Source organism: Talpa europaea (assembly GCF_964194135.1).
Source record: "Talpa europaea genome assembly, chromosome: 13".
NCBI lineage: Eukaryota > Metazoa > Chordata > Mammalia > Eulipotyphla > Talpidae > Talpa > Talpa europaea.
In genome coordinates this window covers 63,997,600-64,069,688 of record NC_140080.1, presented here as the reverse complement: position 1 = coordinate 64,069,688, position 72,089 = coordinate 63,997,600, and the positions used below count along the sequence as shown (strand labels likewise).

The window sequence follows — 72,089 nt, the reverse complement described above, 5'->3', positions numbered from 1 at the left end:
AATGAAGTTAGCAATGTGGTGTTGACTTCAAGGAATTTTTCAAAGGATGGACATCACACCAAAGAATTTTAGTTTGAGGACATAAGCTCTGTATTTTTTTTTCATGTCATAAAGCAAAAGAAAATGATGATTCCAGCAGTAGAATACAAATTCGATAGTTTATAAAGAACTGGAGGGGAATAAAGGAATCTATAAGAGGTAACACCTACGACCAGATACAAGACATATACTATAGAAAGGAAGAATTCAGCCTTTGGAAAAACTTCCTAAATGTTCTAAAAATCACTTAAAAACAGAATGAGTTACTTAATTAAATTCCTCATCACTAGGAACTGGCAGAACAAGGCAGCTCTTACCAGGGCTGTTGTGCATTACTTTCTACCAGGGGGCAGGAGGTGGTCCTGGATGACCTCTAGTGTTGGATGACCTCTATGGCACAACAAACAGCTCTGTCCTGGTCTTCAGAAAGATGCTGTGTGTGCTCGGATAAGCTCAGTGATATCAAACCAGGAGGTGTTAAACCATTATACCAAAGTGCATGTTAATTCTGAATAGCACAGGGACCCTGGAGATTAGTGAATAATAAATAAAGCATTTCTTCTTTTGTTCATAGCGTCTGTCCCTGTTCATTAACTCTCTCTTTCTTGGCAGCCAAGGGGGTTTCTGGGAGGCCTAACGCCTTTGGGTAGTCCCAGTGATGAGCCAAGCCACTAAACAGCTTGAAGCACGCCTCCTGCACTCCCTTAGGGGCAAGCCAGTCTCCCCCTTATTTTCATCAGCAACACCTCCCTTGTCCTCTCTCGCCTGCTCTGTATACCAAATATGATACACATGCTCTCTACACATGTTCACACCGTTTTCCATTGGCAACATTTGTAAATGGCTCGAACACTGGAAGGATATCTAATTATGACCTTATTTTTAAGCTATTCATTTTATTTTTTCAAGGTTGTATGATGAAATGCCATTTTATTACTTGGAATTTTAGAATAGGAGGCTTTTTCTTCTCAGAAAGGAAATTAATCTATCTGCCTTTTCACTGTGACCATTTTCTGTTTTGATAGATGAGAAGTGACTGAAAGCAAGTACCGGAGAATTCTCCAGCTCATGAGGACAGTCCAAAGGGGCCGTTCATTTCTGACCTGCCCACATGACTCCAATAGCACAGATCGCAGCTAAGCCACACCACAGAGGGTCTCCACTAGCCCTGAAGCATGCAGATCCCCCTCTGTGAAATTCTCCCTGACTTCCACATACTGAATTCTTCTGATTCTCCTATTTCTCTGGTGTTAATTCCATACCCCTTTTGTTGGTTTCAAGTTCTCTTCTTTTCATTTAAATATCACTCTCCCTGTATTCCAGAGGTCTCTCTCGCCCGCAGTCCTAATTACCTCATTAAAAATTATTCTCAAAATTTTATATCCCTCCCTGACCTCTTGCCTCAGTCTCAGACCTGCTTGTAAACTGCCTTCTTGGCACCTCCACTTGGGCAACCTGCTAACCTGAGATCCCAACAACAGCCCACTACCTCGTCAGTACCCATCCCAGGTCAGTTCCTATAGGCCTTCCTCAGTTGAAAAACAGTGGAGCTTAACCAAATTATCTCCAAGTTTCTTCCTAAATCTGTAACACGGTGATTTTGTCAGACATTGAGCTCATCCTCATCTCCAATAAAAGCTCTTTTTTTGCTTTGTTTTCTACACGACTTAGTCTAAACTAAACACAAACCCCCAAAGATCTTGAGGGGGGTTATTTTACTTTAGTTTGCCTAAAATCAGCAAAGCAAAACTCAGACTAGGTCCTGCCTCCCGCCTGGGGGTTTTCACACTTTACCCCATCTCAACATTTCCCAGTCAGCCTCTTAGCTCTCTCTTCTCTGGGACATGTAGTACTCCAGCTTGCATGGAGATGGTCTGTTCAGGTTTGCTTTTTTTTTAAGATTTATTTATTTATGCATAAAAGAACTGGGGTACAGTCCAGAAGGGCAGGGAGGAGGGGTGAGGGGGAAGGTGAAAGATTCACCAGAGACAGAGTGGGGAATAGATCAGGCAGACTGATTGAAATACACTGCTGAGGGGAGCAGCGGATGAGACAGCAGAGGTTGTCTGTGCCATGTGGGTAGCTCCCTGGCTGGGGATTGAACTCATGCTGCAGTGGCTGCTGATAGCTTCATAGTGCTGTGCTTAACCCCTTGCGCCACAAGGGAGGCCGTGTTCAGGTTTCCTAAATACTCACACCCCACTTGCCTGCTTTGAAATTTTTCTTATGCTTTTGCTCCCCTGTAAACACCTCTTTTCACTCCCAAATTCCTCTGCCTACTGGCTTCACACACTTTTCCAGGCTGTTCTCAAATGCCACCTGAAAGGAAGCCTTTTTAATCCCACTAACCAAAAGTGTCTCTTGGACATCTTTTGGATGTTCTTTGCCAGTCACTCTTAACCTTGGTTGTGCATTTAAATCACCTGGAAAGCTTTTCTGAAATCCCAATCCACAAGCTGCACCCCAGACCAATTAAATCAGAACCTCTGGGGAGGAACCTCCAGTGTTTTCATGGCTCCCCGGGTGGCTCCAATATGCAGTCAAGGTCGATACCGCTGCGTTGCACCATTTATCACTTTCTTCCTTGTAGTTGTAATTACGCTGTGTTTATCTTATTCCCACTACTAAATTTGAAACTCCTTGAGGGCACAGACCATCTTACCACATCTGCTTATCCCCTGCAGTTCTTAGTGAATCAAAGATGCCATAAATATTGTTGAATTGAATTTGGAAACTTGAAATTAACCATAAACTTCAATTTTAAATGTTGCATATGATTTTAGAAGACAAATCATATCAGTGGAGGACTAATCTGCATTTAAAACAACCAGTGCTATTTGCTGTTACCAAAAAAAATCCTGATATGACTTAGAAATCAGAGTAACTCTCTTTAAAGACCAATGAACTGCAAATATGTGTGTGGCTGATGGTGTCCTCTGATTTTACACTTTCTTTTCTGAACTCTTCAGAAATAAAATGAGTGTGCCACGATTCTTTGAGAACTGACTATAAAATATGACTGTGTATATATGCTCATTTCGAATTGAAACAAACAAAAGCAGTGACTTGATTTGCCTTCCCCAGCGCCCAGACAGACGGTACCACAAGCAAAACTGCAATGTGAACTTAACACAGAGCATCTGACCTCCTTTCACAAACTGCAGAAAATGAAATGAAAAATGAGACAAGGAAGACTCCCAGCCTTTCATATGGCTACAGTTGCTAAGGAAACTATTTTCTTTAGCTTCAACCTGTCCAGTACAGCCTGTTCCGTTTCACATGTTCTTCTAGATTTTTTTATATCAAAGCAGGAAAAGATGATAGGGAATGAAAGTCAGAATTGTATTGTCCAAACAGAGCCTTGTGTTGTTTTTCTCTGCTATGCTCTTTCCCTGTCACCTAGAATATTTGCCACCTGGCAAAACCCTCCTGGAACTAAAATCATAGAATTAGCCGATAAGGCAAATGAAACAATGGGAAGTCCTATTTGACATGCAGCAGTAGCTAAAAAACTGCTTTCTCACCCCAATCGGGCTTTCTTTCCTGCTGGGAAAGTAGGAGGCAACTCTTAACACAGCAGGAGAAGTGCCTCAGCCCTCTCCTGCCCCACATCTCTGGAGTAAGTGCTCCAAGATTCTCAGCACCGTGAATACGACCTGGAGCTCCCAGGCAGCACCCAAATTGCACACATGGGAAGATGAGGGAGAGAGCCCCAAAGTCTCCAAGTCAAGCTAGGGTAGATAATAGACTGGTAATGAGAAACAGAAATCAAAAATAAGGATGCCTGACTTGGTTGATTCTTTGTCCTCTCCGAGAAACTAGAAAGAGAAGGAAGAGCACAGGCGCATATGACAGGAAGAAAGGAAGGATTCCATCAACACCAGTTAAATGAGCAAATATTTCCTCAGAGTCTCCTGCCAAGGTACTATGCCCGGGCAGCAATTGGCAAGGGATTGATTTTGAAAAGTAATTCAGTGATAAGTGTTGCTGTATTGCATATTCAGAGACGACCCTACTTTCTTCCTCCATTTTTCATCAAAACTTTTTTTCTTTTTTTGCTCTCTGTGAGACTGATTTACTTCTTCCTCTCATTCTACCTAAAGATGGCATAAAAAAAAATTTCTTCATACAGGACACTGGTAGCATTACTTGAATCAAGGAAGGGAAAGCGGGTGGCTGGGAGTAGGTAGGAGCAAAGTTTTTCACTGTTAACCACTTGGCTCTTTTGAATTTGGATCTATGCGAACATTTGCAAACAAATCAACAGAGCTCTCCTGTCTCACCTGCTGCTCCCCTTAGAAGTGTGTTTCAGTAAACCCACCTGCTCTGCTCCTCACTCTGTCTTAGGTGAATCCTCTCACACCCTGCACCTCTGGCCTACATCCCAGTTCTTCTACACAAAAATAAATACATAAAATCTTTTGTAAAAAATGAAAATAAATCATATTTTAAAAGTTTAACAGTTTACCCAAGTTAAAATGTCTAAACTAAACTATGGCTATTTTTTAGGATGTCTGGAGCAAATGTGTATTGATTTTTTTCAAATTTATAGGATTTTCATAGGATCTAGATAATACATTAAATATGTTATTATCTAGTTACTGATTCTATGAAAGGCAAATATAAGCATAAATTTATGTTACACATTATGCAATAATACTGTTTTTATTATATATTACTACATAATGTAGATCACACGGATATACTTTGAAGATATAGAATCCTATAGCATGCAAACAGTTTAACCAATTCTTTTTATTCAGCTCTTGGGAAATTACAAATATGCCAGTAATAATACTATAAGATCTAAAGATACTTTGGCTTTTCTCGATCCTCCATCAGAAAACATTTCTCCTTGAGGTTCTGGCGGAGGCCAGGCTGAACAAGGGACATGGACACTGGAGTCTGAAACTGTGGGCAGGTGGGTCCAGTTATCACTGGTATGTGTGACCCATGTTCTCCTACTTTCTCAGCTAGAAAATAGGAAGCATAATATAATTATGGTAATCTGAAAAGGTTAATTAGTGACCAATGGGATTCTCTCAGGTGGAGTGTGAAACCCGTCCAAACATTGATTACATTTGTTTTTTCTTCATTTTGCAAGTGAGTGAATCTGCCCTGTCTTCTCTCAGGTGTTTGTTTCCTGGCAGGGGAGTTTCTGTGAATGTTTCAGCTGGAGGCTAAACCCAGAGATTGCCATGTGGTCACATGGGACTGCATGGGTAGTTTTAAGATTTCTGGAAATCTACTCCACAAAAATCAATAGATCAAAAGGATTTCCTGAATCTAAAAATCATGACAGTAAAATACAAAAGAAATCTACTCAAGGGGCTTCCCTAGTGGCACAAGGTGTTAAGAGGAAGCCTGTAAAGCTGTCCACAGCCTCTGCAGCACAAATTCGATCCCCCAGCCAGCCTGGGAGTTACCCACATGGTGCAGCAGACCTTTCTTGCTTCACCCGCTGCTCCCCTCAGCAGTGTACTTCAGTCTGTTCTGTTCCCCACTCTGTCTCTGGTGAATCCTCTCATCCTCCATGCCTCTGGCCTGTACCCCAGCTCATGTATGCATAAATAAATAAATCTTTAAAAGAAAATGATGAAGTTAACAGGTATTTAAAAAAATAAAAAAGAAATCCACTCAAAACAAAATATGAAGAGCATCTTATAATCTGGTCTAAACTCAGAATTCTACCCTCATCCTTTCCTCTAGGCATAGCAGGAAAGATCCATGTGGCAGGAAGGGATCTTGGTACTTATCCCCAAATGTCTGGGGTTCCCAGCCCTGCCTGAATTTGAGAGCCACTTGGGGAGCAGGTAAAGAACATCTAAGTCCCAGACCTGTTCCAGAATAATTAAATCAAAATCTCTAAGTAGCAGATCCTGGGTGCTTTCCAGGATGAGTCCCAGATTTAGAGGAAGAGAAATTAAAAATGTGACTAGTCAAAGTTAAAAATATTTCTAAATGCAAGGGCTATCTTAAAAAAAACAAACAAAAACAAAAAACATGGTATTTATTAGTCGTTAAGTCTGCGGTGCCAAGGCAGGTAGGTGTATGTACAGGTTTGTGTGCACAGGAAGTGTGTTTTATGCAATATGTTTCCTTGGTATTATTGTTCTTTTGTTTGCTTGTATTTACAAAAGTGCTTTAGAAAATAAAAACTTGGGGCAACCTGCACATGGAAAGGCATACATCAAAGAAATAAAAGATGCCACTTCCCACTAGGGAACACTTTTGTTGCCTAGGAGCCAACTACTTTGCCTGCCTGAGAATGCACACTTCCATCTAAAACCTTGGCCAACCCTCCCGAGCTGGCTGAAAGATTCTACTCTGGGCCAGGAAGCATTTTCTGTTCCCCACAGCAACTGATTGGCAAGGAGTTTGCTCACACATGCACATTCTCTCTCTTAGGTCTCATGGCCAGAAGCTTTTTGGGCACTCTAAGCAAAACTTCTCCTTGCAGGCTTCCTCATCTTCACAATGCACGTCTATATGCTCCACGCACATATGTATTTTGGCAGGGAAGAGATTTCCTTTAGGATTTCCTTTGAGGATGCATTTAAAGCACACACTTCAGGCAGGGCCGAAATGATCTGTGGACAGAGACATCTGCAGGCAAATTATATGTTCTTTCCACCTAGCACAAAATTCGATAGAGCATCCTTCGGTCTGGGGAAAAGAGGGTGGGTAGAGAGCTGAGGAATGTCTTCATTTCCTTTTCTGTCATTAAGCCCCTCGGTCGCCTGAGCTTTGCAGCTCCAGGCAGACTCCCATCTCCAACGTGAGGCCAGGCTGCTTTGATTTCGCTTCATTTGGGATCTAACTCAACCTTGTTATATGCCAAATACCCTCCAGGGTGTCCTACTTTCTGGATCTTCTCCTGTGTCAAAGCTCCAGTGGCTCTGTCTTTCTGTCCTTTAGGAGAACAGTGGTCCACCCTTGCCAGAGAAAGCGCTAAGCTGGTTCGCCTGCTATTTAAAACTGTGCAAACTCAGATAGCACTCTTAAGTGAAAATTACGAAAATTTTTTAAATTATGATAAAATTATACCAGCCAGGTTTGAAAATAAATGGAGTGTGCTCTGAATTTGCTTGGAAACAAAGTAATCCAAAATTCATTTGGAAATTGGGCTGGGGGAAAAATATCCTCCCCTTTTCTTGCCCCTGCTCAGATTTTTCTTGGTTCCTTTCTTCCCTCTCTGTCCAAACCCAACTTATTTCCACTTCTAGTCATTTCTCAAGTCTGCAAAACTAATGGAGGTGGAAGTAGGTTTGTTTTGAGAAACTAAAAATATTTCAAACCATACTGGCTCCAGAGGAAATTATGGTGCACTGGAATTTCATGAGCTCTGTAGTTACACAGTCCTCGGGTTAGATTCTGATCTGCCACAAAATAACCATGTACCTTGAACAATTCTCTTTATCTCCTTGGGCCTCAGTTTCCTTGTTAGTAAAAAGAAGGATAATATCTCAGAGTGTTAAGATGGCTTTTAAATAAAATAATAACATGAGTTATTAGTGTTTATGCAATATTGTCATTAGAAAATGCAAATCAGTTAGGAGTAAGGAATTGAGAGCTCAAATTCATCTTTTGAATTCACTGGTTATATTACCTTGGACAAGTTACTTAACCCAGCCATCTAAGTCCCAGTTTTTTCAAATATTGAATAGAAATTTAAATTTTAGCCCATAATATGTGGCATATTATAAATACTCGAAAAGCCATAATTTTAGTAAAGCACTAAAACTTTCAGATTCATAAAGATAATTATTATATTTTTCTGTAAACACGTAGGTAACTATCTCAAAATATTTGCTTTACTAGTGCTTGGGAAATTTGCTGAAGAATATATCTGTCTCCCTTCATACAATAATTGTGTTTATGTTGAATTATCAAGCTCTTTTTTAATGTGGATTATTTGTTTCTAGCATTTGAATCAAAGAGAGCTGACTGATAAGTAATGGCCACTAAAATCCTTAGGTATAACTGAGCCATGTTGCCCCTATGTAAGACAATCAGCTACTCTATAATTGATCTGACCAGCAGTGAGGATCTTACGGATAAAAAATCAACCTGTGAAAATCTTCATTGCAATTAAGGATTTTAGTGGTTCAGTGCGAAGCCTGTCTGGTCTTGATAGGAGCTTGGTGATGGGGGTGTGGAGAAGTCAGTGTGTAGGACAATTGTGTTCCAGTCAGAAATCAGACCAGACTGCACTGCAGCCCGCCTGATCAGACCATGTCCCGAGACCCCAAAACCCCGAGACCCCACATTGTCTACCCCAGCTACTTCCTGTTAGTGCAGATACAGTAATGAAAGGACACCATCCGATTTTGCCTCTACATCAGCCACATCCATCCCAAAGGGAGTATGTTGAAGGGATAAAAGAATCTGGTCCTGTGAAGAGGCAGGAGAGTGGGAGAAAGCAGATGGCAATGCTTCTTCTTTTCTTTTATTTGCTTGTCTTTTATTTGCAATTTGTTTGACATACATGGATAAATGGGTGCAAGAAAACTTCATGTGACTTGAAAGAATCTTTAGATTCTGCCAAGTAGGAATTTTCTGTCACTATTTTCAGTGATTAATTCATTCCTGAGTGAAGGGTAATCAACTCATCCAAGCTTTTTTTTTTTTTTCTCTTACCACAGGCCCTTGGCCACCCATGAAAATGTATACAATTGCATGCACGCACACACATCTTTCAGCAGCACCCCTCAAATCACCTCAGGTCAATAACTGCTTATTTTATCTTTCCAACAAGTAAATGTTCTCAAGTAGCTATTGTCTCTATTCTCACACCATGAACCACTGGACACATCAGCCGCCTCCACCCTTTATGACATGTTTATTAAACTGGAGACTGACACTTGCTATTGTTATTTTTTTAAAGATTTATTTATTTATACAAGAACCGGGGTACAGGCCAGATGCGCAGGAGGGTGAGAGGATTCACCAGGGACAGAGCGGGGAACAGAACAGGCAGACTGATGAAATACACTGCTGAGGCGAGCAGCGGGTGAGACAGGAGAGGTCTGCCGCGCCATGTGGGACCCTCGCCAGCCGGCCAGGATCGAACCGGTGCTGCAGAGGCTTTGGACAGCTTCACAGCGCAGTCCTCAACCTCCTGCACCACCAGGGGAGGCCCATCACTTGCTATTGCTATTCCATGAGCTCGCACCATGCCTGGCATACAGTAGACCTTCATTAAAGTGAAGAAGGAAGGAGGGAGAAAAAGAGGGATGGAAGAAGGGAGGAAAAGTTATTACAGTTTAACATTAACTTGCCCCGATTTTAGTCATTATCTTGCTTCTTTATCAGTTTTGGTGTAATTTCAGGGTTCCAGGGGAAAAGAATGATTCAAAATTAAGATCAAATACTTTTTGCTCAAAATAAACATATTTAATAAAAGAACGGGCTACAGATAGGCAGATGTTATTTATCCATAAACACATGAAGCATAAAAATCAGAACTCTGGTAAAATTCCACCACAAGGAAATGGTTAAGTAAATACGGTAAGTCAGCAGAAGACAATGTCACCTTAAAAAAACTGTTTTACATTAATCCAAAGGCACCTGTACCCTTATGTTTATAGCAGCACTATTTACAATAGCTAAGCTATGGAAACAACCCAAATGCCCCCAAATAGATGGCAATCAAGAAGATGTGGTACATATCCGCAATGGAATATTACTCAGCAATCAAAAAAGATAAACTCATGCAATTTGCAGCAACATGGATGGAGCTGGAAGGGATCATGATCAGTGAAATAAGCCAGAAAGAAAAAGAAAAATACCAGATGGTCTCACTCATTGCAAGAATTTAGAAAACCTAAATAAGGGACCAGGAAAAAAGACTAATTATAATAAAATCAAAATCAACAAGCAACTATAAACCAGAGACACATTACAGGAGTCAGGGGAGGGAGTAGGATCAAAACAAGGTGGGTGGGAATTGTATGGGGACTATAACCAAGATGAAAATGCATACATTGTGAAAAACGATGTAAAAAATATATAAAATTAGGGCCTCCCCAATGGCACAGCAGTTGAGCGCTGGGTTGTGAAGCTGCCTGCAGCCTCTGCAGTGCTGGTTTGATCCCGCCCCCACCGCCGGCGAGAGTCCCACATGGCATGCAGACCTCTCCTGCCGCCCACTGCTCCCCTCAGCAGTGTACTTCATCAGTCTGCCTGCTCTGCTCTCCGCTCTGACTCTGGTGAATTCTTTCACCCTCCCACACTTCTGACTGTACCCAGTGCTTGTATAAATAAATAATTTTTTTTAAAAATATATATATATAATTAAAAAATAGTAATAATAAATAATTTTTAAAAAACTGTGTTTTAGGGCAATATTTAACTGCAAGGAGAAATTATCACAATATATATTTAAGTGTAAAGAAAAGAATGTATAGTAGCTCCTAGTTTTGAATATATATATATATGTGTATGTGTGTGTGTATAAATAGTTATAGCCATGTATATGTGTGTAGAGCATACACATGAAAGGATAGAGATATATCCCAAAATGTTAATAATGGTTATTTCTGGGTAATAAATGAGAGGTAATTTTATTTTATCTTTATGCCTTTACATGTCTTTTCCAAACACTTGCAAAATTTACATGCTGTAAATTTAAAATCAAAAGGAAATTATTACAAGAAAATAAAAGCTATATGAACACTAAATGAGAAAGAAATAATTTAAGAAAAATTCTGCTTGCAAGTTCAAGATTCCAAGATTGTGATGGTTTGTACCAGATGCCATAAAGGCAGGAAGTGTTGTTATAACTACTGTTTTCCAGATCAGGATTCCCTGAAATTCTCACCACTATGTGCTTACTTACTGATTGCTTTATGCAGCAAACTGAGCTCTTATTTTTACTGCTCATTTTCCAAGCAAGGCTGAACCACGGGCATGAGGGAAATACATATAAGTTAATGTTTAAGTCCTCCTGAAAACTGAAATGCCATCAAATTAGTTTTGTTGTTGTTGTTGCTGCCACTATTGTCTATTTATTTGTTTTTTTGTGAGGACTGTACAAACACAGACCCACACTCAGACAGGAAACCATAAAATAGCAACCTCACTGTTTGGAACTTCAGGAAGACGAGTATCTGTGTATACCATGATAACATCTGCTTCTAATTGAGATGATTTATCAAAGTGGCCATCAGCAAGAATGGGTCAGCAAGTGCATAAATCTAGTGCAAACACTTTCAGCTCTGAGTCTGCAAACAGAAAGTCTGGTCTTGTTCCTGACATTAAGTAGCTAACTGGCTGAACCCACATAAATCAATTAATCTCTCTATAACTCAGTCTCTCCATCTGCAAAGTGGAATTAATATTGGATATTGCCAATTTGTACCTCTGGCCACAAGGATCCTTCTCTCTCACTCATTTATTCTCCCAATAACCATATATTGAGGGCCTCCAATGTGCCTGATATTAATCCTACAGGTGTCCTCCATCTTACATGATTCTTTATGCCCACAGACAGGCTGTCTGAGGATTCCTGGGTCCTGTTAAGCCTGTGTTCATGCTTCCTGTCACTTAGGCCACCAAAGTGGAAATGGAGGAAGACTGGGGAACACAGGAAAAAGGCACAGTAGGTGGCTGACGCTTGTGAGGGTGTGTTGCCCAGTGACAGATGATTGCATACGTAGCTGAACACAGTTGGTGTCTCAATAACATCACCACAGAAGCTGAGAGCTGGGTGGTCCTACCTGGAAATGATTAGTCTTTCTTGTGCTTTGTTTTGCATGTTTGTTTTATTTCCTTACTGTTTTGGCTCTGTCACTGAGAAGTATTGAAAATCACAAACAAATACACAGTAAACAAAAACATGACCCCATGTGCCACAGCAAGGTCAAAAGAGGGATGATTTAGTTTCTTTTCACAAATGCTAGAAATACTTCTCTGGTCTCACCAGCAGGAGGAAGGAAGACTCGGTGTGTTTGGGGAGGTGCAGACATTGCTGGTCTCCCTGAGCAGGAAGGCCTGACTGACACTGGAGCACTTGACTTAACACCTCAAAGGAACCCTGCTCTTTGGATTTAAAAAAAGAAAATCAATTGTAAGATTTATGAATTCTTATGACAGCACTGGGGTTGCCATATGCTCTCTGAGTCATAGTCAGTGAGACCAGAGCCCTTTCCATATAAACGATGGGGAAGTTTGATACTAGTTCAAATAGCATCGGTAGCCTGGCACAGGGTGGGGGCATTTCCAGGATGGGAATGAAACAAATAGCATGGTGGCTGGTTTGAAGTGCATCTCATTTTTCTTGTTTGGGTGAATCCAAGCCAAAAGGACAATTCCAAATTTTTAATTTTATGCAATAAGAACTTTTCAATTGTTTCCCAGAATAAAGGGAAACAGAATAGAGGTGGAACTGCTTCATTCATGTGTGTCCTGGATACCAGTCCCCATAAGCAAGAAGGAATTTGCTTAGTGATGTAGGCAGAGCAAGAAGAAACAAGAATGTATCACATGGGAAGTGGTCACATTAACCTTTAGAGGAAAAGAACTAACCAGAGAATTATATGAGTAAAGTACATAGCAATGGGCTATATGATTGCTAAAAAATGTGCACATCCAGGTTCATAACAACATTATTCACAAGAGCCAAAAGGTAGAAGCAATCCAGATATCTAACGATGATGACTACATAAACAAAATGCAGTATAACACACAATGGAATAGTATTTAGTCCTTAAAAAGGAGGGAAATGCTAACACATGCTGCAATGTGGACAGCATAATGTCATGGGCATTATGCTAAGTAAAATAAGCCAACTGTAAAAGAAAAAATGCTGCATAATTCTATTTTTATAGGGTGCATGGAGTAGTAAATTCTGACACAGAAAGTAGAATGAAGTTGCAAGAGGCTGGGCGACAAAGAAATGGGAAATTAATGTTTAATGGATACAGCAGCATTTTTTTTTTAAGATTTATTTAACCATGCATACAAGAGCTAGGGTACAAGCCAAAGATGCCGGTGGGGGGGTGGGGGGAGATGATTCACCAGAAACAGAGTGGGGAACAGACTAGGCAGACTAACTGAATACACTGCTGAGGGGAGCAGTGGGTGAGACAGGAGAGGTCTGCTGCGCCATGTGGGTTTCTCTCTGGCCAGCTGGGGATTGAACTCATGCTGCAGTGGCTGTGGACCACTTTATAGTGTGGTGCTTAACCCCTTGCACCACCAGGGAGGCCAATACAGCAGCATTTTTATCTGGAAAGATAAAAAGTTTCAGGAAAGGGATAACAGTGTTGGTCACCCATAGGATAATACACTTAAAGTGGTAAATTTTGTTATTTATATTTACCACAATAAAGAAGAGTATTGAACATCTTTACCAAAGTTAGAGTAATTGTCTTTTAACCATGAAGATTTCTGTGAACACTCATCAGGAATTATTTTGCCTGTAATGATGATGTATTTACATGTGTTCATCTGTCGACTTTCAGACAAGAGTGGGAGGGTGTAAAAAGATTATCCAGAGTGAAGTATAACATCTCTTGCCATAAAGAAAAGCGGGGTCCTTTCACCTGTTCCTGTAAAGCTTTCTCATGCAGGTGAAGGTTGAATCTCTGATATTTGTCGTACCACATACTATTATTCCATCACCTTGATCATCCAGTAGCACTGAATGAACATCTACAACATACAAGCCAGCTATTAAGTCAGAGAGGAAATTATAAAGAAATATGAGATATAACCCCTACCTTTTACCTATGTTGTAAGATACATGGAACACTTGAGACAATGAGACACATATGGGGATAAAAATGCCAATAAAGGAAAGCATTTAATAGCACTGAATCAACTTGGCAACCCTAAGAAATAAGAAATTAAGAAACATTAAAGGGAAGTGGGGGTAGCCAGGTAATTTCTCTAAGAGTTATAAAAGATTATAGGCACATATATTTTTGCACTCATAATATATGTTTATTGAGTCTGTCTTGTGCCAGGGACTGTGCCTTTTATTATAAATTTTCTCATTTATTCCAAATAAGAACCTGTTAAGGTAGTTACCATCATCCAATATTATGGGAGAGAAGACAGCATTTTAATGAGACCAACTGTTCCATTCTAACTAACATTCCATGGGAAAGTAGGGTTCTCTTCCAAGATCTGCCCTTAACCCTATTCTTTTAAAACTTTGGCATCTTGCTGTATATCTGTATATCCTTTTGGGGGTTTTTTGGTACCCTTTAAATGGAACTTTGAATTGCCATGTTAATCATACAGAGTAAACGATATTCAGGTTTGGATACCCAGAATCACATATGGACAAAGAAACAAAAAAAAAAAGAAAAAACTCAGGTTGTGATTTTGTACCATAGAATGACAATTAGCATTCCAGGAATCACCCCAGCACTAATTAATCATGGATGTCACTGATGGCTCTAGGACACATGGATAAGAAACTGCTTTTAATATCCAATTCCATATTAAGGATAGTCCTCCTACGATTCTAGGAGAAAAGATAGGTATTAACATCTTCATAATGACACCCATTTATTACAGCATATAGAAAGAGCCTACAATTCGAGAATCTGAGTGCTGACTTTGTAAAGCATCTGGAGACCAGCCTCTTGCTTTCACAAGCCTCAATCTAAGCAAGGCCTCTGGATTCCAATATCTCACCCACCAATAAAAGTGATCATTCTTCCACAGCAGCTCTTCAATCTTAAAACGATACCTTCAGCAGCAATGACCAGAATATGTGGTTTTGGTCATTTTTGTAACAGAGCTTCCGCCTGTGCTGATTCATCTGCAGATTTTCCAGCCAGATGCCCCATTGGCAAAGCCCTGAAGCCTTCCCTTCATTAGTTCTCCGCTCCAGCCATCCGAGGTAATTCCTTCCTCTCCTCTCTCCTGATCTGCCAGTTGCAAACAGAATCCATCCAAAGAATAAACAAATCATCTGTAATGAATAAACAAAGCTGCTCTGAGGTATGTATGCGAAGGGTCTGCAGGGGTCACAACTTCAACCTGAGAGGGGGCTGCCTTTCTCTACCTCCACTGTTCCCTCTGGCAGGATTGAAGGCAAGGTGGAAAGGACAAGGACACCAGAAAATAAGAGAAACGTTTGCTACTGTGGAGAAAAAGCATCTAGGTTTCAAAATCTATTTCTGCTCAAATGTGTCCTAAGTGGTTTTTTTCCCTGGTGACTTTTTATTATAACGGAACTCAGAGAGTTTTTAAGTTTTTAAGTGAGCTGGACTTCGAGTCGCACTGCTAAGTAAGCAAAGAGAGAAATAACACAGGTTGTATGTATGTGTGTACATGTGTGTATGTTCAAGAATGCGTGCACCTGCATACAACTGTAGTCACAGAGGTTTTTTTTTTTTTAATCAGCAATACCATGTTTAGCTCCAAAGTTTTCAAAGGCAGTCAGTGATTACAGGGAGATAGTGAAGTGAGAACGGTTGGAAATATGCCATAATGTATTGTTCTCTTGATACTTGACCTTCAGACAAGAAGGACACAGCTAGGTCAGGCCCTGCAGAAAAGAAAGGAAACCAACTTTTATTTAGTACTTACTTTGTGCACAGGTGACTCACTTAAGGTAGCTGATTAAATCCTTCAAAACACCTTTAAGTTAGTATTACTCGGTTTTCTATTTGTGGAAACTGAATTCCAGAAAGGTCAACTTACCTACGAGCCACAGAAAGAAAGTGGCAGAAATGGAATTCAAACCAGGTGTTCCACAAGTTCACCCAGCAGGGGGAAGCTAACTGAACAGGTAGAGAGAGAAACTCAAAAAAGACTCTGCTCATTAGCTAACAAGCAAACAGAGCATAATTTTTCTTGATATGCCTTTGACAACCATTGATAGTCAAATACAGCACTTCGAAGGGCTCTGGACATGAAGCCAGGCATGACTACCATATACTAGGTCACATAAAAATCCTGCAAGACTCAGAACCTAATGACAGAACAAGGGTTAATTAAGGGCTATTGATTTTTAAATGTTTATATGGAAACATATTTAATTTTACTAAAAGATTCATATTCAGTATCTTGAACCCTTTTAATTAAAAATATTTTAAGAAAATATATAATCAATATAGCGCAATAATAATCTGTTAATAATCATTAGTCAGACCATAAGTTACACCTCAGCAACCTGTATAAATCAATGTCAACAAGTCTGATGTATAGGTAAAAATGTAGAGGCAAAAATAAATACTATGTCGAGCACTGGAATTAAAGACAGAGATTTGTGAAATGACAGTTTGACATAGATCAAAGATGGCCACAATGTTTTTACACTCCTCCCCTCAAAAGTCAGTCTATAGGCTAGATTTCCTTAAATATAGGTGAACTTGACTACAGAAGTGACTCTGTCCATTCCTGAGCCCAGACTGACCATTTTTGGGAAGGTAGCCACCATGGTATGAGGAAGCAAGAACTGATGGAAATATGCTACCATGTCATGTATTATCTTCTTGACAACTTGACCTTAACACAAAAAGGTCGCATCTGGATAAGGCCCTGGAAAAGAGAAAGGAAAGAAACTTTTATTTAGTACTTACCTCATACACAGGTAACTCACTTAAGGTAGCTGAGTCACCTCAGAGAGCCTTTGTAGAGAGAAAATGTAGCTCTTGGCCATAGCCCCAGCTGAGCTTCCAATTGACAACCAGTAGCAAATACCTGTGTCAGTCACCTCAGACCCTGTCAAGCCTCCTCAGCTGGTGTTGTATGGAGTAAAAATAAGCTATTCCAATTGAACCCTGCTCAAATGACAGATTTGTGAGTTAGAGGACTGTGGCTCTTTGAAGTCTCTGAACTTTAATGTGAATTACAATGCAGCAATAGATAACAAAACACATTCATTGTCTCCTTAGCATTTAACAAAATTTGAAATTGCATAGTCTTGTTTATATTTGTTTATTGTCTGTCTCTCCCTCTAGAGCATAAGCTGTATAGGGACAGGAACTGAGTCTGATTCATTCATCTCTCTATAAGTGGCACAAGGCAATTGCTTTGCCTAGGAGAGACAATCACTACAATGTCAATTGGATAAATAACTGAGAACAGCATAGTGCTTCCTATTCTACACTTCTTCCTTCTCTGATTTCAGCATCAAAACCATAAGTTAGAACCATTTAAAATATACTTCTACAAATGAACTCAGCAGAACAAAAATGATGGCTACCAGAGGGGGAAAGGGTGGGGTGGAAGGAAACATGAGAGGGGGTCAGTTTGATAGACAGGAAAGTTACTAGAACTTTGAAAGTGGGTGCAATGTAGTATAGGCATATAACAATCTATAAAACTATACTGCTAAAATTTATGTAATATTGTGAACTAGTGGTAAAACAATTTATTTAAAAAAAATAAAAACACCAACAAGGGGGAAAAATATGTTTCTTGTATGAGATTTTTATGAAACAAAAGAAAAGTAACAACTAGGAAGGATCAACAACTGGGCAAATATTAAATTCCACCCAATGCAGGGTGAGAACTACATAGTCTTTGGTCATGGAGGGCAGAGCCCATCAAATATTCAAATATGGCCACAGTGTCCATCTCTAAGGTGTTAAACAGCCTCTGTTTCATCCGTTGTTACTCAAATCCTAACACCGTAATCTAAAAAGGGTCATTCCAAGTGCCCTGCCCCACCTACGGAAGGATGGAGCTGAGCAACAAGGAGAAGCTATAAAAACCTTGGGAAGAGAAGACTTGGGTGAGACACATGGAACAGAAAGACATGCTTCTTGGCCTTGAACTTCTACCAGGGACTTGAAGTGTTATAGAGCAGCCCCGATATTAAACGGGTTCCTGGCTGTGGGTCCTCACCCGCGCGCTTTAAAGAGACTTATGAATACTCTACTACAGACACACACAAAAGGGTTAATAAAAGGTTTATTTACAAGAGAAAAAGAAAATAAGGAAAAGGTACAACTCAGGGAGAAAATAGGGAAATAAAGTCTTTAATGCGTCCTACCCGATCCGACGACCTGGAAACCCAAAGTCACTCTCAGAGCTGACCGGACGCTGCAAGCTGGCCGAGAGCCCAAAATGGAGAGCCCCCCAAAGCCCACGTGTCTGCCTTTTGTATCCACCTGGCTGCTTAACCCCACCCTCAGGTCCCAGCCACCTTCCCTTTGGTGGTGATGGGATTTGGAGTTCCCAGTGTCTTTGGCTTTGACCTGGGGTGGGGGTGGAGTCCACAAAGCCTATATGGAATTTGCTTTGGGACATCCTTTTCCCCCTAACAATTCCCCCCTTTCACTTGTTGCCATCATTTCCATGGTGATGAAGATCGAATATATGGAGGTTGGGATGCAGTCTTAGATGAACATTTTGTCAGGTTCCAGTGTGAAAGAAAACCATTCTCTCCAGGTATTTGTCCATTGTGGAAAGCAAAAGTCCTCCACTCCAGGAAAAATAGTTTATCAGTTTAAGCCAAAAAAAATCTGGAGGTGTTAGCCAAAACAAGACAGCAGATATGTAAAAATTACAGGAAAAAAAAAAATCTTAAAATGGTTCAACTGATGTAAAAAAACCACAAATTTTCTCAACCTTGATCCCAAACTTTTAACAGCAAAGCAAAAGTTTGCAAACTAAATATACTTTTAAATCATTTTTCCTATTTTTGCATAAAATCACAGGGTAGAAATAACTAACAGAAATTTGTTTAGCTGGCTTTGTTGAAATATTCCATACAGGATCAGAGCGAACCGGTGGCATCCAGTCGATGTAGGCTAGGCTCAGTCGGTAGAGCATGAGACTCTTAATCTCAGGGTCGTGGGTTCGAGCCCCACGTTGGGCGCCAAGCTGTTATAGAGCAGCCCCGATATTAAACGGGTTCCTGGCTGTGGGTCCTCACCCACGCGCTTTAAAGAGACTTATGAATACTCTACTACAGACACACACAAAAGGGTTAATAAAAGGTTTATTTACAAGAGAAAAAGAAAATAAGGAAAAGGTACAACTCAGGGAGAAAATAGGGAAATAAAGTCTTTAATGCGTCCTACCCGATCCGACGACCTGGAAACCCAAAGTCACTCTCAGAGCTGACCGGACGCTGCAAGCTGGCCGAGAGCCCAAAATGGAGAGCCCCCCAAAGCCCACGTGTCTGCCTTTTGTATCCACCTGGCTGCTTAACCCCACCCTCAGGTCCCAGCCACCTTCCCTTTGGTGGTGATGGGATTTGGAGTTCCCAGTGTCTTTGGCTTTGACCTGGGGTGGGGGTGGAGTCCACAAAGCCTATATGGAATTTGCTTTGGGACATCCTTTTCCCCCTAACAGAAGGACATGGAAGGACACACTTGAAAGAAACACAAGAGACCTGTAGGGAGGCTGACAATGGCAGTCTTCATCTTGACTTGCATTTTGGTTTTGCTCTTTTCCTTCCAGTCTTGTCTGGTCCCTTCTGCCCCTTTTCTGTGGTTCCCCACCAGAGGGTGCCTTAGACTTGTGGCAAGCTTTTGGATATCAGTGGCCCTGCTTTGGGCCAACCCTGTTTGCCTGGGCATTGACCTGTGAGGGCATGGGTAACTTTGGTGTTTAACTGGAAACTATTATCTTTTCTTCTTTCTATTGCACACAAGTTCTATTAAAGTTCTTTTCTATTGAAGGTTTTATACATTAGTAGTATTTTTTTGTCTTTATGGAGTGGGTGGCAGAACCCATTTAGAGTGTACATGTTTGGGGGTCTCAAGATGCTCCTCAGTCTGCCAACTAATGGAATGCCATGACAGCAAGAATGAAAACAACACAGGATTTGGTCCTTGGGCAAGTCATTTAATCTCTCGGTGCTTCACATTCAAGATCTGCAAAGTTACTGTGTTAAAAAAAAAAAAAGTCCTATTTAGGGCCTCCCCGGTGGCGCAGCGGTTGAGCGCTGGGTTGCGAAACTGCGCGCGGCCTCTGCGGCGCCGGTTCGATCCCCGGCTGCTCCCCGGCCACCAGAGGAGGGTCCCACATGGCGCGCAGACCTCTCCTGCCGCCCGCTGCTCCCCTCAGCAGTGTCCTTCGGTCCTTCTGCCTGCTCTGCTCCCCGCTCTGGCTCTGGTGAATTCTCTCACCCTCCCGCGCTTCTGACTGTACCCAGTGCATGTATAAACAAAACAAACAAACAAACCAGCAAACAAATAAATAAAGCATGCCTCTATAAAAAAAAAAAAAAAATTTAAAAAAAAAAAGTCCTATTTAATATGACTGTTACAGGTTTCAGATGAAATAATAGTTGTGAAAACATTTTAAACTATAAACTGCACTTTGGTTATTAGTTATCACCATTATTTTCATGAAGATTGATAGCTAAAATCTGTGATGCATTTAAAACACTACCGGGTGCAGAGTAAGTGCTGTGCACATTACTGTGTAATATAATAAATAAAATAGATAGGATCACCTTGCATCTGGCCTCACTTCACTCTACTTTCATCCTGGCTCAGAAACACTGGCCCTCTTTCTATGGTCTGAGTTTCTTCCCAACTCCGTGTCTTTGCACTAGTTGTCCCTCTACCTGGATCTTTCTATGCTTCCCTCTTACCCATTCTTCAGACCGACGCAGTTCTTCAGAGAGGCTTTCCCTGGCCATCCGATATAAGCAAATTACCTGTCCTTCCACAGCCCATTTTTATTTTTCCTATATGTGATTATCTTATTTCTCCGTGTACTACTTTACTGTCTGTCTCTCCCTCTAGGGCATGAACTTACTGGGAGAGGGGGCCATGTCCTCGGATATGGGAGATTTCCTGGCACCTAATAGGTATTCAATAAATATCTGATGAATAAATAAATGAAGCTTTTTTTCTGGCTGAATAAATAAATGAAGCTTTTTTTCTAGTGTGTCGATAGTTCTTATAAAGTTGGGCCTCCCCCATGGCACAGAGGGTTGAGCGCAGTGCTGTGAATCTGTCCTCTCCTGTCGTGCCCGTTGCTCCCCTCAGCAGTGTCTTCGGTCTGTCTGCCTGCTCTGCTCCCCACTCTCTCTGGTGAATTCTCTGTCTCCCGCACCTCTGACCTGTACCCCAGTTCTTTATAAAAATTCTTATACAGTATATTATCCAGCACTAGAATCAACACACTAGGTGATATCAGACTAAGATTCATTGAAAATACTAATGACATCTATCAATACAGCCAGAAACCAAATGGGCTATTTATTCTACCACTGTAATATTGACTCACATCAGGCTTTCAACTCAAATCCCTGAGTCTTTTTCCTATGTGCTACTCCTAGAGATAGTTTGCCCTTTCTGTGTTTATGCTTGTCCACACCTGGCTGGTGCCTTTAACTCTTCCCTCCCACCCATGCCAGAGGCCATCACAGCAGATTAAAAACAGTACAGCACCAGCAGCACAGGAACTGCCCCAGGCTCTGCCTACAACCCTCCTCCCACACCCTCTCCATGACTGCTGTCACGGATCACTGCTCTCTGCACCCCATCCCCCACATCTGGCTACTACCATCAAGTCCAGGCTTCAGAACCCAACCATCCCTCATCTGGGAGACAGGACTTCACAGTGCTGGGGGTGTGTGTGTGTGTGTGTGTGTGTGTGTGTTGAAGTCTACCTTAATAGATCGCTGTTGTGCCAGTATTTCTAGATTTTTATTGTCATTCAATATATTTACTAAACTCATCCTGCTTCCCATTCTCAACAAAGGTAATCCGTGTGTCATGAACAACCAATATCAAACAGTATAGATTAAAGACACCCTCTTCAAACATCCTCCAGGTTGACAATGATACTTTAATCAGCACACTCCATAAACTAATAGTTCCATCAGTGCTCTGTAAGGGTCATCCAATCCACGTGTTTCTTCACATTCAAAAAAAAAAAAAAATGTGCCAAATGTCTTGCTGAAATTTGGTAATTTGTTTGCCTATGTAGTTCTTATACCACACATGCAGGCAGTATACTGTTAAGAATTAGTAATACTCCTCTGAGTGTTGTAACCACTATTAACTTTACCCCCAACCACCCACCAAGAAATAACATGGGTAGGCACTGAGGTTCAGGATGGTGCCTCCTAAACCATCTAGACTAAGAGGGGTGTTGGCTAGAACAAACAATGCCTAATCAGTCTTGACCTGCTCTCCCCCCACCTCTCAGAGGGCCACAGAAGATGCAGATGGATTCCCCTGCCTGTCCTGGATGGATTTCTTGAGGAGGACAGATTGGTCACACACCCATATGGCTATAGTTCAAAGCACTGAGTTAAGCAGCAAGGTGCCTGAGGGACAGGATGTCTTTGTGCCAGAGCAAGAACACAGGCAGCTATAAACTTCTAAGTCAAAACCCAAAACTGCTACTCAGTGGAGTAGGAATGGGGAAGCCATTAAGGACAGTCTATGTTATCTTTTGAAAGGGTCTTGCTCTATAAAGTAAGTGAAGTTAGCTAAGAATTACTTCCTTTATAGAAGAGTAGAAAGGATACCATTAATCTGACCTCCTCATCCTCTGTCTCTGCAAGAGAAAAAAAAAAACACTATTTATTCATGATAATATGATTTATTGGTCTTATATTGACATTTTATTGATATTTTTTCCCATTGACTAGGTCATACTGGTGACAGATACATGTCTAAACAAGATATCAATATCTAAAAAAAAAAAAAAGATTAGCATATTCTCCTACTGTTTAAGGAGTTAACCTACTATTTGATGATTTAACATATTACAAATACTTCTTAGGTGACCAACTCAACAATGACCATTTGGGGTAAATGTATGAAAAATGGAGTCAAAAGCAGTTGGAAAGTTATCAGGATCAGAATTTGTAGCCCAAACATATTTTAACCCACTTCCTAAAGTATATCTAATTTGGCTATTCACTACATTGACAAAAGAAAATCCTAGGAAAAAATACTGTAAAGACTTGCAGGATATCATATTTTCTGTATTAACTGAGAAGAAATCATCATGAACCTTTTAGCTACACAAACAGAGCAGACATATAGATGCCTGACATCAGAAGACCTGAATCTAAGTCCCTTTTTTTAATATTAAGAACAAGCTTACTTTTGTTCATTCATTCAACAAATTTACCACATGCAAAATCCTTCACTGAATACTTTGAGGAGGATATGAAGAAACCACTGCTTCTGCTCCAGAATTGTATCATGTTTTTGCAGAGGTATGACAAAGCCAAACATTATAACAATAGGAAAATGCCATACAATAATACAATGTTATTTTTTTCATGTTTATATCAGTTATCTGCTGCTATGTAACAAATAGCCATAAACTCAGCCACTTAAATACAACATATTTATTACCCCATAGTCCCCTAGGGTCAGAAAGGCAACAATTTAAAAAGGCCTTCTAATTCAGGGTATCTCACAAGGTTGCAATCAATGAGTCAGTTAAAACTGGAGACTCATCTGAAAGCTACTGGGGAAGAATCTGTTTCTTAACTCATTCACGTGGTAGTTGACAGGAATTGGGGTTATTGGACAGAGGGGAGGGGTTCAGTTTCTATTTGGGCATTGACCCTCATATTCTTGCCATGTGGGCTTCTCAGACATGGCAACTTGTTTCATCAAGCCAGCAAGGATGAACATATGCTAACATGACTCAAGTCACAACTCTTACAATCTGGTCACAGAACTGGTGTCATCTCAAGACTGAGATATCCTATTCATTAGAAGCAATTTCTAAAGGAAAGGAGATTATACAAGGCAATGAATATCTGGAGATGGAGTTGTTAAGGACATCTTAAGTTAAGCTACCACAATGTTTAAAAATGAAAAGTAGCAGGCCTCCCCTGGTGGCACAGGCATTTGAGCACCACGCTGTGAAGCTGTCTGCAGCCTCTGCATCACTGGTTCTATCCCGGCCGGCCGGCGAGGATCCCACATGGCGCGGCAGACCTCTCCTGTCTCGCCCGCAGCTCCCCTCAGCAGTGTATTTCGTCAGTCTGCCTGTTCTGTTCCCCTCTCTCTCTGGTGAATCCTCTCACCCTCCTGCACCTCTGGCCTGTACCCCAGTTCTTATATAAATAAATAAATCTTTAAAAAAGAAAATGAAAAGTAGCAAACTGAAAATGGAACTACCATATGACCCAGCAATTCTACTCCTAAGAATCTACCCAAAGGACACAAAAACATTAATTCAAAGGGATACCTGCACCCCTATGTTTATTGCAGCTATGGAAACAACCACCCAAATGCCCAAAAATAGATGACTGGATCAAGAAGATGTGGTGTATATATACACAGCGGATATTACTCAGCACTCAAAAAAGATAAACTCATGCCATTTGCAGCAACATGGATGGAGCTGGAAGAGATAATGCTCGGTGAAATAAGCCAGAAAGAAAAGAAAAACATCAGATGATTTCACTTATAGAGGAATATAGGGAAACAAAATAAGGGACCAGGAAATTAATAATAACAATAAATTAAAAAACAAAATTAGCAGTCAACTAGAAATCAGAGATATTCTGCAAGGGAGGGGGAAGGAGAGGGATCAAAACAGGGGTGGGAAGATCACAGGGACAATGGTGATGGTTCACAGGTGAACTGGTGGTGGGAATTTTACAGGGACTACACTTGAGAGGAGAAAGCAAACATTGTACAAAAATGAACAATGATGTAAAACATATATATAAAAATGAAAAGTAGCAAATATAAGGACCAAAAAAAATGGAGGTATTCAAGATTGGTCAATATTTTTTATTTCATAGATATTTTTAAAGAGAAAAAAAGTGATTTTGCTACTCCCTGATATTAGAAAGGTAAGGAACACAATTGTCCTAGAGGAGTCCCTACATGGGGAAAATAAAGGAAAGAAAAGATGGGGAAAGTAAAAAGACTTTTCTAGGTGCTCCTCGGGCCAAGCACTATAGACAGCACCATCTAACCAGTCAGTTCTGCAAGGTACTTGACTGCATAGCACATCTTCTAGAGGTAAGACAATGGAAGGAATTCTTTGCATTGCTAGAAAAGCAAACTCTAGCTTGATAGTGACTGTTTAAGATACCTTCAAAGTGAGAGAGGATAGAAATCATGAAACTTCCTAAACCTAGAGCATTAGATCCCACCTAAAAAGATATATGTCACATCAACTTTTCATGATTTTTTTAAAAGATTTATTTTATTTATACAAGAGCTGAGGTACAGCCCAGAGGCGCTGGAGGGTGAGAGGATTCACCAGAGACAAAGCAGGGAGCAGTACAGCAGATGACAAAAAACACTGCAGAGGGGAGCAGCGGGCAAGACAGGAGAGGTCTGCCATACCATGTGGGTATCTCCCTGGCCAGCCAGGAATCAAATCCAGGCTATTGAGGCTGTGGACAGCTTCACAGTGCTGCACTCAACCCACTGAGCCACAAGGAAGGCCCAAATTTCATGATTTAAAAGGCCACACATGTACTCACTATTCCTTAATCCTGGTCTCAACAACTGAGCCTAATGAAAATACAATATTTGGAGAATTGCTCATATTGTCATTTTTGTCTTGTTATGTCTTCTATTTAAATGAATTATAAAACACTCTGTACCCTATACACACATTTTAATTTATCTGCTGAGAATTAAGTGTCTGAATCAAGATACACTTGGTACTGAAATATGTGATCAATAAATTTTATATTGATTACAACTCTTTGGCACCAACAAGTATGATGAAATTTCTTAATTGACTAGTGACAATAAAAGCTATTAATAATGGAAGTAAAATTATCATCCCTGATATAACTCTAGAGTTGCTCTGTCAAGGATGTTCTGGTAATATCAAAAGTGCAATAAACAGCCTCCAATTTTCTTCTTCAAAAGGAGAGAACAGGGCCTCCCTTGGTGGTGCAGGCAATTGAGTGCTGTGCTGTGAAGCTGTCCGCAGCCTTTGCAGCACCAGTTCAATCCCTGCTGGCCGGTGAGGGTCCCACATGGCAAAGCAGACCTCTTCTGTCTCGCCCCTGTTCCCTTCAGCAGTGTATTTCATCAGTCTGCCTGGTCTGTTCCCCGCTCTGTCTCTGGTGAATCCTCTCTCTCACCCTCCTGCGCATATGGCCTGTAACCCAGTTTTTGTATAAATAAATAAATAAATCTTTTTTTAAAAAAAAGGAGAGAACAATTTATGGCCAGGGAAATTGAAAGTGTCCATTAAAATCAGATCCCACACTGTTAAAATAAAAAAAAAGGGAAAAAACCTGATACAATTTTTGAAAATCAAGAAGTTCAAGTTATTGGTGGCAAAGATATTTCTCTCTTTTTCTTCAGGGCTTTGGGGAAAATACTGTGTTGCAAAAGAGGATCATTAATAGAATTAGACTCACTCCAATTGCCTTCTCATCTATCAGAGTATAAGCAGGATACTGTACTTATTCAACCTGCAGAAGTAGTAGAAATGTCACACATAGCAGGAGAGTTATTCAATTCATATCTTCACTAGAACTACATAGATTTCTTCATGGAAACAGATGATCTTATGAGAGCCAGTGAATTTCTGAGTTTTGCAGATATCCTCAGTGGTGACTAGAACACACACTCTTTACTCAAGTAATACAGTACATCCATAGCTAAAGGGGTGTGAGCCTTTCCAATAAAGCCTGAAGATTTGATCATTCTCAAGGAAGAAGATCAAGTTTTTGACCCTTGCACAAGCCCCAGTGGTATGGAGAAAATTGCCTAGCAATAAAAGTACTTTTTTCTAACTTCTATTTACCAGCTTTCTGCCTCTAAACTTAGTTGTTGCAATACCTTGCTTTGTTAATCATTCCAAAGAGAAATCAAGTTCAGTTTTCTTTTATCCAAGATATTGGGGAGGCTCCCTCTGAAGCAACACATTGGAAGGTTGAAAATGGAAGCCCTCACTGACAGGGAGCATGGAATGACAGACCCAGACTATGGAGATGAACTACAGCTTCCTGGAAGTCAGCCTGAAAAGGAAGCTTTGAGGGAACCCACTGAAACCACTGAGCAAACCTCCTCTCTTCCTTTGAGTCAGAATAGTGGAAATGAACTGCCTGCCAGCCAACCTCAGCCCTTCTCAACCAAGGGAGACATGGAAGAAGAAGGCATGACCACAGAAGACTATGGGAGCAATGGGACATAGAAGCCAGTCTGTCATATTAGTTTTATTCAGTGGTACTTGAACAGAGATAATCTATTTTCAGGTGACTTGCATTTTTTAAATTCTTCACTTGTAGCATTTCAACACAATGAACTGGCTCTACTGTCTTCTTGATGTAATTAGAAGATCAGGGCTTCAAATAATCTCTTAATTTTTTCTCTAGCATTTATTCAGTCATGTGAGTTGTGTTGGGAGGGATCAGTGTGCACGAGGTATGTTTGAACCTTATGCCAAATATCAGAAAATGTGAAGGAAGAATTCAGAATAAAGAAATACGGGGATTGAAATAAGCTTTATAAAATGGTTAGAATGCAATTATGAGTGTAGATAAACTTTGTACCCTTAAAAAAAATAGTTCTTCATTCCAAAGAGATCACTTAGATACCATCTTGTCTGATTCAAGGGTCATGAAGACTAGTTAGAAAAGTCTAAGAGAAAATGACAAGTGTCCAATTAGCCAATGGCAGCAGGACAAGAGGAGACAAATAATTGTAGGTATTACCTTAGGAAACAGGATTGGTCGCTAACTCAGTATGCCCTGACTGTCTGGATTGAGCCACAAGGTGAGTGAATGATGGCACATTAACTGAAGCAAGGCATATCTGAGGGGTTACTGGCATTCCAGAAAAAGGAAAAGTCCATCTGTACACCTTATTTGGAGGAGTTTCACAGTTACCTCAGTTATAACATTTAGTGATTTCCAGAGACATCCCAGGGTCTGCAAATGAGCTGCTGTCCTGGAGAGATTGGCTGAGTGCCTCCTTATACCCTTGACTCTCAAATCATAGAACCACTTTGGGTGGCTGCTAGAATTCTTCATTACATTTTAGGATAATGATCCTTCTTTCAAACAGAACTCAGGAGAAACCAAAGAAAATTAATCCCACAATGCCTGTTGGAATGTTGATTTACTCCTTTCCCCAACCCCACCGTCCATGACCCAGAGCTCCTGTGACTCACACAAGGAGAGCACCTGGACGTACTATAATCCAGGTTCCAGGAGACAGGCAGGGGGGCCATCGGGTTCTGGGTCATGGTGCATTCACATTATGTCCAGCATTACTTGGTAGCTAGCAGAGGAGAAGGAAATGGGGAGGCTGAGGACCTTACACCTAAAAGTTCAGAACAAAGACTGGTTCTCGGGAGAAAACTTGCCTTGACCTGGATTAGACTACCCCAGGCCAGTCAGTAAACTATGTCACTGGGAGGGTATCACCCCACCCTCTGCTCTAACAAAACAATGAGAACAGTGGTTTAAAATGCTGGAAAGTTAATTAACTCTTCACAAAATTCCATGTTATTTTAATATTCTGTGGTCATGTTGGGTGTTGGGTTGTTTTTTTTTTTTAAATTCTAACAAATGCTTAAAATTTTGTCAAGACAGAGAGAACTGCAATCATGCCTTGTTATGCTGGCATTATTCACACTTGCTAATGATTAACTCCCTTTGACACTGCAGCGATGTAGACAGCAGAGTTGAACAAACAGCTTCAGGGGGCCCAGAAATGAGTTACACTAGACTGGGCCAAGTGACTTGGAAGCTCTCCAGTACTATTTCCCTAGTTTAGACTTGTCCTAAGGGGCATTTCCATTTGGGGACCTGAAGTTCTGGAATTCCTTCCTTTTCCTGGTTCAACAAAACTAATTTATTGACCTTCAGGGCACAGTGTAAGACATCTGTTAAGTTTGGCATTTCCTTGACCTGTACAGAGAATTCTGTTGAGTGAAAAAAATCTGCTTTTTTAATTCCAGGTTTTATATTTACCGTGTATATATATCCAGGTTCTGGTCTAAAGTAGGTACCGTTTGTGTGCGCGCGCAAACCGTGCATAGAAGTCCCGAAAGCAAAAGCACGTTGCTTCTTTGTGCTAAAATTACTCCCTTTCGAGTATCTGGTCAATGCAGTTTCCTCTTTCATTGTGACAAAACTTGGAGAAATAACCAATAATCCTGCTAAACAATTGTTTCATAAGCACTGTCTAATAGCTCAGGTTCAACAGGATGAAAGAGATCATAAAACAGTGAAATCAAGGAAAAGGAATCAAATGCTGAGAAAGCCCCCACCTAGCTCCTTCTCCAGCCAGGAACTGACAGCTGAGCAACGCATGGCAGAGCTCAGAGGAGGAGGAAAGAGGCTACAGGTGACACGTTCTCCACTGCAAATGAGCAGTTTCCCGGGTAACAAACACTTAAGATTACTTCATCTCTGATTTCCTATTGCCAACCTTTGCTGGAATAGATGTCCAGGGGATTTAAGCTGAAAGAGGCTTGGGGTGAGATTTCCACATCCTCTGTCAGCTAAAGAAAGACGTGGGAGTCTTCACCGAGGGCTGGTGAGCTCTCAGTCCCACTGTTTTATCAGAACAAGTTCCCCTGACTTAAAAAAAAATCCAAGCTTTTATCCCAAAATAAGAGATTTCTTTTTTTAGTATATCCAGATCAAAAGGGGAAATAATTCCAATTTGTTTATAGAAAATGTAGACATGCCTGGGGTTATGATAAATTGAGATCTAGGTTTCATGTGGGATTTGAGCCTGCACAGCTTACAATAATGCTAGACTGTTTGCAATGTCTTTAATACAGACAATGTCTTCAGCCCTTACAAAGCCAGTATAATTGAAAATCGTAGGCAGGAGAAGATTAAGCTGTTTGATCAAGAATAGAAAGAGATATATTTTCATTGAAATTTAAGAGGCGATAGGAAGTTGAAAAAGATGACAAAAAAGCAAACACAAATTTCAATAGTGAACACATATCACTCTTCATATAATATGTTCATTATCTAATCACCTAAAATATGAATTACATCAATGTTTGAAGAAAGTCAGCATTTTCTGATTTTTTTCTGTGTGGAAGTACTGACAGAAAACAAATTTATATAATTGTAAATAAAACATGTGATTTTAGATTTTTACTTATTTTCTAAAGTACCAGGGAGAGTCCCCAGAGAATGAAGAAAGGGAGTCAATAGTGTGTCACATCAAATTACTAACAATAACAAATAATAAACTTGGTAGAGGGTCAAAGATACTACCCCAGTGGGTGATTTTCTTTTCGACTTTAAACAGTGACATCAAAACTGCATTGACCTCATCATACCATTTTTTCTAAGCTACCCAAAGACAGGCCACAATCTATAGATTGAGAGCATGGCTACCTGGCACCTGCCTGGACCTGAATGATCAGCTTGGTTTTCATGGGAATCCTTAATTACACCAGACTCAACCAGCAAAACAGAACAGGACAGTCCCTCTGTCTCTGGTGGTTTTTGCTGATCAAATGGAAACTAATGCGAGGTCCTTCTTAAACAGCTTAGCCTAAACCCATAGCCTTTTTTTTTTTTTATAAATAATAAATTTTATTTTTATATTCCCATACAATTGCAGCCCCCCCCCATTCTGACCCCAATCCCTCCCCTCCCGCCCCCGCCCCCCTAAAAGTGTCTCTGGTTCATAGTTTTTTGTTGATTTTGATTTTCACTTTCTTATAGTTAATCATTTTCCTGGTCCCTTATATAAGTTTTCTAGATTCCTGCTATGAGTGAGACCATCCGGTATTTTTCTTTTTCTTTTTGGCTTATTTCGCTGAGCATGATCCCTTCCAGCGCCATCCATGTTGCTGCAAATTGCATGTGTTTATCTTTTTTGAATGCTGAGTAATATTCCATGGTATATATGTACCACATCTTCTTGATCCAGTCATCTATTTTTGGGCATTTGTAAACCCATAGCCTTTTGCAGTGGTTAAAAAAAAGATGTGAAGCCATGATTTGTCTGACCTTAAGAGTTGTTGCAATTTTTTATGTTCTGTGCCAAATAGCAAGTTTCATGAGGGCACCCATGGGAGAACCCAGTGAGATTGTAACAGACTGGGTGACTTAAATAGCAGACAGACATTATGAGATCAAGGTATCTGCAAGGTCATCTCTTCTGAGGTCTTTCTCCTCGGCTTATAAATGGCCATTTTCTCCCTATGTTCTCACATGATCTTCTTCCCTCCATACTTGTGTGTATGCTTATCCCTGCTTCTTGTAAGGACACCAGTCATATTGGATTAAGACCCACCCTGATGATCTCTTTTTTTTAATATTTATTTTTTTTATGCATACAAAAACTGGGGTACAGGTCAGAGGCATGGGGGGTGAGAGGATTCACCAGAGACAGAGTGGGGAGCGGAACAGGCAGATGACCAAAAACACTGCTAAGGGGAGCAGCAGGCGAGACAGGAGAGGTCTGCTGCACCATGTGGGGAGCTCCCCGGCTGGGGATTGAACTCATGCTGCAGTGACCACAGATAGCTTAATAGGTTGCGTCTCAACCCTTTGTGCAACCAGGGAGGCCCGATGATCTCCTTTTAATGTAATTACTTTTTAAAAAATTTTATCTCCAAATACAATCACATTCTAAGGTAATGGGGATTAGGACTTCAACATGTGAATTTGAGGGAGAAAAAAATTCATTCCAGAACAACAATTAAATATATTAATATCCCCACCAGATATTTCACAACTACAAGGAAAAGAGGTACAGACACATAAACTTGAAGTACTGTATATGATTTCTTTCAAACAATTCAATATTCCATGCATTGAGCTAAAAATCTCCTACACTTTTAATGGAAAATCACAAACCCTGATTCCCTGTCTCCAGCCCCTCAAAAAACTTAATTTATTCCCTGAAATTATGTTGGAAAGTTTCTGAACTAAACAGGGCCACAAGGAATCATGCTCCACCCTTTCTCCAGACTGGAAAATGTTATTTCAGTTTCCTTCAATGCTTCCCTTTTCATTAGTAATTTATTAAATAAGCATGTATCCAGAAATCATAATTTAAATAAATGATAATTTAAATTATGAATATAAATTTATAATTACAATTAATAATTAAATAAATTTCAGGAACGATACTACACACCGAAGACTATAGACTTAGAAATGTAGACACCGAAGAAGATAGTATCTAACCTTAAGGAGGTCACGGCCCAGAAGATGAGACAGACATAAAAACATATTGTTAACCATGTAACAGAAAAATCTCTAAGATAAGTGGGATAGTTAATTTATGTGTCAACACAGCTAGCCCAAGTGCCCAAATATTTGGTCAAACATTTGGGATAGCCAAGATGTGGAAACAATCCAAATGTTCATCAATGGATAAATGGATTAAAAAGATGTGATGTATATATACACAGAACAGAATATTATTTAGCACAAGAACAGATATTCTGCCATTTGTAACATGTATGCAACTTGAAAACATTAAACTAAAAAGAGATGAATGAGGCACAGAAAGTCAAGAATTATATGGCATTGCTCATATGTAGAATGTAAAAAAGTCAAATGTGTTAAAAAAGAAAAAAAAACGGGGGGGGGGGGCTAAGAATGATGATGTTTTGGGCCTCCCCGGTGGCTCAGCGGTTGAGTGCTGGGTTGCAAAGCTGCCCGCAGTCCCCAGCACTGGTTCGATCCCCGGCTGCTCCCCGGGGCCACCGGAGGAGGGTCCCACATGGCGCGCAGACCTCTCCTGCCGCCCGCTGCTCCCCTCAGCAGTGTACTTCGGTCCTTCTGCCTGCTCTGCTCCCCGCTCTGGCTCTGGTGAATTCTCTCACCCTCCTGCGCTTCTGACTGTACCCAGTGCTAGTATAAATAAATAAAAATAAATCTTTAAAAAAAAAAAAAAGAATGATGATGTTTAAAGGTATACAAACTTGTACTAAATAAGTCTTAACATACAAACAGCATATTAATTATTGACAATAAATGTCCTGTAAGGGGGGCCTCCGTGGTGGCACAGTGGTTGAGCGCCTCACTGCGAAGCTGTCCACAGCCTCTGCAGCGCAGGTTCGATTCCCAGCCTGCCAGGGAGCTACCCACATGATGCAGCAGATCTCTTCTGTCTTGCCCACCTCTATCTTGGAAATGCTTTAAAATACTTCCGCAGGGACCTCCCTGTGGCACAAGGGATTAAGACACAGCGCTCTGAAGCTATCTGCAGCCATTGCAGCATGAGTTAGATCCCTGGCCAGGGAGGTGACCCACATGGCACAGTAGACCTCTCCTGACTCTCCCATTAATCCCCACAGCAGTGTATTTCAGTAGCTCCGCAGGTTCTGTCCCCCACTCTGTCCCTCTCTCTTTTTAAGATTTATTTATTTATTTATACAAGAACTGGGGTACAGACCAGATGCACGGGAGGGTGAGAGGCTTCACCAGAGACAGAGCAGGGAACAGGACAGGCAGACTGACGAAATACGCTGCTGAGGAGAGCAGCAGGCGCGACAGGAGAGGTCTGCCGCACCATGTGGGACCCTCACCAGCTGGCCAGGATCGAATCTGCATTGTAGAGGCTGAGTACAGCTTCACAGCATGGTGTTCAACCACCTGCACCACCAGGGGAGGCCCTCCCCACTCTGTCTCTGACGAATCCTCTCACCCCCTACACCTCTGGCCTGTGCCCCAGTTCTTGTGTGCATAAATAAATAAATCTTTTTTAAAAATACTTCTGCAGGGGCCTCCCTGGTGGCACAAGGGTTTAAGCACCACACTATGAAGCAATCCCCAGCCTCTGCAGCACAAGTTCGATCCCTGGCCAGCCAGGGAGCAACCCACATGGCAAAGCAGACCTCTCCTATCTCACCCACTGTTCCCCTCAGCAGTATATTTCAGTTAATTTGCCTGTCTTTTCCCCACTCTGTCTCTGGTGAATCCTCTCACCCCGGACATCTCTGGCCTGTACCCCAGCTCTTGTATGCATAAATAAATAAATCTTTAAAAAATAATAATAATAATAAATACTTCTGCAAAGGAAACAAAACAAAAAGAAACAAAAAGGAACAGTTTTCAAGGATTAGGGGCCTAAAAAAAGTCAAATATAAAAAGAAGAAAGTAAAATGGCATTTGCCCCCACAAGGTATGAGGGTAGAGGGTAAGCCTGATATTGTTTAAGGGTACAAATTTGCATCAAATATCAAATAACCCACAGGATCTAACACACAGTTTAATTAATATGGACAGTAATATTTTGCTATTTTTAATGGGGCAAATGTCACTATAGCAGCAATCATATTACAATATATAAATGCACTTGTTAAGGTGTATACCTTAAATTTACAGTGTTGCATGTCAACTAGATAACATTTTTAAGGCGGAGAAACAAATGTGACCAAAAAATCTCAATAATTGATAAATAGTTATTGGGTGAATTTAGCTCTTTGTAATATATCCTCTACTTATGAATAAGTTTTCAAAGATTTTAGTCTACCTACAAGCTGTTTTTATTTAAAAAATACCTCTAAAAGATGATAAAAACTTATATAAAAAGATAGAAAATTATATAATAGAAATACCAACCCAAAGGAAGATGGAAAAACTATATTCATATCAAAACAACTATATCTTAAAGAAAAACAAAAAATCAAAAAAAATTGGAGGAGCATAAAGAAGGTCATTACAAAAGGAATTTGTAATGGATTACAAATTACAATTACAATTACAAATTTGTAATTTGTAATGGTCATTACAAATGGAATATAATCAGGGAAGAAAAACCCTGAATCTTCCAATTCCTAATAACATCACCCCCAAATATATATAAAATAAAAATTGTCAGAAGCATAAGTTGAAAATTGATAGCAGTAATGGGGGATTTGAACAGTGAATAATGAATTGAATAGAGTCCTCTAAAAGATATGTTCACATCTGCCCCCCAAAACTTGAAAATATGACCCTAAAAAGGGTCTTTGCAGATGTAATTAAGGATCTGAAGTTGTGTTCTTCTGGGTTTATCTGGGTGGGCCCTCAATCCAATGACAAGTATCTTTGTAGAGAAATAAAATAAAGACAACTAAACAGAGAGGACGGGGCAGCGATTACAGTGATGCAGCCACAAGTCAAGGAAAGTAGGGATAAGAGAACAGGAAGGAAAACAGAAAAAGAATGGGGAAGGGAAAGAGTAAGGAAGGATTTCCTTAGAAGATCTAGGATCTTCTCTAGATCTTTAGAGGGAGTCAAACTCTACCACCACCTTCATTTCAGCCTCTGGCTTCTAGAACCACAAAAGAATAAATTCCCCACAAAATGTATGGGAATGTTATGATGGCCCTAGAAAACCAATACATATGCCTCTCTCAGTTGGCAGATCACCAGATAAAAAGTAATAACAACACATAAAAGATCTGAACAATATAATTAGCAATTTTTATCTAATAGAAATATGTGCAATTCTGAACTCAATGACTGAAAAAATATACATCCTAGTTGCATGTACAGTCTATTAAAGTGGAGTGATTTTATTTAAAAAAAAACAATTTTTGTCTATACCAAAGAATTGAAATCAATTTTTTGCCCTCTGAAAGAGCAGGTGCATTGCCCAAGTGGGAGAAAAATTGGCTTAGAACCTTCTGACCCTTTAATCTGCGAGAGACAGCTTGCCTTCTTTGTGCTTAGGAGAGAATATAGTTTGCTAATTAGTCACAAATAAACAACTACATCCAGGCCTTTAGTTTTATCTATTTTGGATGACTCTTACAGGAATTAAAATTTTCAAGGACACATAGATTCCATTGTCATTTCAAAGCAAGCACTCACACTGGAGTCATTGTCATCATTACTAGCAGCATAATTACTCTTAAAGTATCAGTCCCCGGAAGCAAGAAAATGTTGTGTTTTGTTTTTTTTTTCCCCTGGCATTGCTGATCAACCCTGAGGCTCCATAAGTAAATACACACAAAGTTAGCATGCTGAAATAAATTTTGCATGAACCAGATCATACATTTTATATGTCTCTCACAAAGTGAAGTAGGTTAACGAGTGTAACACATTGGACATCTAGAAGTCAAAAGTAAAGATAATTTTCAGAAAAGAGTAATACCTGTCTTTCTTGACTAGAATGCCAACAGAAAACAAAAATCAAATTAGAGCAACATGATGGGAGGATCCTGATGATGTCAGGTGCCTTCTCCTTTCTTCTTGAGTTGAATTGTCCACACCACTACTTCCTGGGGTAAGGACGAGGTTCTTATTTGGCACAATTCTATTTAACCATGCAAGGCCTGCACACATCCAACTTATAGAAATGCTAGATCATAGTTTTATTAAAAGAAAAAAACTCTTTGCCACTTCTGCAAGTTATTGTGCCTCCTGGCCCCTGGTGCAGGGAGAAATCCTGAAATCTAAAGCCATTTGGAAGGAGGGATGTTTGCCCAGTGAAGCATAAAGTGTGTCCTAGGATATCTGGGAGAAAGGTCAGTGTACCAGGGTTTCCGTTCATCAACTGTATACTGTCAAGGCATTTCCTGGAGGGATTATGTAATGTCTTTGGACAAAGACTTCTGGTTGCCCACTCTTAGGGAAGACTGAGCTTTGGAAAGGAACAGTTAAGGTATGAAAAGACAATTCCATAGGGCAACATTGTAGATAGAGCCACAAAGTCTGATGACCCATAAAATACTTTAAGTTCTAACCAGCTCTTGCCACAGAACAGCGTAGAATCTCATCTCACAGCATGAGCTGCATCTGCCAGCAGACATCATGTGATAAGTTCCAAATTTCTGTTGAATTCTCACTCTTCCTCGTACTGTGGTTTCTGTTTGAACGAGATTGATTTCTTTTGAATCCCAAACAGACCTATGCTGATTTGGATGGCTGCCTTAAAGGGGTAGGGTGATAACTTCTTTGAAAGCATCTAAAATGTTAGCTAAAATCAAATTTCTCGTGCCCAATTTTCAGAGCAAAAAGAAGTGTTCTAATTTTCCCTTCTAGAAACAATAATTTTTAAAATTTTCCTCTTTTTTAAGAGATTATCCTAGGCAATAGCTAAACAGCTGATTATAAACTAACTTGTCGCTGTTATCCCTTGATTTTCAGAAACAGAGCTATTAGAACCAAAATCTTGAATTAATTACAGCATGCAAATGTTTCACGGATACACAAAAGCATATTATTTTTGGGAGGCAGATATCACAAGCCAGGGGATGTTAATGGGTAAAGAGAAATGCTCAGATCTGTGCTGGGGGAGACAAAGGCTTTCAGTAAAGGGCCACCTTCCCCCAGATTTTCAGTAGGCCCATGGCTGCAGAAGTTGTCCTGCTCACCCTTGACCTGGACCCTTACAAACGTTTCAGCAGGAGAGTCTCAGTATCAGTGTCAAAACTGTCTTCCCCATTGTTTCCAACTATCCACACTTTTCTGAGGATCCTACTCATATCCCATTGTCCAAGGCATCAAAATATAATCTCCCCTTCAAGAAATTGGGCCCTTATTACGCTAAGTACAATAATCAGAAGGAAAAAGAAAAATATCAGAGGGTTTCACTTACAGGTGGAATATAGGGAAACCAAACAAAGGGTCAGGACAAAGACAAAACTAGCCAGTTGACTATAGATCTGAGTATAGAGCAGAGGAGGAGGAGGGAGAGGGGTCAAAACAGGGGAGGGAAGAACACAAGGGACTATGGCTGTGGGTCATGGGTGCTACATCGGTAGAAGAACTACAGGAATTACACCTGATGGGAGAAATCAAATACTGTACAAGAATGAACAATGAAAGAAAATAAATAATAAATTTAATTATAAGGAAAAAAGGAAGAAATTGGGTCCTAAAGTTCAACAAAGACTCTACAACCAACATTCAAAGTACTCAAGATTCAAAGCCCCACAGGAGCCCATGATAGATTTCCATCCTGTGTCTCTCTTTTCCTTCACTTATTCTCTGCTCCTGCCACCCCACATCCCACCCACCCTGAAAAGGAAAATAAGAAAGATATGTAGGGCTTCCATGGTGACACAAGGTGTAAGTCTCAGCACTATGAAGCTATTTGCAGCCACTACAGCATGAGTTCCATCCCTGGCCAGGGAGCTACCCAAATGGCGCAGCAGACCTCTCCTGTCTCGCCCGCTGCTCCCCTCAGCAGTGTATTTCAGTCAATCTGCCTGTTCTGTTCCCCACCCTGTCTCTGGTGAATCTTCTCACTCCCCCTGTACCTCTGTTCTAGAACATGGCTCTTGTATGCACAAATAAATAAATCTTTTTAAAAAAAAAGTAGTCAATGGTTAAAAAAAGAAAGAAAGAAAGAAATGCAATGCTCCCCAAGTAACATTTAAACCACACTAACTTCAAACCATGAACATTTAGACTAGTCCAGCCCTCTCCAAAGGTAAGTAGTTCCTGAATCTTTTGTCTTCTTTGCCTGCTTCATCAACTCCTTAAGAGCTTTTGCTGCCCAGCCACACCCTTCCTTGTCTCCTCTTATATCCCATCTCACCTCTACCCACTGGATTTTCCCATCCCTCAGCTTTTAAGAGGCACCTAGAAGAGTGCCAGGTGGTACACAACTTCATCATCTGTGCATGGTGTTGCTCCCAGGGGTGACAATAGTTCTTAAATTGAAGATGGGAGCAATGAGCTGGGGAAGAATTAAATAATATATCTAAGTTGAAACATTATTTCTGTATTAAAACAAATGCAGATGTATTATGAAGTAGAATGTAAAATACACATTAATGTTTAAAATGAAAAAGATGACTTCAAAGAATTTCAGCATCTGTGGAGGGTGCTTCTGGCGGCACCAGCAGATTTCTCTTCTTATATATTCTCCCTTCCCTCTACCTAAGGGTGAGCAGAGACTCCAGAAAACACCTGTCAAATCCCAGGCTTAACTTATTATCAATTTCTTCATTCTCCAAATTGTCTACTGTGTGTCAGGGCTGTGAATATAAACATGATTTAAACACAGTCCCTACCTTCAAGCAGCTCACAATTTAGAGAGACTAATGTAAATAAGTAGATACAATAGACTGTAATAACTTTTATAATAAAGGTACATGCAAATGCTATGGTATCACATAAAAGGTAGCAAGTAATCATTTCAGGTAGAATCAGAGGAAAGATTAAAGTCTGGTAATCTGGCCATGCTCCTGTGACAGAGAAGAATTGTTACACTGAGTAATCTCCATAGAAAAGGGAGGTTCCATGTTCCCTGCACTTTCTCATGAAGGGTGGAACTGACCATGGAAGACCAGTCTTAGAGAAGACACATGGAGAGGAGAGACATGTGAAGAAGTTCCGCTTGCGTTGGATTTGCACCGGGGATACAGGAGGACACGAAAAGAGACATATGGAGTTGAGACATGTCGAGGCACTATGGAGAGACACATGGAAGGGCTGATAATGGCAACCATTACCTCGATTTATACTTTGATTTTGCTCCTTTCATCTAGACTTGTCTGGTCCCTTCTGCCCCTTTTCTATGGGTCCCCACTAGAAGACTTATGACAAGTTTTCAGGCCTCAGTGAGCCTGCTTTGGGGCAACCCAGTTTGCTGGGCATATACCCACAAGGGTATGAACAACTTTGGGTGTTTTTTTGGAAAATTATTGTCCTTTCTTTTCTTCTCTGTACACACTAATCTTATTAAAGTTCTTTCACATTAAGATTTTGCTTTGTCATGGCCCTCCCTGGTGGTACAAGGGGTTAAGCACAGCACTATGAAGCTATCTGCAGCCACTGGAGCATGATTTCGATCCCCAGCCAGGGAGGTGACCCACATGGCACAGCAGACCTCTCCTGTCTCGCTCGCTGCTCCACTCAGCAGTGTATTGCAGTCAGCCTGCCTGTTTTGCTCCCCACTCTGTCGCTGGTGAATCCTCTCACCTCATGCACCTCTGGCCTGTACCCTATTTCTTGTATGCATAAATAAATAAATCTTTGAAAGAAAAGATTTTGCTTTGTTTTTATTCGTAGCAGATGGCAGAACCCCTTTAGAACAAGTTTGGAGGTCCTGAAGTACCCCTCAGTCTGCACACTAACACTCTTTACCTTGTATGTACTTTTTCTACCATATCTTCTACTATCAATAGATTCTGCTTTAGGCTTTACATTTCTGTGCCTCCTAATTTACTTTGGATAGCACCAAGTGCATATAGAACCTAATGTATTATTTTGATGCTGGGAAATGGTAATGGTTGAAGACACTGTTCTCGTCTAACCCCCTATATACCTGCTCAAGACTTAACCCCCCAGGACCTCAGAATGTGACCTTATTTGGAAATAGGGTCATTATAGAAGTAATCAAGTTAAAATGAGGATATTAAAGTGACCCTAACCCGGGCCTCCCTGGTGGCACAGGCCGTTGAGTGCCACACTGTGGAGGTGTCCGCAGCCTCTGCAGTAAAGGTTTGATCCCGGCCGGACGGGGAGAAACCCACATGACACAGCAGACCTCTCCTGTCTTGCTGCTCCTCTCAGCAGTGTATTTCGTCAGTCTGCCTGTTCTGTTCCCCGCTCTGTCTCTGGTGAATCCTCTCACCCACCACACCTCTGGCCTGTACCCCAGTTCTTATATAAATAAATAAATCTTTAAAAAAATAAATAAAATAAATATAAAGCGACCCTAACCCATTATGACTGGTGTCCATATAAAAAATGGGCAATTTAGACAGAGACACAGATTGAAAAAAGGTGATATGAAAAGACACAGGGGAAGATGGTCATACGAAGATAGAAGAAGAGGCAAGGAAGTATTCTTCCCAAAAGCCACAGAACATGAGAGAACACTGCCCTGCTGACACTCTGACCTCAGACTTTCAGTCTCTGGAGACAATAAATTTCTATGGTTAAGCCACCCAGTTTTTGGTACCTGTATGGAAGGCCTAGGAAACAAATATATATGTCTTGTCCATTTGATGTTAGCTTATAACCTCTTTCTAGCAGTAAACCTCAGCTTTGTCTTCTAGGCAAGAGTCTCTTCTTGAAGTTAGCCTCCAAGTAACTTTCTCTATTGCATGATTCTTAAAATGCCATCACTGGAGCATGGAGGGATTCATTAGAACTATAATCCTTGGGTCCCATCACAGACCTACAAAGATCAGAAACCTTTTGAGAAAAACTCCAGGGGTTGGAGAATCACTGCTCTACTGCCTGTGGCAGGCAATCCACTTTGCCCTGTCTCCTGCTCCATTCCAAGTACTAAGGATGATTTGCTATTAGCTTTCATTTTCTGAAATTGCAAAACAATAAAAATAAGTTACAACTTTTATGACTGTCTCCCAATAAAACCTACCAAGACCCAAGAGTTCCTTTGGAAGTGCCTTTAATTCTATGATAGGTAAAACTGGAGATTTTCTAAATTTTCTCCCAACCCTCAGCACTGGCCTTCTGTCCCCCCGGTGCCTCATTATCCAGAGTCCCCACCTTTAGCATGTCTAGCCAAATTCCCCAGAATGCCACCTCCAAGACGATCCTTTCCCATGACACCCATGATCCAAAATTCCCTCTTCTCTCTCCTCCTAATAAAATTTCCACTCGCTCAAAAGACAATCTTAACTAAATACCTGAAGGAAACTATTTGTTAATTTAGAGTTACAATATTAATAACGATCCACCTACCCCCTTTAATATAGTATCAGTTGTTCTTTTAAGGTGATTTTTTTCCCTCAAAAGAATTCTGTTTGGGAAATCTTGAAGCACAGAGAATAACTTAAAGATCTGTTTGCTTGCTTGTTTTATTTTTGACAGTGGGGTGAGGAGTGATGGCCCATGCTCTTTAAGTGACAACAAGCTCATGGAACAAACACACATCTCACATGAGGTCAGTCCTGTTTGGCAACCGCCTTCTCGTCCTGGCCACCCGCCTGCCAGCTCGCTGACCTTGAAGAAATGGCACCAGGCCTATCCGTCTACTTTTGCCGCATTCCATGTTGGGTGGTTTTTTTTGGATATTTCAATTTCTCAACAGGAAATTTTAGCTGCTGGCTTGAATCTAATTGAGGCATTTTGTATGCATACCCTGAGACCCTCAGGCTAGGGTGTATTTTTAATAAATCAAACAAATAAATTCCAAGCATTATACTAACTGAAATGTCCTCCTGCCTTTAATGGTGGCCCCCTAAATGAAAATATTGAGAAATGCAGAAATAATGCCTCCTTAGTGGCAAACAAACCTAATGAAGGAAGGGAAAGGCCCATATTATAAAAGAGAATGAAATTCATAAGATAAATTATCCTGGAAATTGGCCCCCAGTTCTCAACTTGCAAAGATTATTCTGACCCTAAGGCTACAGAAGGAGGGGGAGAATAAATGCTTAATGAACACTGTGTGCCAGGTACTTTCCTTCTATTATGGGACAGTTGGGTGAAGAGACTTCAACCAATCAGATATAGCCCCCCAAAGGGCAACCCCAGATTTTGGTCAAACTTCAGGACTGATTTAGCTTTGCCTATATAAGTGATATTTCAAGGTTAAATAAAAACAAGATTCATTTTCCAGTTAACTCCTTAGCCTCAAAACTAAATGGAAACTAAGCCAGCCATCTGAGGAATGGAATTTAGGCCACTGTATCAGTTAGGATATTTTTTTAAGTAATCAAGAAGTTTGTGACTCTTAAATTTGAAATGTCAACGGGAAGATGGTTTTCAGGGTCTGTTTGATTGAGCAACTCAGAAATGTCAGTAAGCAAGGATCCAAGTTTTCTGTATCCCTCCACTCTGCCTTCTTCAGGTCAGTCAAGTCAAACGAAGTCAATACTTCAACCCAAATATTTGTCATGGTGGCAAAATGTGAACAACAATCCGGGGCTTCCTGCTGATAAGCCAAGTAGCCAGAAGACCGTTCTTCTCTCATATCTCTCAGAAGAGTAAGGTATCTTTCCCCCAGAGTGCTCCAGTTAAACTCTCTTTTTTCTTCACGCATTCATTCATCTAATATTTCCTAGGACCCACTATGTAATAGGCAGTTGGGGTTTATAAGAAAACAAAGCAAAACCTGCTCTCATGAAACTTAGTACCTAGAGGTAGTTTGCATTTTCACGTCTTTGAATCTCATTTGAGCTCTGTCCTGAGCTCTTTTCTGGTAACCTCTTTTCTCCCCTTTCCCCCAGGTGTGGTGGCTTTTTTCAGCTGTTCCTGGTCTCTGATTATTTTAGGTTCCCCTTTTCTTTCTTTCAACTTTTGAACATCTCTGTAACAAATCCTGCATATTAAACTCCCTGTGGTTGAAATAACAAGCATGTATTTCTTTCTAGATAGGACCTTGACAGATACAGGATGAAAACCTAAAGGTCTAGTTATGACTGGAAAAAGCTGTGAAGTATGTAGGCACATGATCACTGTCTTGAATCACGGATTATTTTTCATCAACTGAGAGGTTTCCAATCAAAATGTTATGAGTCAACAATTCTAATAAGAAATTCTGACTGCTGCAGAGGAGGCACATGTCTGAGCATAACTGGTGAATTGATCTCCAGGCATCTGTCTGCATGACTTGATTTGAGCTAAGTGGAAGGAGATCTGGTTGAAGAGGTTTTCTGAATAAGCACCTAGAGGGCAAAGGGAAGAAATTATTGGAAAAAAGCATGACGAAGCTTCCTCTCTTTGTCCAGTCAAGAGACAGAGTGTAGGTAAACATAGGGAACCAGCAGTGGTACTTAAAACCCAGGTGATAATTGACTGGAATGTTCTCTTACTGTACAGAATGCAGTGAGCTCTTGCTCATTCTTTCTTGGGTCTCACTCTACTCATGCTTGAATCCCTATCATTCCACCACTTCACCATTGTGAAGATCACAGTGGAGCTCCGTGTTCCCAAATCCATTGCTCAAATGTCAGTTCTCATCTTATTTCAGTATCAAGATTATCTTGCTAATCGTTTGAGTTTGTTTCCAAAAGTTTGTATTTTGGAGACATCCGGCTGTTCTGAATGAATGCCAAACAGCTAAAACACCTAATAATTCAACTAATCATAATGATCATAATAATAGCTGACACTGCTGAACATTTACCATATGCCAGACACTCTTCTAAACACCTTCTGTGGATTTAATCCTCACAGCGGTCCTGTGAGATCAATTTTTACAGGGAAGGACTATCAGTTATTGAAAGGTTAAGTCATTTGCCTAAAGTCCTACAGCCACTGTGCAGAGTAAGTGGTAGAACCAGACAGTCTTCATCTTTCTATTTTCGACCTTAAACAAATCAAATTCTATACTAGAATTTTTAAACAGTCATCTAGATATGTTTCAGTAATGTTTATGTCAGAAAGCTAGAGACTTGAGCTCAAAGAGGTGAGATTCTTTTATCTATCTATTTATTTATTTATTTACTTATTTATATTTATTTATTTATTCACAGTGGGTGAGACAGGAGAGGTCTGCTTCTCCATGTGAGATTCTAACGGCCAGCCCTGATTGAACCCACTGCAGAGGCTGTGGACAGCTTCACAGTGCAGCGCTCAATCACCTGCGTCACCGGGGAGGCCCCCCCTTTTATTTATTTATTTATTTATTTATTTATTTATTTATTTATTTATTTATTTATTTATACAAGCATTGGGTACAGTCAGAAGCGCAGGAGGGTGAGAGAATTCACCAGAGCCAGAGCGGGGAACAGAACAGGCAGAGTGATGAAATACACTGCTGAGGGAAGCAACGGGCAGCAGGAGAGGTCTGCGTGCCATGTGGGACCCTGGCCCGTAGCCCGGGACCGAACCGGCACTGCAGAGGCTGCGGGCAGCGTCTCAGCCCAGCGCTCAACCACTGCGCCACCAGGGGAGGTCCCCCTTTTTTTTTAAGATTTATTTTATTTGTACAAGAACCAGGGTACAGACCAGATGCTCGGGAGGGTGAGAGGATTCACCAGAGACAGAGCAGAGAACAGAACAGGCAGACTGACAAAATACACTGCTGAGGGGAGCAGCGGGTGAGGCAGGAGAGGTCTGCTGACCTCTCCCATGTGGGATTCTCACCAGCCAGCCAGGATCAAACTGCAGAGGCTGTGGACAGCTTCACAGCCCTGCGCTCAACTGCCTGCGCCACCAGGGAGGCCCAAAGAGGTGAGATTCTTAAAGAAACCCCTCCACACTAGTTTACCTTCTCCACATACTGGCTTAGCTCAGCCACAGCTGGCCATGACATGTTAACCAAAAGTGTGATCCCCATACCCACTGTAGGAGCTAGAAGGGCCTTCAGCAGGCAGAAGGTCTATGGATGCATCAACATTCAAGAAGCCCAAGGTTCATAGTGCAGAACAACAGGAAAACTTGGGAGTAGATGAGGCTCTGATCAAAGGCCAATTGAGAAATCTACTGAAGGGTCACAGGGACCTAGATAATAGGTTGAGATTCAAGGGTAGTGCTCTTAAACTTGAAACAGAAACTGGCAAAACATAGCAGGACAATAACATTAAAGAAAAAAAGATCTGTTAGCAGATTGAGAAATTTGAAAATCAGGAGCAGTGAATAAAATATAAAGCTATAGGCTCCAAAAAGTCAGAAAACTCCTCTGTCCCACACATTATATCTCCCACATAACCTGGCGCACACTCCAGGTTGAATGAGTTCCAGTTATCGAATCTCAAGCCAAAGACCCAAGCAGCACTTTCAAGTTCACATTCAGTGAACCTTGAGTATACACAACAAGAGGTTCCTTTCTGCTGAATCTAAGAGAGCTAGGCTAGAATCTCTTGAGTATCTCCAGCTTAAGGATACTGGACTGTGAATGAGTACTAACTCATATAGCACTAATTGGAGTATTGACTGAGTACTAAAGACTAGGTTGAGGCTGGGTCTGCAGTTTGGGGTCTTAGCAGTCACAAAGTGAAGGAAGGTGGAGGATAGAAACTAGATAAAACAAGCAATTTTCTTTTCTCTTTCTTACCATAAATACTCCTCATATTTCTAAATTTCTGAGTAATTGTTCATTCAGGTCATATGCTGACTGAGGCTTACTGTATCACTGAGCACTCCCAAAGTCTGATAAAAACTGATGGGATAGTTTGATAATTTTTGAGTAACCTTAGCAATGGAATCAATTTAGATCAGAAGCAGATTATTTCCAAAAATACATTTCCCTTTGTAAATACCCTTTATTGATTGATTTAACCTGGCTAAAATGTTGCTTACATGTTTTTTGACCCTTGTTAGAATTCTCCATACAAATGATTGAATACCAAAACTAAATGGCATCAATGCTCATTCCATTCAATCAATTGGAAAAGGATGCATTTAATAATACATTGATTTCCTATTATCCAAAAATGAAAATTATGCAAAACTATGAATTAGTTATAATGCATCTTTCTAGGAATATTAAAATATATTTTGTTTCCTTGTGAGAATGATTTATATTACTTCCTTGTAATTTTATCAGCTGATGAATCATCAAATTCCAGATTCAATTATTGACACTTTATTTCCAGGAAGAACCTGCATCAAGGGCTCCCTGGTGCCATAGGGGTTAAGTCTTAGTGTATAACCGCTATGGCCTGAGTTCAATCCCAGCTAGAAAGCTGACCACATGACGCAGCAGACCTCTCCTGTCTTGCCTGCTGCTCCCCTCAGCAGTGTATTTCAGTAGATCCACCTGTTCTGTTCCTCACTCTGTCTCTGGTGAATCTTCTCACCCCTCGCCACATCTCTGGCCTGTACCCCAGTTCTTATATGCATAAATAAATAAATCTTTAAAGAAATAAAATCAAGATAAAAGCTGCCATTATTAACCTCCCCATGGGTCTCTCTCTTACCCACATCTGTTTCAACCAGTCCAGGACCTAGAAGCAAATGCAACTTCTTCCCATGTCTCTCTGCTCCATGTGCCTCCTCCAGGTCTCCTCCTGGCTCTCCATCATTTTACCTTTCTTCCCATCTCTTCTTCAGCTTCTCCTCCTCCCTGTTCTCCTCTTCCCTTGGGCGGGGCAGGGAACCTGGAACCTCCCCTTTTCCTGGGGCGCTCCCTGTTACAGACATACTGTGCACAAACTCACTTCAGCCCTCACTCCTGGAGGAGTTAGTCTATAAAAACCAGTTCTTGCTTGCATCTCAGACCCCACTAAAGCAGCTCACTAGGACAGAAATGTGTACTAGTCTCTATTTTTCATATAAATAATAAATAAAATAATACCACTGCCTTTCACCAAACAGTCCCCTCCAGCTGCTCCTCTATTTCTCTGCTCTCCTTCAGAGCGTAATCCTCTGAAAATGTTGCTTCAAATGGAATCCTCCTCCCCCTCCCTCTTTTCTTTTCAGCACTGTTTTTCTCTAGAGTTTTTTTTTTTTATAATTCTTTTTTTAATTGAGGTAACATTGGTTTACAATACTGTATATGATTTGGAGGTCTAGGGTCACACCCCTTCGGAGTATGGTACCACACCACCTCTCTTTCCTCTCCTTCTGTCACCTGTACCCACCACAATGAGGCTTCCATCCCCACCAGAGAAGTTGCTATTGTCAGAGACTCTAATAACCTCCATCTTCTCGACATTAGCACATGATTTTCTAAATCTGCATGCTCACACTCTCAGGAACTCTCAGCACGGTTGGCTGTGTCCTCCTTCCATGATACCAAGCCCTCCTGTGCTGAGACAGGCATGAGGTGGGTGTATTCAAGCAGCAGAATGAAAGCCAGTGTGACTGGAGTGTACAGACAGGAGAGTGGGAGGCACTAAGGGAACACAGCATCGCGCAGGGCCTTTTAGTGAGGGGAAGAACGTGGAGAATTTCAGGGGATTTTAAGCAGGTGGCCAACATGCTCTTATGTTTTTACAGATCACTCTAGTTGTCTGTGGAAAATGGGTTGTGTAGGCATGAAAGTAGAAGCAGAGTCAACAATTAGAAGAGTCATAGTAAATTCTAAAGTAATGTTTGTTGATTTGTATTAAATTGAGAAGAAGAAAGGAAGGTGCCAAGAAGCAGAAATGTCTGGAGGACAGAAATAGATCCAAAGAGTGAAACTCCAGGGGACAGATGAAGAACTCCCAGAATTAGTGAGGGGACAATTTCACCCATGGGATTTGGCTCAGTCCCTAGCAAACCTTAGAAATTGCCAAATAAGAAAGACTCCCTGTTGGGATGTGACCATGGAGCAAATTTTCTCCTCCAAAAGATGAACACACCTTCTTCAGCATCTGGAGTTCCTATCGGCCAATGTTCAGCAGCAGGGAGATGTGACTCATTACCTTCCACTGTGTCATGTTACTCTTCAGGTCCTGACAGAACACTCTAGAAGCAGGATACAATATGACTTGACACCAGCTATCCTGTGCTGTTCTTCATTAGAGGAACCAGCAAAGGTATGAGGCAGGAGTAACCCGCTTTTGTACTCTTCCCGACTCTCTCCACGACTTCATTAGTCTCTTGATCTTTTTGTGGTTGTCATTAGGGGCTCAGAGTTTTATGTCTGGGTCAATTTCCAAATGACAGCTTTTAGTGTCAAAGCGATCAAGGAGAGCTGCTTTCCCCTCCCCGCAGTGACAGCAGCAGACAATCACAGGAAATTGATCATGTTGGATAAACTCACCTGATCCTAAAAATGATATTGGCTCCATGCTCCAGGGCAAGGCAAAAACAACTGAAAAATAATTGCCAGTACACCCCAGAGGGAAATTCTTTTCCTTCCCCAAATTTGACAATCAATCTAACCCGGTGCATGTGACTAAAAACCACTACTTTAAAGTACATAATTCCGTTTATACACCAAAACACCATGGCAATTTGGTTTAAATTGGGGGTCATTCAGTCTGGGTTTTTATTTTTCCTTATGAAAGACAATATTTATAAGAGCAGCAAGGACTTATAAAATGAAAAAGACACCCGTAGTTAGAACAAACAAGCATGACTTATTACGTATCCTATCAACCCCAGTTAGATTAACTAGTCTTTAGACATTTTTGATTACCCCCTCGATGTGGAAAACATTTTTTTAATAACAAAACTATGTTTACATTACAATGTTCTTTTCCACTAGGTCTCTGAGTTAAATGTGTTAGCTTCTTCAGAAAGCACACCGCATTTTGTATTATTTTAGTCTTTCACATATGGGAAGTCTTTAGAATGGGTTTATTAGTTCTAGAAGGGAGAAATCCAACCTGACTAATGTGATTCAGAGAAAGGCTTTCTGTAACCAGGAAAAATAGTTTGCATTCCTTTACATTTAACTGTAATCTTTTAATCTTTGTATCCTTTGAATTTTTAGGGAAGTACTGGGGAAGGCACTTTGGGTAAAGTTGCTCTCTGAATTAGTAGGAGAGCCTGCAGGGATAGGTTGTGGCTCTCTAGCATGTACTATCCTTTGAAGATCTTGAACTAATTAGGGCATGTCTGCTCACCACTTCCAGTACCTGACCTTCCATAGCAAAATGACCCGATGCTCATTTGTATGTTATTTTGAATATGTTCGATTTGTAGTTTTCCCTCTGAAGTCTCTGTTCTCTCCCCAAGCCCTCCAAAGGCCAGAGGTCCTCAGTCACCAGGCTTTCTCCTACAGAACCACCTGCCATGTCAGTTTGCCTTTACACATCCTGCCCAAGAAAGTCCAACTAGATAAATGGTCTTGATTCATGTGTGAGAAACCAGGTCATTTAGAAAAGAAAACCTAGCTCACAGTCGCAGCAAATGAGTCAAATTCCAGTATTGTATATCTTAGACTCTACAAGAAATTCTAAAAATGTTCCGTGAGAAGACTAACTGATAAAGAATAAGGGGGACATTGAGGAATAAATAAGCCAAGTCCTCCAAACACAGCATCTCGCTATAAGCAACTGTGTCAATAGTAGTTCCCACCTACAAAATGTAGTTGGTTCACCTATAACCTGTCTATCTACTTATTTACCAGATGGGTATCTCTGTTTTTCTTACAGTTTTTCCTGGATGTTTTGCAAAGACTGAATAAATTAGAAAATAAAAACTACAATTGGAAATTGTATTTTGTGCATGTTTTGTGTTGGAGGTCTTCACAGTCCAATATTTTTGGCAAATCTAAAGTTAAATCTATTTGGATCTAGGGTAATGTAAGATCTCAGGGTGAATAAATTCATGTCAACTAGATAGACAGTGTCGGTTCAGGGAGTATCCCAGCTCCAGTTGCTTTATCACTGTATTTCTTTTCTTTTTTTTTAAATTTATTTATTTATGCATACAAGAACTGGGGTACAGGCCAGAGGTGTGGGGGGGGGAGAGGATTCACCAGAGATAGAGTGGGGAACAGAACAGGCAGATTGACTGAAATACACTGCTGAGGGGAGAAGCAGGCAAGACAGGAGAGGTCTGCTGTGCCATGTGGATAGCTCCCTGGTGGGCCAGGCATGGAATTTGGTGCTGAGAGGCAAGCAAATAGCTTCACAGTGCTATGCTTAACCCCTTGCACCACCAGGGAGGTCTCCACTGTATTTCTTTGGGTAGCCCTTAGCAGTTCAACATCACTAACTGTTAATGGGCTGATAATAAGATTCCTGGGTCATTATGAGAATTTTCTGAATAATATATGTAAAGCAACTATCATAGTTCCTTGTACATTTTTAGTGTTCCATCATTCCTTTCCTGAAGTTAGCTGTTTAAAGATTTATATCAGTCCAGGCTCATAAAGTTGTTAGAATTTAATGCTTACATGTCATCTACAATTACTTTCACATAACTATGAAGTATATTACCTTTATTCTAGATACCAGTTTACATCATGCTTATTTGAGGACTAAAATCAGTGTCCATTCATTTCTGTACGGTAGTCATCTCTAGCAACTGAGCATTTGAAAAGTTGCTAGGACATCTAAAGTATGCTGAAAGTGTAAAATACAAATGAGATTTCAAAAACTAGGTACCAAATAAAGAATGTAAAAAATCTCATTAATAACTTTATATTATATTTTAAGTGATAGTATTTCATGTTAAGTAGATTAAATTATTAAAATTAACTTCAACTATTTCTTTTTCCCTTCTTAATGTGGCCAAGTGAATTTTTTTTAATTACATATGTGCCTCACACTATATTTCTATTGGACAGAGCTGACCTAGAGGGTAAAGACCCAGATATACCTCAAAGGAACCACACAAAATGAAATGTTTGCCAAGTTCTCCAAGTCTTTAGGACCTGACTCCAAGAATTGAAGATCCATGGGCTTATTTCACTCAGTTCTCCTGCCACAAAGACACATCACAAAAAGTGCATTACATCAATCAGGGAAATGCAAATCAAAACTACTATGAGATACCATCTTACACCAGTGAGAATGGCACATATTAAAAAAAATAGCAACAACAAGTGTTGGCGAGGATGTGGAGAAAAAGGAACTCTTCTGCACTGTTGGTGGGAGTGCAAACTGGTCCAACCACTATGGAGAGCTGTGTGGAGATTTCTGGACCTACTAAACATAGAGCTTCCATATGATCCAGCAATTCCACTCCTAGGTATTTACCCAAAGGACACAGAAACATCCATTCCAAAGAACACCTGCACCCCTATGTTTATAGTAGCACTATTTACAATAGCTAAGCTTTGGAAACAGCCCAAATGCCCAAAAATAGATGACTGGATTAAGAAGATGTGGTACATATATACCATGGAATATTACTCAGCATTCAAAAAAGATAAACACATGCAATTTGCAGCAACATGGATGGCGCTGGAAGGGATCATGCTCAGCAAAATAAGCCAAAAAGAAAAAGAAAAATACCGGATGGTCTCACTCATAGCAGGAATCTAGAAAACTTAAATAAGGGACCAGAAAAATGAATAACTATAAGAAAGCGAAAATCAAAATCAACAAAAAACTATGAACCAGAGACACTTTTTGGGGGGTGAGGGGGCGGGAGGGGAGGGATTGGGGTCAGAATGGGGGGGTTGCAATTGTATGGGGAATATAAAAATAAAATTTATTATTTAAAAAAAAAAGTGCATTACATCGGGCACAAAGACACATCACAAAAAGTGCATTACATCGGGCACAACTGGCTTTGTTCTTCTTACTCTTGCTTTTTCTGACCAGGACAAGTAAACCACCACTACAGAAAAGGTATAAAGCAACTTTGTCTCTCAGTCTGGGTGAGTCACACTCCATAGTCACAGATGCTTAATGGCTACTGTATTAGACATCTCTGCTGCAGACTATAAGTACTTTACCACTTCGGTTTTTTTGAAGATTTATTTTATTTATTTATGCACACAAGAACTGGGGTACAGGCCAGAGGTACAGGGGTTGAGAGGATTCACCAGAGACAAAGTGGGGAGCAGAACAGGCAGATCTACTGAAATACACTGCTGAGGGGAGCAGTGGGCGAGACAGGAGATGTCTGGTGTGCCATGTGAGTTAGCTCCTTGGCCAGAGATTGAACTCATGTTGCAGTGGCTGGCAGTAGCTTGATTAGCTTGATAGTGCTGAGACTTTAACCCCTGTGCCACAAGGGAGACTCCGCTTACCAGTTGTTGAGTATAAAACAAGAGGTACCACCTGGTAAATATGAGGTGAATTATCAAAACAACAGAAATAAAAGTTTCCTAAAAGTTGAAGCCACTCCTCTAATTTTAATCAAACATTAGTTGAGAAGATAAATTTTATTCAAATAATTAATAGTTTAAGATTGGTTTCCCAATGAGAAGTGTTCCTGCAGTAGAGTTACAAACAAGAAAGATATACAGTCTGAGAGAAAGCAACATTTGTCACTACTTGCCAGATGTTGCATTTTTACCCTTGAAGAATTCAGAAGCACACACCTTGACTAATTGCAAACTGGGTATGGGACATCATTACATGGAATAGATTAGCCACATGAGGACTCTTGAATCAAAGGGTCTTTCATAGGATTTAGCTGTTATTCCTGCTCGTCACTAAATGTCAAATTTTTTTTTTTATTATAAAACACCACTCAGTGCTTTTCTCGGGTTTCTAAGATTTTATTTGTAGAGTAGTTCTGTGTCTACACAACCAACAGCAGTTTATTTTGTACTGGAGAGTGTATATGTAATTTTGGAAGTAACAACTTCAAAATGCTGGGGAAATAAAGGTTAACCTTTTCTATATAAAATTCAGGTAACTAATTATTACAGAGGCATTAATTTCCTATTGCTCTGGAATAAATGAATCTTGAGCTTTTCCCCAAAGAGACAGTTGAAGTAGAGGCACTGGCCATGAAGAATGAGGAAGCTGTTATAAATACTGCTATGTTGTGCTTTGAGGAATAACTTTATTTCTAACACTTCTTTGATTTCACCAAATATCTTAAACTGATTTATCCACTTCATGAACGTGTTCACTTTAGAAAGGCAAATGTGTAATGTTTTTTAAAGAGCAGATGTCACTTAGTTGAGTCATTGGACCACCCAGGAAGCACAATAGGGGCTAGAACAGTGAGATGAAGGGGCTGTCCTCTTAATTTCCCTCAACTCTACCCAAGTAACCATGGACTAATCATTTAACCTCTCTGGGTCTCTGTTTCCCATTAGTAAATTGCAAGTAATGACTCCAATGCTTCTCTACCACACAAAAACATTTGGAAGGGCAGCATAAATAAGAGTCTGACTCTTTCCTCTGCCTTTGCCACACAGGAAAACATAGACTTGACGATTCATCTCATCCCTGAACCCCCTCCTCTTCCTACCACCCCAATAGGCTAAGGGAGAGAGGCAGAGAAGTAGGAGAGAGTTTTGTACAGCAAGATTCAATGAGAAGAGGTAGTGAACTGAATCAATTAGCCATTAATGAATTAATTAACCAAACTGTTACTTAGATAAATTAGTGTATCATGTCTACATAATAGTCAGGCGATGGTCCCTAGAGGCCAACACGCAGAGACAGTGTTTATCCAGTAGGACCCCTATTTCTTCTCTTGTCACCACTGGACACTCCATATTGATGCAGACATGATTCTCTAGGCCAGCTCCCAGCTGGACCACCCCCCTTAAGGCCATCAGCAATTTTCCAGGGCAATTTTCACCAGTCACAGGCAGAAGATTGACTGGCAACATTACTATCTAAGGGGAATATCCAGGTGAGGGGAATGGTAAAAGTTTAAGCTATTAAAGGTATAACATAGAGGGAGGCACATGCATTTTAGCATCAGACAGATTATATTTAAATATACATATATATTTAATGGTTTCCCAAAAATTCAGAACTCCTAAATAATTTGATTTAACTCCATAAGTCACTAAAGGCCCAGTGCATTTTCTGTGTCCAGTGTTATACAGCCTATGAAGAAAATGCAAGGACCCCTCAGGCCTGGTCACCACAGATTATTTATAGTCTTGCCATGGAGAAGACATTCAATGAATCCAGCAGAAAATTTATGGGCTACTTTTTTTTTTAGATTTATTTATTTATTTATACCAGCACTGGGTACAGTCAGAAGCGCGGGAGGGCAAGAGAGTTCACCACAGCCAGAGTGGGGAGCAGAACAGGCAGACTGACGAAATACACTGCTGAGGGGAGCAGCGAGCAGCAGGAGAGGTCTGCACACCATGTGGGACCCTCGCCCAGCGGCCGGGTATTGAACCAGCACTGCAGAGGCTGTGGACAGCTTCGCAACCCAGCGCTCAACTGCTGTGCCACCGGGGAGGCCACTGAGCGCTGCGCCACCAGGGAGGCCCCTTATGAGCTACTTTTTAAAAAAACGAGGTAACAAATTTTCGGCTCCTGTTTCACTGTAGTTCAAGGGATGGAAGGAGAAAGAAAAAATGATGACTGTGCCTAATCTCCCAAGGAGTTGAAGGAAGTGGAGGAAGTGGAATAGGGTTCTGTGTAGGCCAACCCCTAAAAATTCTTTGTGGAGTAGTAGAGAAGCAGGCTATTGGGTGCATCTAAATAGTGAATATGAAGAAGTGATTTCAAAACAGGAATTATACCCAATTAAATTTACAGATTTTTTTAAATATAAGAGAGATTTCAACATCATGTGTGATCCAGCTGCTTCACTTTATTCTATTCTCTGTATAGAGTCACTTCCCTTTGTTCTCAGGGGTTCTTTGGTGGAAGTTTTTGAGAACCTGATTTTCTGAGTTTTTCTAATACCATTTGTCACTGAAGTCTTTCAACAGACAGATCCTCATGGAAACACAAGGAAAACATGCTAATCTTCATTCTTCTAAGAAACAAATGCAAACAATTCAAACCAAAGAAAAGGACTACCTGATTGTACACTGGTCCTGCCCCTGTAGCACAAAGTATGAAAATCTTTTAATATTTCTCAAAATACTAAAAATAGGTTTGCCATATGATCCAGCAATTTCACCCATAGGTATCTACCTGAAGAATGCAAAGACCCCTACTAATATGAAGGCATATATGCATTCCTATGAAATCTTGCCATTTGCAACAACATGGATAATGCTCAGCAAAGCAAGTCAGAAGGAGAAAGACAAATACCAGATGATTTCACTCATATGTGGACTGTAAAGAAACAAAGCAAAGGAATAAAAAAAAAACCTAAAACAAACAAACCCTAGACATCTAACTGTAAAATTGAGAATACCAGAGAGGGAACGTGTGTTTGAGAACAAAGGGATGAGGTACCCAGTGGACTGTGATGGAGGATTGTGTGTGTTTTCATGGTGGGTATGTAATAGTAAGTGAAGGGGTGTCAACCTATTTACTATATCAGGTACAGTGTTGTAAGCCAACATTACCTCAATAAAAAAAATAATACAAATTTGGGCCTCCCTGGTGGCACAAGGGGTTAAATCTCAGCACTATGAAGCTATCAGCAGCCACTGCAGCACAAGTTCAATCCCCAGCCAGGGAGCCATATTACATATTACCTCTTCTGTGTCTCCTGCTTCTCCCCTCAGCAATGCATTTTAGTCATTCTGCCTGTTCTGCTCCCCATTCTGTCTCTGGTGAATCCTATCACCCCCCGCACCTCTGGCCTACACCCCAGTTCTTCTGTGCATAAATAAATAAAAATCTTTAAGTTCGCTAATGAATTCTTCCAAACATATAAGGAATAATCAATAAAATAATTGATTATTGATAATAAAATATTAATAATTAACAATTGATTAATAAAATAATTAATAATACTACTAATTTTTTTCATAAAAATAAAGAGGGAATGTTTCCCATCTCATCTTAGGAGATGAGCATTACCTTAATACCAAAACCAGACAAGAAATTACAAAAGAAAAGACAGACAAGTTTCCCTCATAATCATAAACATTAGACTCTTTAACAACATTTTAGAAAATCAAATCCAATAAGACATAAAAAGGATAACACCTAAGCAAATAAATACAGTCCAAAATAAAAAGGATAATGTCTAAGCAAATGAAAGGTTTATAACTAAAGCCACTGTGTTCTCTAGACTGAATTAAAAGTCAGAAATTTTCATTCATCATTAAGAACTGAACTCTTTTCACTAATAAGTTGTTCTTATCTGTTTATGTTCTAATTGAAGTCTCCAATTCTTCCCAAGAAAATTTTAAAGGGTATTTACTCAAACAAATTAATTTAATGCTAGATTTTAGAATAAATGATAGATAGATAGTTGATAGATAGTAGATAGATAAAGGCTTTTTTCTTATTTTTTAATGTTTTAAAGGAATGTTAGACTTATATGTGTCTTCATTTAAAAGTAATGAAACTCCTGACCATCCAAAATTCTGCATTAAAACACAAATGACATCTTTTCTTCACCATATTACATAAATTCAAATTCTCAAAGCTCAATTAGCATTGCTCAGCAAATAAAAGTGGACCCTCTGCTCCCAGTTGTACAAAATTGCTCCACACTCACCTGATTGGTGTCTACTCAGCTGGGCCTGCAGTTGCTGGCCAAAGGTTTTCTCAGGACTAGAGAAAGTGCCAGAGGGAGAAAGAACTGGCAGGCAGCCAATGTAGTCTTTGGCGGGAGCCAACACCCGAACTGTGGTCACAAAGACAAGACTGGGTTGTGTGGACAGACCCGAGTTACACTTGCCCTGTGTTAAAATTTGGGTTCCAAAGTGGCAGTAAAATGTCAACAAGTAAAACTTCTCATGCACAAAAGCGTGCAAATATCAGGTCTAACTGCCAACTATATTTAGCTTACAAGGCAAGATTGAACTTGGCCAAAATTATCCAACACAAAAACCAATCTGCAGTCATTTCAACATTCCAGCAATTGTTGGACAATGCCCACAACCAGGAGACAGAACAAGGTCGGTAATTCACACCACTGCCCACCGGATGGTTTAGTCCATCAAGCTGAAGTGAGACCAGTTGTGACCAGGACATTTGCTCACATGGCTTCCAATGCAATAGAGAAGCCTGTGAATATCAATTCCAGAGAGTGGCATTCCTTATATTATTCAGGTTTTTAAATCCAGCGAGCCGGAGATATAGATGTCAGCTCCGGTCAGGCAGCTTTATCGCCCGTGGACATCACACTGCCAGCACCTGTCCGCTCAGCAGGTTGTGTGCCTTGAAGTGGAGGCAAAAGCATGATTCTTCCCCAACCTCTGCTCCCCAGGCTGCCGCCAGAAAGGGGGCGCCTCCCTGCAGTCTGGGCCAGCACATGGCGAGCAGTCAGGGGAGACCACTTATAATTGTTTGATGCAGATGGTCACTTCATTAGCATAGACAACAAGCAGCCCGTTGCAGGGTGTGGAATACCTACCAACCCCCATCCTGAGCGAGCCTCGGGGCTATCAGGCAAATACAGTTTAAGCAAAAAAGAGCCTTCCCTCCCCACTCCAGAAGCCCATTTTGTGAGACAGATGGAAGCATTTTAGGAAACCCTAAAAAGATGGCAGTTCCTGGAGTTGTGCAACTGAAAAGCCAGATGAAGAGGCAAAATCTCACCTCTTCCTAAGTGAGGTCATCAGGGTGTGTGGAGCTGGTCATTCCACCTAGCAGTTTTCTCAGCCCTGTCCACAGGTTTAGATCATGCAAATAGGGAGTAAGTTCTTAATTGTAGAACTGGGACCTCAAACAACACTGAGCTAATACCCCATGTGCTCACCTCAACAACTCACCTCTCCCGACACAAAGAAAGGAAAGCAGATGGCCAGGGATAGCTGAAAATGCAGGCCTCCGAATATTAAAGTAAAAAGGGAACTTAAGAGACACACAAACCCAGCACATCTCAATTTGCAAAGAACACCTTTGAGCGAGTTCCATTGTGCAGAAGAAAATCAAAACTGTTTTAAAGGAGAATTTGGGGCTCATCTTCCACCTATTGAATATGCCCTACGTGCTTTCCTGTTTTCTCAGTTGCAGCTTTAACCATAGTACGTAGTAAATTTTATTTTGTCTTTTGTCTTCTGTGTTCCAAGGGCAGGGAATTGTTAGTCACCCCTGTATCTCCAGTTCATCACTGTACCTGACATAGGAGTTCGATATTTGGTGACACCATGACAGCCCATGTGTGCCCTGGCCTGGGATGCCACAGGAGAACATTCAGAAAAAAACCTAGGTTTCTTCAGAGTGCAGCTTTGAAAATACCAGCTAGAGATGTTCTTATTGCAGAGAAGGACCACAGCCCCAGGGAAATAAATTGACTTGCCCAAGATCAAACAACTGAGCTCTTCCAGAGTGGCAGAAAAAGTCTCATGGCTTGGGGCCTCCCTGGTGGCACAGGGGTTAAGCAATGAACTATGAAGCAATCCGCAGTCTCTGTAGCACCAGTTCAATCCCTGGCTGGCCAGGGAGCTACCCACATGGCACAGCAGACCTTTCCTATCTCGCCTGCTGCTGCCCTCAGCAGTGTATTTCAGTCAGTCTGCCTGTTCTGTTCCCCACTCTGTCTCTGATGAATCCTCTCACCTCCCACATCTCTGGCCTGTACCCCTGCTCTTGTATGCATGAATAAATCAATCTTAAAAAAAAAAATCTCATGGCCTGTATGTAATCTCCCTGGCCCCTCTCCCCTGCCCAGCAGCTGTTCTATACTGACCTTGAAGTGTTATTAACAAAAGTGCAGTGACCTCCTTAACAAACAACTCAGTTCACCTTCAGCCCTGGCTTCTCTCACACATCCACTGGGATCCCCACTTAGGGGCTAGAACACAATAGTCATTCAGCACAGCCAGCAAAACTCCTCAAAAAGAGACTGTCATCTCACCAACAGCCCTGCCTTCCAGCTCCTTGCCACTGGACACATACACCCTTCCCAGCCCATGCTGTGTAATTTTTGGTGAATTTGTAAGCATGTCCCACCTCCCCAGGGAAAAAGAAGTTGGGGAGGGGGAAGGGCATCTAAGCCTGATCAATAAGGACAGACCATCTGTAAAATGTAAGATCCTGCACTATTTCCCATCCTCCCCTGAACAACATGCAAATGCCTGAATTATCTGAATTATTGCACTTCTGCCTGAACTTCTGTAGACTCAACAGAGAAAATTATCCTCATTCATAAATGGAAATTTTCCCAGATTCATATCACTCTATCTTCTGTGCATTTTAAAGTCTTTTGACAACAACTTGCACTGTTGTTAGAAAGTCCAGCTCTCTGCAAAGCATATCTTAATCTCAGATTATAAAGTCAATTTACATACACAAGTGATCCTGGAGACAGTATAGGAGCCACATCTATTCAGTGGTTCACATAAGGCTCCTTGCTCAGTGCAGGCTCTATGCGTATTTTCCTATCCAGTCACCCTCGGTGTCTTTTTTTTTCTTTTAAGCTTTCTGAATCTTTTTTTTTTTAATTTGTTTATGCATACAAGAGCAGGGGTACAGGCCAGAGATACGGGGGTGAGAGGATTCACCAGAGACAGAGTGGGGAACAGGACAGGCAGACTAACTGAAATACACTGCTGAGGGGAGCAGCAGGCGAGACAGGAGAGGTCTGCGGCACCATGTTTGTAGCTCCCTGGCGGGCTGGGGATCGAACTTATGCTGCAGAGGCTGTGGACAGCTTCACAGTGCTGTGCTTAACCCCTTGAGCCTCCAGGGAGGCCCTTTATCAGTATCTTTGAAAAAACAATAATTTTCTCTTCTTGGGACTTGAGAATAGAATCACTCAATTCTTATTCAACTAACTGCCTTATTTCCTTGTGTGCCAGGCTGCTCCTGGTTTATCTGGAACTGATCTCAGCATGGCTGGGGATGCCCAGGCACAAAGGTGGCAAACAGGGGCACTGGAGTGGGACAGACATGATTCCTCAGGCATTCCCACTAGTGGTGTCCCAGGAATGACAGACAGGAGAGTGTCACGTGATCATTACTCCAAAAATAAGAGAAAAACTGTTCTTTCCATATGGAGACAGACAGCACGTGAACATAGATGAACTGATTTTGAAAGAGAGGAGACAGCTACATGCATGTTGCCCATGAGTGATCTAGGGCCCAGTTTCCCAAATGCCAAGAAAATATTTCCATCAGGAATTTTTTTAATGCTCTTTTTCTTCTTTTTTTAATTCATTCATCCCAACATCTGTCATGTATCAGACTTCTGCTCCACATAAGCATTAGCCTACACAAAAATGCACTCAACCACACCCACCTCATGTCTTCATCCCTCTGACAACCAAGTCTAGAACAACTGTGTAATGTCAGGAATCCTACCAGAGGCTCGGCATACAGACAGAAAAGATACTCTCCCTCTCTTGAAGCAGGTCAAGGGCATGGGTGCTGGTCTATGTCTGCTTAGTGCAGACTCTTGCCAAGAGGTCTATGGCCCTTGTCTCATTCATGACTCACAGCAATTCTGGGCTGAATTTATATATGAGGAAACTCATTCATAAGGATCCAGCAGTAACAACAGTGCATGAGGAAAAGGAATGTGCTGTATGAGAAAGTCATAAAGAATAACAACTTTTGTGGTATGTATATGCAATGGAATACTATTATTCAACCATCAGAAAGGATATTCATGCCATTTGCAACAACATTTGGGGCTGGGAGGAATTATACTCAGTGAAAAACGTCAGAAGGAAAAATTGGGTGGTTTCACTAATAGGAGGAATATAGTAAAACTGAACAAAGGGTCAGAAATATAAAGGACATGGGCTTCCCTGGTGGTGCAAGGGGTTAAGACGCAACCTATGAAGCAATCCACAGTCACTACAACATGAGTTCAATCCCTGGCCAGCTGGGGAGAGACCCACATGGCACAGCAGACCTCTCCTGACTTGCCTGCTGCTCCCCTCAGCAATGTATTTCAGTCAGTCTGCCTGTTCTGTTCCTCACTCTGTCTCTGGTGAATCTTCTCACCCCCCACACCTCTGGCCTGTACCTCAGCTCTTGTATGCATAAAGAAATAAATTCTTTTTTAAAAAAAAAATATAAAGGACAAAATTAGCAGGCAAATTATAGATCCGAGGGCCTACAGCAGGGGAGGGGAAAAGAGAGGAGTCAAAACAGGGAGGGAAGAGTACAAGGGACTATGGTGACGGTTCCTGGGTAAGGTGGAGGTGGTGATGTAACAAGGTGGTCTCCAGGAAAGGGGGAGGTTCCAGGTTTCCTGCCCTACCCAAAAAGAAGGGTGGAGCTGAGAGAGAAGAAGCTTCAGAGGAGACTGAGGAAGGAAGGAAGCAGGATGGAGCCAGAATGAGACCTGGAGGAGGCACATGGAGCCAAGAGACACGTGAAGAAACTGCACTTGCCTTTTGGTCCTGGACTGGCTGAAATAGATGTGGGTAAGAGACCCGTGGGGAGGTGACAATGCGGTTTTTGCCTTGATTTTGATTTTGCTCTTTTCCTTCCAGACTTGTCTGGTTATTTCTGATCCTTTTCTGTGGAACCCCCCTGGAAGATGCTTTAGACATGTGGCAAGCTTTGGGGACTTGCTATGGGCCAATCCTGCTTGGGTGAACTTTCACCCACGAGGGGACCGGTAACTTTGGGTGCTTGATTTAAAAACTATATTCTTTGCCTTTCTTGTATTGTTTCCTAATTGTAGTAAAGTTCTTTCCCATTAAAGTCTCATATGTTTTGTGTTGATGCAGGGGATGGCAGAACCTATTTAGAGCAGGCAGGTTTGCAGGGCCTGGGCTGCCCCTCTCCCTGCCCTGTAACAGTAATGGAAAATTTATAGGGATTACACTTGAGGGGAGAAATCAAATATTGTACAAAAATAAACAATGTAGGAAAATAAAAAATTTTTTAAAAAGAATAACATATTTTCTATCCAAGTTGCCATCAATTTCTATTTTGTTTTGTCTATCTGTGGTTAGAAAGAGATGAAATGTTCCCTGGTGGTGCAAGGGGTTGGGCACAGTACTGTGAAGCTATCTGCAGCCTCTGTGGCACGAGTTGGATCCCCGGCTGGCCAGGGAGCCACCCACATGGTGCAGCAGACATCTCCTGTCTTGCCCGCTGCTCCCCTCAGCAGTGTACTTCAGTCAATCTGCCTGTTCTGCTCCCCACTCTGTCTCTGGTGAATCCTCTCACCACTACCCACCCCCCACCCCCAGCCGCGCCTCTGGCCTGTCCTCCAGTTTTTATATGCATACATAAATAAATCTTAAATCTAAAAAAGAGTTTAGTTAATTCTCAAAAAGTTAAGGATAATTACCATATGATCCAGCAATCTACTCCTACGGATAAAGCCAAAGAAATAAAAACATTTCTTTATACAAAAATGTGTGCAGGAATCTCCACTGTAGCATTATTCACAATAACCCCACGGTGGAAACCACCAAAATCTCTGTCAAAAGGTGACTAGATAAGCAAAATGTGCGGTACCCATACAATTGAATAGCATTCATCCATAAAAAGGAATGAAGTATGATATATGCCACAGGGTAGGTGTACCTAGAGAACATCATGCTAAGTAGAAGAAGCCAAGATGACGAGGCCCTCATGAATATAATAAAAACACTGAACTATATATTTTAACATATGCAGTGACTTTGGTGATATGTAAATGATACCTCAACTAAAAAGAGAGAGAGGAATGTACTCCCAGATTCAGTAAGGACTGTGCTACTATCAGGGCCCAGGGGGTGCTCCCTGAGGGGCCCTTTGCCTCTTTCCGCTGCTTCAGCTGCTCACAGCAGGAAACAGAGGTCACTCTGGAGCGAACCCACCTTTCCTACTGAAGAGAAACTGCAGGAAAGGACTTCGCAGAATGTGGAAGCAAGTGACATTTATCTCCAGCTACCAGCTGTCTCTTCTCTGAATTCGCTGAATGTCAGAAGACAGAACCACCGTGGTCTTGGCTGCATCACTAACTTGCTTTTTGACTTTAAACAAGACTTCATGCTCTTTCAAATAGGCAAATTCTTCTGATGTTTTGCCTTAAATAAATGAAGAGGGAAAAGAGAGATCCTCCCCCATTTTTTTCTTTTCTCATATGGCAGCTGCCTACCTAGCCTTTGGGTGAACTAAAAGTCAAGTAAACAGCCTCAGGATACGAATGTTAAGCCCATTATCATTCAATGTGCCAGCTCTAAGGTGGTCAGCAGCAGGCAGGCCCGGAAATCTCCTTCCAAGGAAATGGCACCTTCATCGGGAGCACCCCAGGAAGCTGAGAAACAAGGCTCAGGAAGGGCAGGCTGGGTGCTTCAATTCATTAAGTCATAGATCTTCTGAGCTGGAAGGGTCTTCCAGATCATTTAGTCTAGGTCCCTCATTTTATAAATGAGAAAACTGAGCCCCAGGCACTTAAATTCCTTATCCCCAAGTCACAAGCTAATAGAGGAACAACCCCATTGTCTCCCGCCTCCTCCTGCCCAGGCCTCTCTTTAACCCAGCACACTGCTTCTCTTAGAGGCGTCCTTATTTGTAGAAATCCTATTCTCAAAATGGCCAAAATACATCTGTCCTAACCCCTGAATCAGGTCTGATGGTCTCTGAAGGTGACCCAGACATGAAACTTTACTCATCCAGGGCTTGTTTGTTTGTTCAAACAAAACAGGACCTCACTACATGAAAACAGGAGAAGTCAGGGGGCATTATTTCAGGGAAATGCTGCCCCTAAAATAATTGTCAGAGCCTTAACCTCTGAAGCTATTTCTCACCATCATGACATCTGTTTCTTGGGTTAAATCCATGTTTGTTTGCTTGCTTTTTAGTCGTATGACTATTAGAACTCTTGATTGGGATTGAGCAAAAGTGCAACTCAAACTAACTAATGTAAAAAGGAAATTTATTAGCATACAGAAGTATATCTTCAGCAAGGCTTAATTCAGGTTTCAAAATTGTCACCAAAGATTCAGGGTCCCTTTCTCCATCTCTTGATTCCATTCTCCTCCATATTGGCTCCTTGTTTGTGGACACTTACCCCATTGTGGAATTTACACTCTCTTATCTTTAAGACCACTGAAGAATAACAAGTATCCACTTCTCTAAGAGAGAACTATGTCTCAGTGCCTTAGTTTGGTTCAGCAGAGATTTTTTTCCCTCCTTCAGTAGTAATATTGCATTCTCATTCTCTCTGTGATATTGTAGACTAATTAATAAAGGGCCATTAAACATGAAAGAGAATTCTGCTACTACTTAGCCTATATTAATTAATAAAGATATCTCAGCATCACATCCTACCTTCTGAAGAGTGGCTTCTCTATCAGCTCGGACACCAAAAGTCATGAAAGGGGAAAAAGAAAAAAGAAAAAGCTTACGAGAATCCTCTACAAGGTCCACACAATATTTTCTTCAGACTAAGATTAGTCTCTGGAGGTTTTCGTTGCTAATTATAATACACAGTTTGAGACCTTGAAATTGCTCTAGTATGAAAGCAGACTAAAACCTCCTGCTATCTCAGATGATTCATCAAAGCCAGAAAGTGTGCCGTGTCACTCCCCACAAGAGAAAACTGCCGGAAAAACATGGATTTTTTTAATGGAATTATTTGGCTCAACAAATACATTCAAGTTAGTCAGGGTCAGCCCCAGGCAAAGTGTGAAGTAGGGAAAGTCATATCTTCACAATTAGCCATACCATTCACCCCAATCTCCTTTTCAAACAAAATTTTTTCACCATCAGTCCCCTTGGCTATTCCCACACCTCACTACAGCCCTTGTGCTTCCCCCTGGATGCCCAGAATCTCCAGTTTGGAGCCTGGGCTTCCCCTCTCCTGAAAACATCATCATGATCAATAAATATTCATAGAACACCTACTATGTGAAAGCATCTATGGAGTAAGTTGGAGAGCTGTTCACTTTTTGGCTACCTTTCTTCAGGGACTTGCCTCTTCCCCATTCCCTGCAATTCTTGTGGTACTGTCAATCAAGGGGAACCTGTGACTCAAGCTGGCCAGTGATAACAGATGAGTGAAATCAAGCAGCGTTCTTTTTTTTTTTAAAGATTTATTTTTATTTATTTATTTATACAAGCACTAGGCACTGTCAGAAGTGCAGGAGGGTGAGGAAATTCACCAGAGCCAGAGCGGGGAGCAGAGCAGGCAGACTGATGAAGTACACTGCTGAGGGGAGCAGCAGGTGGCAGGAGGGGTCTGTGCGCCATGTGGGACCCTCCTCCGGTGGATGGGGAGCAGCCGGGATCGAACCGGCGCTGCAGAGGCTGCAGGCAGCCTCACAACCCAGCGCTCAACCGCTGCGCCATCGGGGAGGCCCAAGCAGAGTTCATTTTTGAAATTGTTATGAGGGTTAAGATGGTGAGATTATCTTTCTTCCGCCATATGATCATGTGATATAGGAACCACATAAAGCACAGTGTCCGTCTTTGGGCCTGAGAATAAAACTAATCCAGAACAGAGAAGAATTGAAAATGAGGGAAATAACCTGATGGCATCACTTGGGTACTGGATTGAGCTGCACTCAAACTTCTTCCCCTAAATATTTCGTTCACCTAAGCTATTAAATGGTCTCATGTGTTAGGTTAGCTCATATCATCTTTCTTCCTTTCAATCTAAGAATCTTAACTTATATAATATAATAAGATACCAAGAAGTAAGTATATAGTATGAGCACCCAAAGATGGCCATGCCCATAAGACCCAAGTAAGAAATTCAAAACTCAGTAACACAAGTTTCCTGACAGAGCTTCTTTACTCCCCAGAATTTTTTAATCAGCTGGCTGATCCTGCTGCTGCTTGGTTCCTATTCTATGTGTTCTTTCTTGATTATTAATTCTCTCTGTTGATTATATCACACCCACCTGTCTGCCCATCCATCAGCTCTGTTGTTGTTTTTTAGATTTATTTATTTATGCATACAAGAACAAGGGTACAGGCCACAGGTGTGGGGGAAAAGGGGCGCGTGGGAGAACAGGTGGATTGATTGAAATACACTGCTTTGGAGAGCAGTGGGTGAGATAGGAGAGGTCTGCTGTGCCATGTGGGTTAGCTCCCTGGCTGGGGATCGAACTCATGCTGCAGTGGCTGCAGATAGCTTCATAGTGCTGGGACTGAACTCCTTGCACCATCAGGGAAGCCCTCTGCCTCTGCAGGGTCATTTTGAAAGACTTCTGGCTTCCCCCAACAGACCACAGACAAAAGTGGTGGTCAGTCTCCTTCAGAATGAACAAAAACTAATCCAAGTTTTATCCAAACAGGTCCTTGATGCATTCAATCACACTATAGTCATTACCCACCTGAATCACCACCAACCCCACCCCGTTCTATTTATCTCCTAGAATATCTGGTCCCAGTCTATGCAACACAACTCCTGAGACATGAAAGAACTCATGTAAGATTTTTCTATGCAACTATGATCATCAAAATCACCATCAATGTCACAACAGCTTTATTTCTTAAGCATGTATTGTGTACCGCCATGTTAAACAAGTTACATGCATCATCACAGCTTGCTCCAAGTAACATAGCTGCAAGCTTTCCAACTTACTGAAAAGAATGCCAGACTGAAAGTTCCTTTCTACTGAAACAGACAAATTCTTCAATTCATGACCCACTCTCCAACTGCCCTTATCTCCATGCCCTCTGTTGTATATTGCATTGATATTCCAGGCTAAGTTTCAAGGGACCAAAGGGATGTTACCCAGACTTTTAGTCCAAATTCATTATATGGTCTCTCAGCTATAGATTTTCCCACATATGTCATTGTTAATGAGAAGAAGTACCACATTGGGTCAGTATAAAGACTTCAAGCATGAACTTAAGCTAATGATTAAGGACCAAGAAAGGAAATAAACTGTAAATAGCAGACTTCTACCTGCTAGACCAAAGCTTGAGAGCAATTTCTGACAAGCCCTTCAGAAATAACGGGTAATACTGGGCTCCCTGGTGGCACAAGGGGTTGAGACACAACCTATGAAGCTATCTGCAGCCACTGCAGCACAATCTCGATCCCCAGCCAGGGAGCAACCCATATGGCACAACAGACCTCTCCTGACACGCCTGCTGCTCCCCTTGGCTTTGTATTTCAGTCAGTCTGCCTGATCTGTTCCCCACTCTGTCTCTGGTAAATCCTCTCACCTCCCACACCCTTGGCCTGTACCCCAGTTCTTGTATGCATAAATAAATCAATCTTAAAAAAAAGGTAGTATTTACAGAAAACTTATTATGTACAAGGCATTCACTCTCCATATCATTTCATGTACATCATATCATTTTATTTTCATATAACCAATGGGCTGGGTGCTGTTATTTTTGCCATTTAATACTGAGGAACCCAAGGCACAGAGATATTAAGTGGTCTGCCCAAAGTTATATTGCTCGTCTGCTTCAGAGTGCTTGCTATTAAATGATGTAGCAGCTCTCAATGGTGACATAAATCAGAACATCACCCTCCTGATGTGTTCATCCACATAAATACTCAGGGGAGGTTGGCCTAAAGGTGAAGCAGTTATCAGTGGTGTCCATTTGTACCATTGTTCTATTGCTGTATAACAAATTGTCACTTTACGGGTGTTTAAGACAACCTACATTTATTATCTCTCAGTTTCCACAAGTCAGGAGTCTGAGCACGGCTTTCATGGAGACTCTTCTGCAATCAGTCATGGCGCTGGCCAGGAGTTAGGTCCCACTGGAGACTTAGGATTCCTCTTCCAAATTCCTGCAGTAGTTGGAAGAATTCCTTTCCTTGCAGCTGTAGAACTCATTATGGCTTGCCTCTTTTACAAAACTGGCAAAAGAATCTCTCTGACCTCAGGCAGGGCTCTAGTCTCTCCTATGAAGAGTTCATCTGATTATGTCAGATTCACCCAGTATAATCTCCCTTGTGACTAACTCAAAGTCATCTAGGTAAAGACCTTAATTACATCTGCAAAATCCTTTGCCATGCAATGTACTATCACAAGAGTGATACACTCTCCCCTTTGCTATATTTCATTGGTCAGAAACAAGCTATCCAATCTCCATTCAAGGGGAGGGAATTTTACAAAAACACAGGACATTGGAGATCATCTTAGATTTCTGCTTACCATACCATCCATACCAGGTCTTGCATTGGTTGAATAGCTAAACTTGCTGCCCACAAATTGGACCATTATCCAATGAGCTGATTCTGTTAGCGTCTCAACCTAAAGGTCAGAACCTAATACCTACTATCCTGCCAGAACCAAAACATATCTTTTTGTGACCAAGGAACCAAAGCCACCGTGATTTCCAGAGTGGTCCCTCTATCTCCTATCCATTGCACGGGCCCATCTACCAGAACAGAGGCACAACTACTCCACCTGGCAGAACAGCCCTGCAATTATTCGGTGCTTGATGGTCATATCTCCTGTAGCCTCTCAATCAGAGATTAAGGATTACCTGGAAAATAAAACCAACCCCCAAGCAGGAAGTCATCGAGCCAAAGGTAAGAGACAGAGTTCAGAATCCAGGTAAGAGTCATGAGAGAACCCAAAATATTCTCATTCCCACCCAAGTTATCTTCTCTCTTCCTCCAGGTCACTAACCTGACTTCTGAGCCCTCCAGGAGCTGACACCAAAGTTGTTAAATAAGATGTGCACAAATGGAAAAAAAAAAAAAACTATAAAAAAGGCAAGATTTGGGGCCTCCCCTGGTGGCACAGCGGTTGAGCACTGGGCTGCAAAGCTGCCCGCAGCCTCTGCAGCACTGGTTCAATCCCTGGCCACTGGCGAGGGTCCCACACATAGACCTCTCCTGCTGCGCCTGCTGCTCCCCTCAGCAGTGTATTTCGTCAGTCTGTCTGTTCTGTTCCCCTCTCTGGCTCTGGTGAATACTCTCACCCTCCTGCGCTTCTGACTGTACCCAGTGCTTGTATAAATAAATAATAAATAAACCTTTAAAAAAAAAACACAAAGGCAAGTCTTGATAAATACAATTCAAGATACAGGGAATGAATGTTAGGAATTCAGATGGGGAGAGCTCACTTCTCAAGTAGCCAAGAAAATACTGCAGGAATAAGATGAGAATTAAAATGGAGAGGGAGGTAGAGCTGGATGTCAGTAACAACAAAGGTGCATTTAAAGCAACAGAATATTAATTCACGTGAGCGCGCAGAGCACACAGTCACGAAGGCAGAAGGGCTATTGAAAATTGAAAAAGGGCTATTTTTCCAGCCCCTTTTCCAATCAAACTAGACCTCCTATCTCCCATTCCTTGGGGCCCTAATCTTTTTACTCAGATCTGATAAACTAATCCTTGCTAAGGTGCAAATGGATTGATGAGTAGCATATTTGCATTTTAATAGGGACCTTCTGGAAAGAGCCTTAACCCCCCCCCCAAAAAAAGCCACAAATACTGGTCATCTCTGGTCCTATGATAAACTGATAGGGGAGAAACTATACTGCATGTAAGTTTTCATTTTCCCTCAAATCAGTCTTTTTGTATGTAGAGTTGGTGTTCATTTTAGGGTTCAGAGTTTAATAAAACTCAACTTGTCTGATAAACCATATTTCTCATGGAAATGTTAGTATTCATGTACCAGGCACCAAAAATATAGCTAAGTAAAGGTTACTCACAGATCTCCGGTATTTTTGAAATGTTCCATAGGTCAAATGACAATTGTATACTGACCAGAGATTTCCTTTGTGCCATGGACTTGTCATCTCTCCTGGACAGGATGGGAAAGTCCCTTAAATAATTTAAAACACTTCACTATAACAAGTTGGGATTTTTTTCTTTATTCTAAATGCTCTCAAGTTTGGGAAATCCTGTGTAGCAATGATTAAATAATAAGCATAAATCACAAAAGAGATTTTCTCCTTTATAAGAAAGTTATAAGTAGCAACCATTTTTAAAATGTTCTCTTTTTTAAGTAATTGTAGTGACATTACTCTGGAAAGTAACTATGATCATATTTACTATTTCTTATTCTAGTTCTACTTTATTTCTTTTAAGCACAAGTACTTGTCATCAAACCAAAGTTAAATATCGTAGTATGGGTGATACAGAATTCAACAGATTGATGAGGCAAAAAATACACAGAATTATCAGAGGCCATGGCAGAAGAACCCATGAATTAATTTTTGAAACAAGAGAAAAAGGTTGGCTGAGATTCTGCCTCGACTTCTTTTGTGGCAAGAATGGGTCTTTAACCTTTCTAAACTTTACTATCCCCCCCTAGCAAAATGTAGGCAATGCCTGGTCAACCACAAAGTAATGTCATAATGGCTTGCCAAATGGTCCCTTTTGAAGATTCAACTAAACACAAAGTTGAAAGTATTCATTATTTTGTATTATTTCGTTCATTACAATTCATGCTTTAAAATTTAAGGGAATATATACAAGGTTACTTTTGTAGGCATTCTAGAAAGACTTCAAAATGAAAGAATATAATTAAGTATATAATTAACTTTTACCACATCCATATGATCAAAAAATTGGCCTCCTTCAGTGGACTTTATTGGAAAGCTGATTAAAGTGGAGCCTAAAATGTCTGTTGTTAGCTGCAGAGTAGTACCTGATATTATGTCAAATGTCCCTGGTTCTCAACATGTTGATACCTTTAAGGAATTTTTTTTTTTTAATTCCCAGAAGAGCCTTTGTAGGCTTATTTTCTCAGGAGTTTAACATATGTACAATTTCAGACCAAACACATCTTTTTTAAAAACCCACATATCACAATTGTGCACTGCATCTTAATGCCGTCTGAGCCCCAGTATGTAATTTGTTTGGGGTTTTTCTGTTGCTTTTTTGTTGTTGTTGCCTTACTTTGAATAAGTAAATTAACCAATGAATGCCTGAGGACACGCAGCACATGTTCAGAGTTTGTGACACAGGAGGGCATAAAAGCAAGGATGGTAATATCTGCTAATAGAACTTCCCATCCCACGAGGGGGTTTTCATTTCTTTTGTTTGCACAATTTAAATAGCAAAGCTACCCCTTTAAATGACACGAACCTTTTGTCCCTATGAGATTTCAGTTATCAGGCCACAGTCTGTCAGTTTGAAACCATTTCCTTCCCAATTAGCTTGCAGTTGGGTGGTGTGTCGTGCTGTTTTGCGGTTTCTCTACCTTCATTTGACCTTCAACATCATCCGCAGCTTTCTCTTTAGCACCAAAAATCACAATCAATGCAGAGAGGCACCTGGTATGTTTGCTCAAGAATTTTGTGCTTGAAACCTTATCGCTTTAGAGGATTGCAGATTGTGGCTTGTCTGTAGTTGAAGTTTTCCTCTGTGTCCAGGATACCGTCTCTTCCTGGGTCTACAGGGAATAAAACCCAGGAAAAGCTGCCATACATTTAAGGCATCTGTGGCAGTGCAAGGGGAAACACCTTTATCTACGGATCCTATCTCTTCCACTCTTTTCTTCTTTTAACTGAGATTTGGGCTATTTCCCCCTGAAGCCAATCCTCTCTAGCTTTTCCGGCTACCCTTCCTTCCTGTTTCAAAATGATTGCCTGCAGACACAAGGACCTAAGCATTCTTTCCACACACTCTTCTCTCTCTGCCACCACCACCCAACTATAAAGCGCAACTGGACAGCATGGAGTAACAATGTAAGTGGGAGAAAATCAACAAATCCAGCACAAACACATTGCCTTTCTGAAAAGATTCCAGAACCAATGCAAATAAATACCAGCCTTCACCCCCAGCACCTCCAGTTTGAAGTGGACTCCTTCCACCAGAGTGAACTCTGGCATCTGCGAATAGTCAAGGGCATAATTAAGGAAAACTTCAAGTCAAAATATAAAAGAGAGACCTGTCTCCATAAATATACCAGGGTATCATTAAGGTGTCGAGGGAATGCAGGAAATATTATGGGATCACTTTCTTAAAATTGTTTTTAATTAGATTCTTTAGGAGCTTCTGGGCTGCACAGGTGGAGATTTGGGAAGCATGGTGTATCTGGAGAGGGCCTGGGAGCTCACACCCTTTCCCCAAACCTTGTGCTGTGCATCTCTTCCATCTGGCTGTTCCTGAATTACATCTTTTTATAAAAATGTGAACCTAATTAAAAGAATAGAATTTTCCCTTAAAGCTTCAGAAATAAAAAAATTCTTAACTTCCATGCAAAACAGAAGTTTGTTTAGAAGAAAGTTGTTTGTCTTTTGAAATTTAA

The 72,089-nt window shown here is 41.0% G+C and overlaps 1 pseudogene across 1 annotated transcript; it reads left to right on the top strand.

Annotated features, from left to right (window-relative positions):
* Positions 1-24,785: 24,785 nt before the first annotated feature.
* Positions 24,786-27,069, top strand: LOC311183350 (cell cycle checkpoint protein RAD17-like; annotated as a pseudogene). Its single transcript has 3 exons — positions 24,786-24,923; positions 25,568-25,811; positions 26,100-27,069. The product of its transcript is annotated as a cell cycle checkpoint protein RAD17-like (transcript).
* Positions 27,070-72,089: the final 45,020 nt, after the last annotated feature.